The following is a 72,089-nucleotide window of genomic DNA, read 5'->3' as shown; positions in this document are numbered from 1 at the left end:
TGAACTTGCCCTTGAAAATGTGTTGAAACAATCCATCTATGCAAGCCCTTTTAAAGATTTTCAACTATGTGTTGCAGGTGGAGGTGGTGAGTGCATGTGAGTGCAGGGACCTGTGGAGGTTACAGGACTCAGATCCCCACTGCAGCTACCAAAAATTGTGAGCCACCTAATAGAGGTACAGAGAACAAAAGGCAGATCCTGTTGTGAAATATAGTGTGGCAAGAAGGTACTTGGTAGGCCCATGTCCAGGTGTCCCCCTGAGAAATTATGCTATGCAACAGATCTTGTATAAGGGGGTTTATTTGAGGGGAGAGGAATGAGGACCTGAAAATGGGGTAGAGACAGACAAGTGGACATGTACACAGATAGACAGATGGAAGGAGCCATTAGGGCAGAAAAGAGGATGGAGCACAGAGAAGGACAGAAAGGGGAGAGAGAGAGAGACCATCAGGAATGCATGGGAACACAGAGGGAGAACTGGAATGGTCCTTTTCTAAGCGCCCTGCCCCTGCCCCTGCCCCTGCCCCTGCCCCTGCCCCTGCCCCTGCCCCTGCCCCTGCCCCTGCCCCTGCCCCTGCCCCTGGCAGCAGCAGGTAATAGAGACAAGTGATGGTAAACTAGGTCCTAGGGGAGGAGCCTAGCATAATTCCCTGTAAGCTAACATCCTCTGCAACAGCAATACTGTTCTCTTACCTGTAGAGCCAAACTGCTGAGTTTGTGGTAACTTGTTATACTTTGTTGTTGTTGTTGTTGTTGTTGTTGTTGTTGTTGTTGTTGTTAATACGGAGAGTGAATAACATAGACAAAGAACCTGCCTTCATGTGCTTTAAATTCACTAGGGAACGTGAGCAACAACGTCCTTGTAAATTCACAACAGGATTCCAATGAATGGTATGTGCAACAGACAAAATCCAGCTGCTAGAGAAGAGAGAGAGCGGGTGGGGAGAGCAGCCAAGGAGGAGTCAAACACAAAAGTCAGCCACAGGAGATAAATGGAAAGAACATTCCAGGCAGAAAGGAATGGCCCTCCATGTTGGTGGCCATATCATTACAGAATTAACTCCGAGAGTTTCATGGAGACACTGTCCCACAAGCTCATTCATTTAATGAAGATTTAATTTAATAGAAACGTATAACTGCCTAAAAAATATGCTTCAATAGAGTGGGTACTATTGGACATTAATCAGTTTAAGTGCCATTAGCAAAGGTTCTAATTATAGTAGCCTTTTCAATTCGGCTTTTCTCCCACCTCTGCCGGGCAGTAATGCTCCTTACAGAACACAGTACTTTGCACAGTGGAAACGCAGGACAGGTACTGAGTTGGGAATATGTCAGCTGAAGTTAAAGGTTAGTGTTGACTTGGTTCTTCAGGTGTGGAATGTTGTTCCCTATGAGGAAGACATGACAATAAAGAAGAATTAAACTGTGCTCAGCCCAGACCACCGATGGATACGCTCGGGTCTGTGTTATTACAAACACAACAGAACTACAGTAACAGTAAACAAAGCAAAAGCCAGGTAGCTTTGGCGGGTTTTGGCTAGTTTCCAATACTCACTGAGCTCTGAGCAAAATACACTGTGTGGTATCCCTAAAGCCGTGAAACATTCTAGAATATGATAGTGTTATTGTCACTATTTTTAATAAAGAGATTTGTGGTTTAAGAGACTGGTGTTTTCTCAAACACCGTACAGGTTGTAAGGATGGGAGCGGGGACTTGAATCCAAGTGAATGCCTTTAAGCCCCAGACTCTCGGCAACTGTCAGTTACAGCGCAGTATAATAATACCTAGAATGAATTGAGTATCCGCGTGTGCCAGGCGTCGAGCAAGCTTCGTGTAATAACCAGTGTAACCCACGGGGTGGTCCTGTGCAATTGCTGCTGTCCTCTCCCTCTTCATTATTCACTTTTAGCAGACTATCGGAGAGGCTAAGACCCCTGTCTAAGGCCACTCGGCCTCCCTGAGGTTTAGTCCCTCCACACTAGTACATGGATTCAACCGCGCCTGTCTGGCACCGCAGCCCACACTGAGAGCCACCACACTATGCTCCTGTGCCCTTTGATCCAAAAGCAATTCATAATTACTGCAAATGTGCCTGACATATTTTCTGTTCCCTTTTACTGTGGCGAATTTGTATAGCCAAACTAATTATATTTGGACATTTTTAACTCATCTTTAATCATGAATTTCTTTAATTAGAGTTGCCTTTCTTCCTTCCCTTGGACTCTAATTCTCTCAGGGCCTGGTTGGTGTTGGTGGGGGTGGGGGTTGGGTTAAGGCCGAGTCCTCCTGTTTCTCTCACAATTTCAACTCTGACTTGTAATTCAAATGTCATGCTTCACAATTGAAGTTAATAGAATCAATTAAAACCAGTGTGGCTCAGTAGCCTGCAAAATAACCTATTGAAAGAAGTATTTTGTAAATGTGAGGCTAATGAGACCAGGGGAGGTCCTCTTATTGCAAGGAAAGGAAGAGTCCCCCTATCTAAATGCAGTCCTGTGTTTCTCACAACCTATACCCAAAGGGCACACTTGGGCTAAGTAAAGAATCTTTGAATCAGTTAGAAGGTAACTACCCACAAACCCATTCAGCCAATGGGAAGGATGTGCTCTGGAATGTGGCAATGCAGATCCCCAAAGGAAACACCTGTCAGTGTTTACTCAGCCTGTCAGGAAGGGAGACCTAGGGTCTTCCACAGTGCTTTCCAAGTTGTGGGTTGTGGTCCATTAATAGGTCACGAAATCTAATTATTTGATTCTGGCTGAGATTTTCAACAAGAAAGATTGGTCTGTTGTATGAGGCAAGGTTTAATATTGCTTTATAAAATTATTTCTGCTCTAAGCTTCTAAACATATATGTGTGTTCCTGTTAGTAAGCATGTAGTTTTTGAAGGGTTGCCCTTTGTGGATCTGTTTTAAAGCCATTGACATACTGACCTTACATTTCCTAAGTCACAGAATTTTGTATTTTGTGGTACCATAAAATACCGTCAAAATGGGAAACCTAAGGAACAGTATTTTTACTCTGCAAAACTTAAAAAATCATAAAGGTAGTAGGATTCTTGTTCCCCGAAGTCAACATTTTTAACATAAAAGTAACAATGAACATGTGTAGTTACACAGAACTGTAATTCCAATATTTGGGAAGTAGAGACAGGACACTTGGAAGTTCAAAGCCACCCTGGAATATCAAAGGCTCTGTCTTAAGAAAGCACACACACACACACACACACACACACACACACACACACACACACACACATACACACACACACACACACACACAGTGATATGATCACAACATAAAGTACACTCTTTTAAATTAAATGGTTTTAGTATGATAAATTCATTGTTTTTCTTTGGGACATTTTCACTACAGGTTCATAAGACACACACACACACACACACACACACACACACACACACACACACACACCCGTTAGCCAAGCACTGGAGAGCACATGTAAGCCCGCCCAGGGTATGAATGAGCAGTGTGTACAGTTACCGGCTTCTTGAAGGTTATCATTGGATCCCTATGTTGTGCTGTTCCAGCACCTGCTCAGCTTCTGCCACGGGAGCCAGCACAGGGGCTGGGACGCCAGACAGCACTACCTCTGCTGGTTAACATGGATAAGTAGAGACTCACAAATGGTTCCCCAGTAAATCCAAACAATGTAAGTCAACCTCCCCAAAGCCGTGGCTCCCCATTCACTTTCCTCCCTCAAGGTGTCCAGGCCCCAGACTGTTCACTCTCCAGGGAAGACTTTTCATCTTTGCCACTGCAGCTTCTCCTCGGCTTGTGCTCGACTCTGACCTTTCTACCCCTCCACCCCCAAGCCTAGTTCCAACAGCAGCTGTAAGTGGCTCTCTTGGCCACTTTCTATCACTTCCATCTTCCAATTGCTGTCGCTGTCTGTGTCACTAAGAAAACCACCCAGAAGCTTTTTTAACTACAGCTTTTGTTTTAATTTTATTTTTCTTGAATATTTTGTGTATTTACATTTCAAATGTTATCCCCTTTTCCCCTCTCCCATACCTCCCCCGCCCCGCATCTATGAGAAAGCTCCCACTCCCACCCACCTACTCCAATCCAAATGCCCTGGCATTACCCTACATTGGGGAAACAAGTCTTCATAGGACCAAGGGCTTTTCCTCCTATTGATGCTGGACAGTGCCATCCTCTGCTACCTGTGCTGCTGTGATTCCTGAGTCCTTCCATGTGTACTGATTGATTGGTGGTTTGGTTCCTTGGAGCTGTGGTGGGATCTCTTTGGTCGATATTGTTGTTCTTCTTATGGGGTTGCAAACCCCTTCAGCTCCTTCTGTCTTTTCTCAAACTCCTCCATTGAGGTCCCCTTGTTCAGTCCAATGATTAGCTTCAACCATCCTCATCTGTATCAGTAGGGCTCTGGCAAAGCCTCTCAGGAGACACCCATATGAGGCTCCTGTCAGCAAGCACTTCTTGGCATCAGCAGTAGTGCCTGGGTTTGGTGGCTGCATATGAGATGGATCCCCAGGTGGGACAGGCTCTGGATTACTTTTTCTTCAGTTCCTGCTCCATCCTTCGTCCTTGTATTTCTTCCCATGAGTATTTTGTTCCCCCTTCTAAGAAGGACTGAAGCATCCACACTTTGGTCTTTCTTCTTCTTGAGCTTCATGTTGTCTGTGAATTGTTTCTTATATATTTGAAGCTTTTAGGCAACTATCCACTTATCAGTGAGTGCATACCATGTGTGTTCCTTTGTGCCTGGGTTACCTCACTCAGGGTGATATTTTCTAGTTCCATCCATTTGCCTAAGAATTTCATAAAGTCATTGATTTTAACAGTTCAGTAGTACTCCATTTTGTAAATCTATCACATTTTCTGTATCCATTCCTCTGATGAAGGATGTCTGGATCCTTTCCAACTTCTGGCTATTATAAATAAGGCTGCTATGAACATAGTGACACATGTGTCTTTGTTATAAGTTGGAGCAAAATTTTGGGTGTATGCCCAAGAGTGGTATAGCTGGGTCTTCAGGTAGTGCTATATCCAACTTTCTGAGAAACCTCCAGACTGATTTCCAGAGTGGTTGTACCAGTCTGCTATCCCACCAACAATGGAGGAGTGTTCCTCTTTCTCCACATCCTCACCAGCATCTGCTGTCACCTGAGTTTTTGATCTTGGCCATTCTGACTGCTATGAGGTGGAATCTCAGGGTTGTTTCGACTTGCATTTCCCTGATGACTAAGGATGTTGAAAATTTCTTTAGGTGCTTCTTAGCCATTCATTATTCCTCAGTTGAGAATTCTTTGTTTAGCTCTGTACCCCATTTTTAATAGGGTTATTTGATTCTCTGGAGTCTAACTTCTTGAGTTCTTTGTATATATTAGATATTATACCTCTATCAGATGTCTGGCTACACCGAAGGATCATTGTGTCTCATAGTCAAGGACCAGAGTGCACACTATCCCTCAGTCCCCAAGATCTAATTTATAAATTTTGAAAACTAGAGCCTGACTTTGTTTACCTCTGAACTACTTATATAAAAGGTATATAAACAAATTTATAATATGGTAAAAATTAAGAATATTTATTAGTCATTTTATATTAAACATAGTAACACATATTATATATGGTACATATCAAAAAGATAGCCCCCATGAAATAATTCCTTTAAAGGAGGAGTCTCTAACACACCAAGAAATGCTTTTCTAGCAATCATTTTATCTTACTACATACCCTTGCAAATAATATAATTACGTTTCTCTTAAAATAAAGATTTTATAATTTACATAATATCTTCCTCTAAGTTAAACCAGGCTTCCTTCCATTTAAGTTAAATTAGTTCTGTCTTATGTCGGGGATATTTACACTGGTTTCTTCAACCAGCTTTATTACCCTCTCTCTGCCCTGATTCTTTTAAAGGTCAGTCCCTGGACAGGAAAAACTCCATCTTCCCATGTTTTTATTTCTTACACCCTGCAGAGGAATGAAATTAGCAATGCGAAATGGGCAAGTCCAATCTCCAGACACTGCAGTTCTGAAGTAGCTGCTGTAATGAGCTGTGTGCACTAGGCTGAGTGTTTGCTTGGAAAGCCCTCCGCATGCAGGTGGACATCGTTCATGATACGCAAAGGCTCAGCGGTTTACCCTTGGCTTTGGGGCTCCTAAAACACTGGCTTGCTGTTGTCCTGCTTTGCGTTGCGTTGCGTTGCGTTGCGTTGCGTTGCGTTGCGTTGCGTTGCGTTGCGCTGCTTTGCGCTGCTTTGCGTTACTTGCGTTGCGTTGCTTTGCGTTGCGTTGCGTTGCTTTTTGCATTGCGTTGCGTTGCGTTGCTTTGCGTTGCTTTGCTTTGTGTTGCTTTGCGTTGCGTTGCTTTGCTTTGCGTTGCTTTGCGTTGCGGTGCGGTGCGGTGCGTTGCGGTGCGGTGCGTTGCTTTGCCTTGCTTTGCTTCTGAAATCTGTTATTGTAGTACTCAATCCTTGGGTCTGTCCCACTGAACTTACGTTCCATGAAGAGTTCCTTCTCATCATTAATGTATCCTTGCGTTTTTCTCAGTTTCTCACTCACGGTTGTTTAAAGGGTCCGAAATATAGGAAACAGGAATGTTTATGGAATTGAATTAAATCCTACAGTTAAAACCTTTTCTGTCACAAATGAGCAATCCCAGTCTGCACATGGGCAGTACTCAGTGCCATCCAGTTAAGAATGGAAAAAGAAGGCCAACCCCTTTGATTCCTCGGCTCTTTGGAACATGACACTGTGTCAAACCACCTCTCAGTTGGGAGGAGTGGGAGGACTCCACGATCAAAGAAAGACTTTGTTGTTTGTCCAAGTTGTTTTTAAAGAATTTGAGACCATACTAACATAATTACTATGCAAAAATGTGTTAAAGTAGTCATTGAATTATAAACTGGTCAAAATAGAAAAGGTCTTGGGAATACAATACACTAGTTTCGCAATAATGAAAGGAAAGCCTAATGTCTCTAAGCTCCTTTTGCATTTTAACACATCACATCTGTCATCAGTGAGTTCTGCTACCGTGGTTATGTCTATGTCACAGCTTACAATTATTTCGGAAAGAGGATCTCAGGGTACATGGTGATAAAATGGCAATGCACTTGGGAGAGTTAGCCAGCCCCTCCCCTGTGCTCTTGTCATCTGTGCCTGTTGCCTTAGTTTCTGTTTTGTTCAATATTAGGGGTTGTTTCTCCTCCTCGTCCTCCTCCTCCTCCTCCTCCTCCTCCTCCTCCTCCTCCTCCTCCTCCCTCCCCTCCCCTCCTCCTCCTTCCTTCTCCTCCTCCTCCTCTTCCTCCTCTCCTCCTCCTTCCTCCTTCCTCCTCCCTCCTTCCTCCTCCTCCTCCTCCTCCTCCTCCTCCTCCTCCTTTTTTTCTTTTTTATTGGAAAAATGCTACAGCTGCTTCTAAGACAACAGTTCTTTGAAGCCAATATATGTGAGAGAGGAATTTGGAATCACCACATTATTGGCATTCAGAGATAGTTCAAGATGGTTCAAGTACCTCTAAGTATAACACAGCCCACAAAGGCTCTTGCCTCCCCCACTGTTTGCCTACAAAGGTATTTTATTGCTGAAACATGCTGCACTGTGTTGCCAAAATACTTTTGATAAAGAGTATTTGTAGCAGTGGCTTCTCTAGAGACATAGCTCTACTTTAACCAAAGATCCTAAGTTTCAGCATGAAAATGTAGAAATTGCAGGAGGATGATTTATATGTAATTTATAGAAATCCATTATGGAATGTTCATTAACTCAAAAACAGAAGAATGAGAGGAAATGGTTTTATATTGCTAGGATAAGGATTTAAATTATCTATGTAGAGGAGCTTCCTGACAAGTACCAGGCTTGGTTACCAAAGTGGCTTTGGAATTTCCTTCCCTAGTTCCTAAATTAATATAACTTCCTTTTAAGACAGTGTAAGAAGTCTTTGTTGTTAATTTGGGACTTGGTGTATTTGTTGCTGTGTTTGCTTGAAATACAATACAAATTATATTTTTTGACCATTCATCATACTTTACAAAACATATTCAAAAATGGTAATTTTTAAAAATTGTAAAAATAAAAAGATGTAAAAAAAAACAAAAGAATGATAATCTAAAAATAAGTTCTATGAAATTCTGAAACATGTGTGATCTAATGAATCCCTAAGCTTCTTTTATTGAGGAGCATTCAGGTGCTTTAAATAGCACCATGGAAGAGGCAGAGGATAAGTGAGGCAGACGAGAGAAATATCTCCCCATGCGTCCAGAGCCCTCTGCTTCTTCAAGGGTCAGCTCATTGCAAAACACAAACAAACAAACAAACAAACAAACAAAGCTGGAATATCTGCTTACTTCCTTGGATGCATTCTTATTTTTTTTCATACTCTTAAAATACTTTGGGACAATATCTTTTGAGCACCGTATTGTAAGGAAAGCTTTTATTACTAAGATAGCCTTTTAATTTAGCGATCTTAGCCATAGTTCCTGTTTGCTTCAGGAATCTGCCATAAAAAAATAAAAGCTACAAGTTATTGTGATGGTTGTGGTTTCCTAAAGCTGAAAGACACAACGCCAACACTTCCCTAGGTACTGCTTAGCATTGTCTTCTAATGGCTTCTTGTACGTAAATCTTGCTCATCCCAGATGAAGACTCAGAACTTCTTCAGGATGATGGCCCTGATTTACGTTTCTTTCACATTGTTTAAGAGTCTAAGACTGTACTGAGTGTTTAAGAGTCTAAGCACATAATAGCTCATCTAAAGTAGATGAATTTATCTGTAAGTTAGCTGGTCACCCTCATATATTTTCCTAACATCTACTACATTGTATGTGGGAATGAGCACAGTGAAGAACAACATCAGAAGAGGCATTAACTCTGGATATGCAATAAGACATCGCATGTTTTCAAAATATGAAATCATCTCTTCCAAGCCAAGAGAATGAGACAGTTGACTTCATAAAACCCTTCAATGATTTTTATGTTTAACAGAAATGCTGCTTTCCAAGCCCTGGCCCAAACATTTCACAAGCATTGACTCATTCTTCACAGCAACTCATACCTGTAAGGATTATTAGTATCCTCACTTCATAATGAGAAACTGGAACCTAAAAAGAAGATTCATTTGTCTAGGGTCAAACATACAACACTGCCAAAATGTGGCCTGGGAAGTGTGGCTGGAGAATCCATGACCATAGTTACTCTGTTTGTTGAGTGAAAAAGATAGATCAGGAGAAGAGAAAGTGTTACTATCTTCAGTCTGAAATGGTTTCCATTTCTGTGTCCGTCAACTCCTGCCATCTATTGAAAAGAAATATGGACAAGGGAAGGTAGTGACCAGTGGCTTTGGGAGGTGGAATGGGCAAAACTCTTGGAGTTTGATGAATGAGACAACAATGAATAGATTATATAGGGAAAACGTATCCAGATTCATTAATATGCAAAAGAGGAAAATCATAGGAGTAGGTTTTCCATCTTGCTCAACTTGGTTCAGAAGCCAAGAACAGTAAGAGTGGAGAATGGAAACAACTTTTAGGGAAATAATAAAATAATTTTTAAGGAAAATCATGTTTTCCATTTGGGCTTGGGAAATACACAATATCCTGACAATGTCTACCTGGCATCAAATAGATGATAGATTATAAGTGATTCTCTGTGGGACCCTAATAGAAGAGAAAGGTATACAAGAAAATCTGCCCAGGTGTATTGGCAGACCTCAGTCTTTCTTCCCATTCAATATTGTCCCCAGCTAAGGAAATTTCAATGAGACAGAAGATAGTTGTCTTCAGTAGGTGGATCCCATGAGGTTTCTAAGACGACTTTTCAGAAAGACAAACAGAAAGACAGACAGACAGACCAGGAAACACTCCTTGTGCTGGTGGATGACAAGACAGTGTCAAAAGTCTTTAATTCTAAGGTAGGTGCTAAGCCTTCTCAGCCTGTCAAAGCTCTAGGTTTGGGGGTATTCTTCTCTGTGCCCCAGCAGGATCATGTATTTAACTCTTTGAAGGGTTATATTTGGAAGTATCATTCTCACATTCCTAAATAGAAATTTATAGGACTCAAAGAACAAAACAAGCAAACCAAAGGACTAAAAAATGTATAGTCGTTAGGTGGGTGTACACATGCCCAGTTAAAACACACATTGCTTCATGTCCCCTTCCTTTCTTCAGGAGACTTGCAGTAGCTTTGCTTTTTCTGCCCTGGTTTGCAGAGGACAATATCTTGGTCACTCTGTAGCAGTAACTTGGGTTACACTGCTTTGGCTCCCAGTGGGTCACATGTACACACCTGCCCAGGAGTTATAAGGATTTGAGAATGGATCACACACACACACACACACACACACACACACACACACACACACGTTAATTTTTGACATGCTATAACTATAGCTCAAAGGCTGAGCACACCTAAAGCTTCCCCTGATAGCAAATGCTGCCCTCCAGGACTCTTCAGACTCCTAAACCTTTCCCTGCTACCCTAGGCCTAATCAGGGAATTGGTCATTGGCCTAGGGTTAGCTTTCTCTCCTGCAGCTCCTATGTTCCATCCTTTCCCCCTAAAACATCAGGATGCTTTCTCTCCTCCTCTTTCCCACATCCTAGCCCAAGCAAATCTAAGGGTCTTGCTCTGTCTCCATTAGCCACTGGCCAACTATTAGCCACTGGCATCTTTATTGATCTATCAAAAACCAATTGGGGACAAGGACCTTCAGCATTTGGATATAAAGATTTCTAATTAAATCAAAGCATTAGAAACAATCCCCAACATCACTCTGAAGGATTTATCCTGCTTCATTGTTTCTCTAGCACAATTCCACTCTTGAGGATGCATGCTTCATAAGAGCTGGGACTTTGTCTCTTGATCACTATATATACTTATTCCTAGTACCCTACAATCACTCAATACTAATTGTTGAGCACATAAATTACTGAATTATGAATGAATAATATGCTCGTCTCAGGTAGCACCAGAATTCTTAAAAGAAGAAACTGTCTTTTATGATTTAAAAGAAAAAGCCTTTTGTGCCTAGACAATAAACCCGTTATCCAACATTTAAGTAATGTTTCTCTTTATGAACTGGGGATAGAGGAAGTAAGGAGAAAGCATAAGGAAAGAGGAAGCCCTCACATCAGAAGGCTGACCTTGAAAGTCCACAAACATCTATTCTACTTGTAAACATTGTATGTGTGGATTGTCTGACTTCAGGAAGGATTTGTGCTTACAACAGATCAAGCACAAAATGAAACATGGAAACTATGCACACTCGAGAGCCAGAAAAAGCATTAAGAGTGAAACCCCAGGATGGAGAGATAGCTCAGTAGGTTAAAGTGCTTGCTGCCCAAACCTGGCAACTTGATTTAAATCCCCAAAACCCATATAAAAGCTGGACATAGTGGCACACATCTATAAACCAGCATCCTTACCAGTTAGAAGTACCTAGTAAATCAGAAGTAATAAGAGAGACCCCGCCTTAACAAAGTAGAAGGAAAGAAACTACTCTTATTTTAAAATGTTTATTTATTTATTGTATATAAGGTCACTGTAGCTGTCTTCAGACACACAAGAAGAGAGCATCAGATCTCATTACAGATGGTTGTGAGCCACTATGTGTTTGCTAGGATTTTGAACTCAGGACCTCTGGATGAGCAGTCAATGCTCTTAACCACTGATCCATCTCTCCAGCCCCTGAAAGAAACCACTCTTAAAGGATGTATTCCCACCCTCCCAGCCCCCACATCCCATACTCCATCCTACCTCAAACCCACACACACAAGCCACCCCTATCAGAAACGGGCAAAGAGACACCTTAGTTTGTCGATGGTGCCATTCTTATATCAGTCAGTGGCAGAGCAGGTGGCAGCCCTGTGTCCATCCTAGATTGATGCCTGGCTTCTTGGCCAAAACTGTCTTATGCCTAGGACTCCTAAAAATGACATCAAATCGAGGCAGTGCAGCACAGGAAGAGGAAGACAGAGACCTTCAGACCCAGAGAACTTCCTTCAGCACATGACCCAGTTGGCTATAGACACCTGTTTGTTACCATGCCACACAACACAGATGTAGGATGTCACCCATGGGCCCACCAGCCACATAGCCAGGCTAAAGTACGTAATGGTCAGATAGGAAAGAAAGAGAAGTGGAGCGGCTCGAGCATTATGAAAAGAGGTAGAGCTGTATGCTCAAGGTAGAGGGTAGTCTGTTGTGAGTGGACAACTTAGCCACCTGGGACCATACTGAGGTACCAGCCTGAGCTACCACTGAGGGCTATGTCTGAGTCCATGGCTATGCAGAGGTGGGGTTCAGTGCCAATGTTCGTGGCTCATATTGCTACTAGAGAACATGCATGTTCATGGTTGTGGCAGCTCCCAGGGACCATGTGAATGTCCAGGAGCTGCTCGTAATTGGCCCTGCCCCTCAGTAGTGCTCTGGAGGGCTGTACCCATCTCCCACCAACAGCAGCACTTGGGGGAGTGGGCCTTGTGCCTTACCCAGACAATACAGTGAAGCTGGTCCTGGTGGCAGGGTGTGGAGGAGCCAGCCCAACGGTATGAGTGTGGGAGATCTGACGCCATCATTCATCTGTTGTAGGGTGGCAGAGAGGGGATGCCTCCTACCCCAGCAGTCAGGAAATCTGCCACAGGGCCATGAACTTAGGAGAAGTATCCCTACTGCTCACCAACTATAGCTCTCCAGAGAGCAGGCCCTGCAGCTGTTCCAAAGCTCCAGGATCCCCATGACACAGGGCGCCTCACCTAGACACACAGCAGAGCTGACCCTGATGGTTGAAGTTTAGATGAGCCTCAAAAGTAAGAGTACAGGAGACCTGATCCTGCTGTTTGTCTGCTGTCAGGAGGCATGGGTGATGCCTCCCCCGTCCCCTTGTACCTCACACCTGCAATAGTCAGGAGAGCTGACCCAGGGGTCATAATACACCGGCCCTGGCCCTCACCAGCTGCAGCACTTGGGAGATTGGGTCCTGTGGCTCATCTGGGCAGCACAGTAGAGCTGACCTTTGGGTGGTGCCGAGAAGGGAGAGCCAGCAGACTGGTCGGTTCAGCTGCCACCCAGGCCCAAACCCAGGGCTCTGAATTGGCCCACCCTCAGAATCTATACCATCTGCAAATGGTTGGGATGTGTGTAAGGGCCAGTCCTGCTGCTTCAAAGCTGCAGGATCTCCATGACACAGGGCAACAACAGGAAAACTGGAAAGGAGCCAATATTGAAGATGTCACAGAAGCCAGAGATTTTGAACCAGACTGATATGATACTCATTGCAATGAACATTTGAAAGTAAAGATGTGGGACCAGAGGAGTATGCCTTGGAGACACCATGGAGATATACTATAATATTTTACTACAGCTTCCACAGTGAGGTGTTTTCTAGACTTTGGTTTTTTTTTTTTTTTTTGTTTTTTTTGCTTTTTGGGGGGGGGGGTGTTTGGGGTGTGTGTGTGTGTGTGTGTGTGTGTATCATTGGGGGGGAAGGGTTACAAGGGCAAAGGGTAGATATGAGGGACAGGAAGGTGAATGGGATTGGATGCATGGTGTGACACACACACACACACACACACAAAAATCTATAAAAAGTTAAAAAATTAAGCTGGAGACAAGAAAAAGTTGTTCTCTGACTTCCACATAAATGTCAACAAACGTAAGCAGGCACATGCATGAGTGCACAAGCATGCTCACACACATACACACACACACACACACACACACACATATCCACATTCATACATATACACTACACACACACACAGTAAAGTTAAATGTAATTTTAAAAAAGGAAATTCCTTCTGTAATCTCAAAATCCTTAGAGTTCCTCTCCTTGGCAGCACAAGGAGTGGGTAAGAACTACATTATACGTCAGGAACTCATTGGTCTCTATACGTCCTCCTTATGAATTGCTCCCTTGACACAATTTTTAAAAATATTTTTATTATTTTGTGTTTCTAAATGTTTTTCCTGAATGTATGTCTGAGCACCACAGTGTACCTTGTGCCTGCACAGGCCGGAAGAGACCATCAGATCCCCTGGTACTAGAGTTATAAACCGATTGTCAGCTATCCTGGGAGGTGCTGGGAATCAAACCCCAAACCCGGTGCTCTGGAAGGGAAGCAAGTCCTTATAACAGATGCAGAGTCCACACGGTTTACTCGGGTATGGCCAGACGATCCTCAGACTATGCCTTTCTTCATATATACTGCCTTCTAATCATATCCCTATGTTTTTAACATACTCTTTTTAGTATTAAACCCAGAACTAATCTTTTTTCTTAATTTAAGAGTCATTACAAACTCCACTTTATAGTGTTATTGTTTTAACTACCTGTCTTCTTGTTGTGACAAATATCCTGACAATATCACTTTAAGAAAGAAAGGATTTATTTTGCCTACGAGTCCAGGAACAGTCTATCACGGTAGATAAATTGTCTTAGCAGGAGACTGAGGCAACGGGTTACAGTGCACCGACGTCATCTTACCATTCAGTCCAGGACCTCAGTTTATGGAATGATGCCACCCACCTTCAGTGTGGGTTTCCCGACCTCTGTTGACCTAAGCTAGATAAGCCCTCACAAGCATCCCCAGACGTTTGTCTCCTAGATGATTCTAGATCGTGTTCCATTAATAATATTAACTATGACAGCTATCACAGGAGTTGAGTTGAGAAACAATAGACATGACAAAGGGGAGGAACCAGGACCACCAGACCGCAACCTTCACAAGAAACAACAAGCAACTAAGAAATGCTGGGAGTGGGAGAACAGCTTTCCTAGAGGAAAAATCACAACAGTTAATTATCCAACTGGACAGCCAGCCCTGGAAATGTACAAACATACAAGAAACACTACACAAACTGAGCAGGCGCTCTCTCTCTCTCTCTCTCTCTCTCTCTCTCTCTCTCTCTCTCTCTCTCTCTCTCTCTGTACCTCTGTGTGTCTGGTGCGTCTGGGGGGGGCACGCAGGGGCGGGGAAGGGAAGGGACAAGAAAAGAGCATATAAGGAAGGGTGTATGGGACAGTTTAGAGGGAGAATGGTGTAATTGCATTATAATATCAAAAATAAAAGAAAAGTAGGTAAAATTTAAAAAATACACTAATAGAGGGTTTCTAATACAAATTTAGACTGCTAAAATCAATTCTTTCAAAGCAACTGCATAGTCTCAAAATCCTACTGTCAGTTGTAGTACATCATGAAACTTGGTGATATAAAATATATGGACTTTCCACTATACTGTTCTTGTAGATAATATACTCAAATACCCTGGGGTCTGACTCCTGTTAGAGACAAGCCAACTTTAGAAAGACTTTTAAACTCTAGTGTGTAAGCTCATATGAAATGTACTGAAAAGCCAGCTCAGCTCTCTTTGCTTCTCTAGTCACCTAGGAAAGGGACCGTCACTGCTACAGGACCATCACTCAGTGTGCCTACCATCCTAGGAATAGGACCAGTAATTCCAATATTGCTGTGTAGGTCTAAATGGAAAAGACCAATCAAAGAGACATTGACCTGAACCTGGTTTAACTGTGATGCTAGCACAATGAAGCAAGAATTCTGTCATGTTTGAAATGGGCTGGCATCAGCTTTGCACAGTGGCAGTATCATAACCAATGGGGTTTATCCGAGACACAATTATTGCTAATTGAAATGGGTTAACATATAGAGATTGGGATCAAAACCCTAGTTAGTAGTAAAGAGGTCATTTTCCTACAGAAACTCCCAAGCTTGCTTGACTTAGATGCCTGAGGTACTGGTAGGCAGCTGGTCAGACAGAGAATTAGAAGTCCTAATCACACCCCGGCATACTCTGACATGTGGACTGCAACAAAAACAATCACCTTCTCTATGCACTGTACCTGGATTTACACGTTTAAACTGGAAAGAATTTAGAATCATCTGGGAGACACACCTCTAGGAGTATAGGAAGTGGGTTACAGAAAGGTTTGCTGAGGAGTAAAGATATACTATAAAGTGATTGTTACCTTTCCCACTTAGAGTCTGGTCTAAATAAAAAGAAGAAAACAAAGATCCACTCCGTTTCATCTCTCACAGATTCTTACTCTGATTCTAATGTGATTAGCTATTTCATGCTCTTGCTTCCACAACTAGAGCCATACCGACCTCCATGGCTTCTCCTCCAGGATGGATCTTGAGGTCAGATAAACCTTTCTTTTCTTTAAGTTATGCGGTTTGTAGACCTTATATTTCTCCAGCTGCCTGGTTTTTCCACTAAGGAAGTGCTTAAGAGTAGAAAAAGAGGTGCCACTCGCTCATCTTTGTGCACCCCAGGGCCTAGCATTTACTTCCCATTCAATACTCGTTTTCAATCATAAACTTCCCATCCCACACTTAATGGTCGCAAAAACTGTTATTAATCATAACACTCACATGTTCAGAAACATTCAAGATCCTCTTCATTGCTCATTGCACTGTAAGTCTATAGACTACCTAATTTGTAAAGAACTGTACAAAAATGTAAGGTTTAACTTGTTTAAATTCTTCTAAAACTGATTGCTCTACACCAGTTTCTCTCAGATAGATGTAAGACTTGGTTTGGGGCAACACAAGAGAGAAGTTTAACTCAGAGTTATCTCAAATTCTAGCTTACCATTGGTACTATATTCTGTACTTAATTTTTAGGACAAAAAGGGTTTCTTTTACATAGCTTCTCATAATTTCCACAATACCACAGCCTTTTATTTGCAACAGTCCTTTTGGAGAGTGCATTTACATCATGGTAGATCTTGTCCAAAGATGGTGACAATAATCTCTCCTGTGACACTCGCACTTGCTAGAGGATGGGAAAGTGGTGAAGTCAGTTCCCCATCTCTGAATCTGAGCTGGATGTATGGCCTGCTCGGGCCACAGAACGCTGTGGATATACCACACTGGGAGTTTCAGATCCTGCCCTTAAAACTATCCATAGCTTTCGCTTTTAATTCCTTATAACTCTAAGGCACCATGTAAAGAAACCTAGTTTCCCTGCTAGAGAAATCGGTTTCTAGAACCTAAGTAGCTGGAAAGAGAGTTCTAGTCAGCTCAGCAGAGGTCCAGGTATGAATAAGGCCATGTTATTTGGATTCCTTACCTCAAACTGCAGCTGCAAGAACAAGTAGGGCAAAGATGACTGTTCCAGTTGAGTGTTGCCAAGAAAACCAAAGAAACATGAGAGACTGGTGTGGTTCTTACTGTAAACCACTGAGTCTTCAGCTGGCTTGTTACAAACCCGTAGACCGTTGGTTGAAATACCATTTGTGTTATTCAAGATTAACTTAAAACACAAATCAGTCCAGAGACAGGCATAATGGTTCATGCTTATAATCCTGTCTAAGAAGCACTGCTTCGAATTTCAGAGCACCCTGGGCCACAGAGAGAAACCAGTCTCAACCAAACAAATAATTCACATATAAACCTTCTTATTTGAAAAGGAGCTTCTGTGCTTTAGTATCTCACAGCCCTCGCTCTAATCCATCTATCTGATTGAACGATATCCAACAAGGCAAGGCAAAAATTCGTGTGAATCAATGCAAAATCAGAGTGAAGTGATTATAAGATGAAATTGCTAATCTTTCAAAATAGGAAATCACGAAATTGATGAAGGTTATGTCAGAGGAGCCCTTGAATCCTAGAGCCCATGAGAATCTGCAGCTGTCGTAGTTACCATTTGGGAGAAGAAAGCTGTGTGAATGAAAGCATAAGAGCTTCAGAGGAAATGACTGGGATGTCACCATTTAGAGAGGCCCTTGGAAAACCGAGAAAGCCCTCCAATATTTTTGAAATAATGACACTCTATGATTTGCCCACAAGTGTCAAATGTAAAAGGACATGGTATCATGATAACATATAATTCTGTTAGAAAATTAAGCTGCTGAAAATCAACACCAGAATCATGCTTTTATTTGTTTTGTTTTGTTTCAATATTTAACACATCATTGTCCGACTAAAATACACAAAATATAAGTTGTATGGTTCAGAAATTTTTAAAATTCTTAAAAGGCACAAGCAATCAAATTTTCTTTTGGCATTTTGTAATTGTTGTTTCTAAAGGTCTCACTTTAAGTGTGTGATTGTGGCTACCGATTATCTGAGGAAATGGGGAGCCTCTATAATGTCTTTAATGCATCTTCGTAATGAGCAGGTACTCACTGAGGCTCCTGGCCCATGCTCTGTGAATACTACATACGACTGAGGATAAAACAAACAGTGAATATGTCACCATCAGAGCCAGTGTTTCTTTGGTTTACTTACATTAAGAAAGGCACTGTCCCATGATCAGTCCCTGGCCCAGTAAGAGCTAACATTTGTTCTTGAAGTCCTTGGTAGCATGCCTGTCACAAACCTCCTGCCAAAATCACTTTCACAGTCTGGATACATTTAAGACCTATTCAAGCATGTGAAGTCGTTTTAGGAAAGGAGTCCCACATCCCAAGGGCCCGACTAAGGAGGGCCACATGTGAGAACAGGTGTGCCACTTCACTGAGCAAGAATCTGGAAATGTCAAGCATTAGAACCACTCCAACTCAAAATGGCTTGCAGTCACACTTCTGGGCTTATGTCAATAAATGCCTCGCAAAGATGGGGATTGAGAAAGGTTCCACATGAATTCAGAATTACTGGAGACAAACCAGCACTTTCTTGTTTTAAAGGGACGACTTGAGGAAAGGGGTTTTACCTTCCCTATTCTAAAAATGCATTTATTCAAAAGATTTCCACCTCTTATGTAACAATTCACAGTATGCAATGTCACTTATCTTAACATTCCTGAGTCTAAGCTCTCTCAAGTTGGACTGCATCCCATCCAGCAAGAAGACAGGACACCAAGCTGGGTTCCTTGTCAGTCCTGGAGTAATTTCCTGGGCTTTGCAAATGAGAAACTAACAGCACAAACCTGGCAGTACAGACCTTTCAACTCTATGTCTCCCCTAAGGGCACTCGGTGTTCTGCAACCTATCAGTCAGCTCTGGGGCAAAAGCAAACAATTCTTTCTGTTACAATAACTTGTATCCAGGAAAAAAAAACAGGCGCTCTGTAACATAGCAGCCAGAGAAAAGTTTACTAGCTCTAGCCAATCAGAGGCTCGGGAGCTCTGCCAAGTTAACATGTTTCTCTCCGCCTCTAAATGAACTCATGATTGAAATATGGCATTGAACTTTTTTTAAGGGAAGGGGTGTAGGAAAGAAAAACTACAGCAGAAAAGAGCTCCGGCTTGTGAGGAGTGTGGTTAGGAAGTGTGTGCTTGTCACTGAACCCTGAGTGGGTCCTGTAACCTTTGCCTTCCACTGGGTGGAGTACAGCCTTTAAGAGCAGCTGGAATGCAGTTCCCCTGATCAGCTTAACCATCTGCTAGCCCTAGAGAGCAGTGCTCACTTCAGACCAACCAGCCTCCGGTGCTTCTCGCCCGAGCAAGAAACTTTTCAGCGAGGGAAGTAGGTTTCCATCTGTCCAGCCATGGGAGAGGACGCTGCACAGGCAGAAAAGTTCCAGCACCCAAATACAGACATGCTCCAGGAGAAGCCATCCAACCCCAGCCCAATGCCTTCCTCCACCCCGAGCCCCAGCCTGAATCTGGGGTCCACAGAGGAGGCCATCCGAGACAACTCACAGGTGAATGCTGTCACCGTGCACACTCTCCTAGATAAATTGGTCAACATGCTGGACGCCGTGAGGGAGAACCAGCACAACATGGAGCAGCGGCAGATCAACCTGGAGGGCTCGGTGAAGGGCATCCAGAACGACCTCACCAAGCTCTCCAAGTACCAGGCCTCCACCAGCAACACAGTGAGCAAGCTGCTGGAGAAGTCTCGCAAGGTCAGCGCTCACACGCGTGCTGTTCGGGAGCGCCTAGAGAAGCAGTGTGTACAGGTGAAGAAGCTGGAGAACAACCACGCCCAACTCCTCCGACGCAACCACTTCAAAGTGCTCATCTTCCAGGTCAGTGTCCCCAAGGTTACCTCCACCTACTTGGGCTCAGTCCTCCGAGCTCTCAAGGCCGTCTTCCCATCTGCCCTACCAGTCAAGCTTCGCACACATAGACAGCTTTGTCCTCTTGCTGCCTGCCCAGGCAACTGTGAAATGTGGCCGTAAGGGTTGGAATCTCCCCCATCCTTCAGGCAACGCCTGTGGGTCTGGCAGGCTGGGGACATTTGTCAGTGAACACCTTGATGCACTTGGTTAAGGGTGGGCAGCTGAGCAGGTGCAGGGACCCACTCTAGTTAAAGTCATTTGTCTCTTTTCATTCGGAACGAGTGGCTGTGGCTGCAGCTGTTGGCTGGACAGGGCAAATTAATCCAGTGGCTGTTTATTAACCCTTAGCGGAAGGGAGGTAACTATATGAAGGATTTGTTTTCTTTTACTCTGACCAAGACACATACAACCTTTAAACCATCCTTTTTCCAAGGGCCCCTGGTGTTTGGGAAATTACCAGAATGGAAAGTTGAACTTGTCTTACTCTTTAAGTCAGCTTTTGTCAAAGCAATCTCCAGTTCTTTTCTAGAAAATGATGCAAATAAAAGTGTGAAGCAAAGTATAACTCCTTACAAACACATTAAATATGTTCCCTCATTGCTCAGGACTTAACTCCAAAGTGAAATAGAAGAAACATTATCAGTGGTTGTCACAAAGACCAGCCTTGAATGTCTTCCCCTTCAAATAGTTGCCTTACCATGAAAAGGCCACTTAATTTTTTTTTAAATGTATCAATGATGCAATTTATGTAGCAAAGGCTATCTGGGGACAGGAAGATTGCATTCAGCCAAGTGGTGGGCATCTGTAAATCTAAGGGCTACCCTGCCTAATGTTGGAAGCCCTTCCATGGATGGCACTGAGCCAAACCAGGCCCCAGGAAGCATCCATCCTGCCTCAGGGCTGTCTCCTTATGATCCTGTGAATAGGAGAGACTTTCAAAGCCATGGATGGGAGAGGCTATAACCAACAGATTGTGAAAGCGTACAGGGAGAGCCTTCATCTCCCAAGAGACATTTAGAAACTCGGATTTAAACCGTAGGAGCCTTCTTTTTCCTAATGAATCTACTCTGCCAAGTTAGGACTCCAGCCTGCCTATCACCATAAAAGGAAAGACTCATCTTGCTGTCTTTGTGTCCTCTCCAAATTGTACTTGAGAGCTGGGAGGTCCAGACAAATGACGCTCCTGTGTCTCACGGGCTTTCTGCAGTTGGGAGACTTTTAGGCTTTTAATGCAGATGCAATAGCTTTTCAGGAAGCAGCTGAACTGGAAAGAGCTCTGGTCGGCCACCTCAGGATCTAAGATCCTACCTTTATTAACCTGAGAGAGCCTAGAAGCCTTAGCTCTGAAGGCATTTCTAAATTAGTGATTTCGAGACAAAACAGAACACATACAGGCCCATCAAAGGAAACTTCACTTCGTTCAGTATGAATCCGACAGACCCTATCTCATTATTCATTAAGGAGGGAAGGAAAGTGTTTGTCTTGTAAAGGAAAATAAGGATTTTGAGGTTTAGTTTTTGTTTTGAAACGAATGTTCTACAGGTGTGAGAAGGAGAGACAAGGAGATAAATGACTATATGTTCAAGAGAATTGTGAATCCGACTATTGGGGAAGTTAAAGGCTTGTCTTGTTGATGGGGGCCTGACAAAGTCATTTGTTTTGTTGCACTGACATCCCATCAAAAATGGTAAGAATTTTCCCCATAGTGATGAGATGGTGACACAGGGGTGCTCAAGTCTGAACCAGAAACTATGGGCAGCCAAAGCAAAGTGTTCAAGCTGTTCTAGGCCTGTTAATAAGCACCTCCAACAGCTGTAAAGAACAGTGTGGAAGACAGGGAGCGTCAAGCATCTGACCAGACCTTTCCCGACCCAGAGCAGGTCCTCTACTAGCTAAAGGCAATTCCAGTCCTGAAAACACAAAATGATTATTTGAAAAACAGAATGTAACTGCAGTCGTCTTCGGTGTTTTGTCTCTTTCTTAAAATAGGGGTCTTAATAGGGTACCAATTATGCTAATGGCTGAAACAACTTTCATTACAGTGAAGTCCAGGATAGTGAGTGGGAAGACAAATTGTCACACAGACACTGGCTCGAATTCTACTTCTTCCCTTGCCAACCATGTTGATCTTTGGCACATTTGATATCTGGAAGGCCCTGCTTCTCCTTGTAAACAGAAGCTACTAATAAGAGCATGAAGTAGCTGCCGTCTTGATAAACCCGGCATGCACTGTAAGGCTCATGCTCTGCTTCCTGGCCGATCCCCAGTTTACTGGTGAAGGTGCTGGGATTCCAAGTGCTTGTAGTTGGTCTGAGGGTGCACATAGGTGATAAAGATGACATTCAAAGTCACATTTAACTGGTCCCAGAATATGTGCTTTTAAACACTGGTGCTTTCTGGTTCATATCTCTCCCATGAGTGGGGAATAAAGAAAATGACATATGTAAAATGATTCTTACAGACTTGCATGGTGGAAGTACTCATTGAGTAGACTCCATTACTCCATGGCTCTGAAATACAGGACTGAGACAGGCAGCTACACTTCTACTGGGTTAGACCCAAAACTGACCCTACCTTTCTGAGGATCTTGAAATAGCTTTGTTTATCCCTTTTTGGTTGAGGCTTGCTAGTGTACACACACACACACACACACACACACACACACACACACACACACTATACGGCTACCATCATGTCAGAATGAGCATTATATCATAATCCATGAAAGCAAATGACTCTTATCCAAAATAACTACTCTCAAATAGGTCCTTCTAGAATCAGCACATACCTCCCAGTGTGGCAGAATGGGACTATCCCAGACCCACAGAGAATGTGAGTGTCATATGCTGCATGGATAGCACTTTGTGCCTTTAAAAAATGTCATTTTCAGTACTTTTCTGGCTTAGGACAATAAATATTTTAAAACAAGAGGAGTGTTCATATAGTGTATTGATAGCACTTGTGTCTTTAAAAATTGTTATTTTCAGCACTTTTCTGGCTTAGAGCGATAAATATTTAAAAATGGGAGAAATGTTCAAAAAGATAATCTGTCCCTTGACTTGTGCATATTTGGTACTATAATGTTGAGAAGGATATCTATGTTTACAGTTTGTGGAATCCTGTCACATCATCCCAAATCTACCTGAGTGTGTGTTTTCACTTGTACATATGTGTTTCTGTGTGTGCAAATATGTATGAATGTGTACCTGTGTGTATGTGTGTGTAAGTATATATGAGTAATATATCTGTGTGTATGTGTGTGTGAGTATATGTGAGTAATATATGTTTGAGAGAGTGTGAATGTGTGTGTGTGTGTGTGTGTGTGTAAGATGATTTGTAAGATTCTTACACATTTGGACTTTTAATTCCTAACTTTGTTTTAAATCCATCCTACTTAAAGCATGTCATGTATTTATTGAAATCTGAGTTTCAATAACTGAGTCGTAGCTCTTAAGTATCTAATTCCTTAGAGATAACTTCAAATTATAGCCATCAGTAGCTAAAAACTGAGGAAACTATCCCCCCTTGAACACAGAGATATATTTGAAAATCCCAGTGAAATTCAGCACTTTTTAAAAACATTTTTGGCAATAGTTCAACATAATATTTGAGCTCCATATAATGTGACATAAACCAGCATAAATAACATAAGGCTTGTGGGGATTGATGATCAAAATATTCATGGTAAGCCTGGCAGTGGTAGTATGCATCTTTAATTCCAGTACTTGGGAGGCAGAGGCAGGCAAATCTTTGAGTTCAAGGCCAGCCTGGTCTCCAGAGTGAGTTCCAGGACAGACAGCCAAGGCTACACAGAGAAACCCTGTCCCCAAAACAAACAAAAACAAAAACAAAAAAAAAAAAGGAAAAATATTAATGCTAAAGGAATACCACATTTAACATTTCTTGGAAGCATGCCTATCTTTTACTAAAACAAGTTACAACATAGAGTTAAAAGAAAATTCTCTGTTGATTAGAGGGACTGCATGAACTTCACAGCAACTGGTCCTGGGGGTGAGAAGCCACTTATGTCTTCAGATCATTCTAGGAATGACTATTTGAAAAAGCAGCTTGAGAATCATGTCAAAGCCAGGAGACAAAATGAGAGCGCATTAACTCTTGCAGTCCATCCACATGGAGAGCAACCTGGATTAAAAGGCAGGGCAGAGCTACAGACTTGCTGTAGATCCCTTTCTGAAAATGTGAGTTTGTGAAGGCGCTCAAACATTCATCAACTGGCTTCCTTTATGAAACTAGAAGTTTAGAAGTACGCTAAAAATTAAATCTCCTGATGATTTTAAATAGATTAGTTTAAAGACAGTACTTTATCCAAAATCACTCCTCTAAAAGCTGTTCAATTGGTGTGGACTGGAGAGAAGCGGGAATATGAATTATCAAAGATACCTTCATATGGGAACTCTCCATGTTTGTATCACAGGTCAATGTTCCCTTAACAGAATATTGGTTTTGTCATGGTACTTATCCAGTGCCCTTTTAGTTTATGATTAAAAAAATACTATTTCTTATTGTTATTATTTATACTTAGTAAATGTTAGCATTGTCCCTGGCACTAGAAGTGAATAACTGATTATAGCTGACATTTAATTTTGGGGGAAAAAAATGCCCTCTCTAGGTTCCCACTTTTTAAATGTTCTTCAATGCAACTGGGCTCCTATGGTTTTTATTCTCGTGTGGAATTAAATACATTTGATGTGAACGGGTGCACCATGGCATTGTCCCTGCAAATGGTTTTTTCTTTTTTGTGGGACGTAGGTTAAAATCACATAATCAAATATTTTTTACCTGGAAGACCTCTTAATAATCATTTAGTTTAACCTTATTTCATAGGAAGGAAACAGAGGCTCTGAGAAACAAAACGACTGCCAAGGTCTCACTTCATTGATAAGAGAAATTATAGGATAGATACGTGAAACAGGTAAAATTATAATATTACTATGGTAAAGTTCATGTTTATGAGTTTTGCTATATCAGTTTTAAATAATTCAATGTTGTTTTGGGTTGTATTTATGGGGTTTTTTGTGTGTAACAAAGAACTCCTAACTAATGTGATCTTTAAAAAAAAAATAAACCCTTGATAACACTGAAAATAATGAGACTTTTAAATCCTCCAGAATGTGAAAGACTGCCCAGGGATTATAACTAATGCATTTTATTCTTATGACTTGCTGATTCTACCAACGGCTGCCCTGCGGGTGCAGTTCTAATCAATGGCTTTATCCACTCGGCAATCTATACCCCAGGAACACAAATTGGAGAAAACCATCAATGTGTAAAGGAGACCTATAAATCAGAATGTCAGGTGCATGGTTTCATTTTAATAACTAGTATTTAGATACTATTGAAGAAAATATTCCATGGACACAAATGTGTGCTCGTCACACCCCGGCAGGATGCCACCCTGTATGTCCGTTATTTTTGTGAGTGGCAGGAGAGCAAACAGTTGGCTTCTCTCTTCTTATAGGGGCTTTACAATGACTTAAAGTTGATTTTCTTTGCAAATGCTGGTCACAGAACCTTTTATTTTTAAGTTTGCATATCTGTATATGTGCAGAGATGTGTACCGTCAACTTAAAACCACAGAGTATCCAGCAAGCTGGCTGGTTTCTCTGCGTTGATATTTACATGCCCGACTGGGACTATTAGTTCACAAGGATCGATATAAATAGCAAACGAGCCGAAGGAAGTGCGAGGAAAATGCTACTTCTCAAGAGTTCGTTCCATTCCTTCCCCCCGTATGCTACACACATATCCATCATACATGTTAGAAGTTTACTATTTAATATTCTTTTTCTTTGAAAACCTCCTAAGGGTCCTTGTGAAAGGTCAGAACCAGGAACTCCTACATCAGCAGTGGCTGAGGACCTTTTCTGAAAACAAAGGATAAATAGCCAGCTGCTCCTAGAGGCTTTTCCTCAATCGAGCTGCCCAGAGAAATAAACCACGGGGATTCTCTGTGCCATTTCAGGGACTCTCGTATCCCATGTAGATAAACAAGGAGCTAGCATCCATGAGCAGCAGCAGGGTTATGGATGTGGGCTTAGCCTCACTCTTAAAATAGCTGCCAGTCTAGGAATCTGTAAGAGAAAGCAGGTAACAAATGTCACTACTGGAGGTGGACGCAGAGGTGTCCCCTCGCTTGTAGACATGCGAAAGTACAAGGTGTTTCGTTGAGGTGTGTAAGAGGACAGTGTGTACAGGTAAGGGGACAGCTGTAGCAGACCCTATTCTCCATAGAACACCACTCAAAGAGCGGAACACCACACTTCGTCGCTTCGTAAAAGGAAGTGACTTGGAAGGGAGGGAATTGGTATTTTTCTGATTCTAAACAAATAAAAAAGAAAGAGGTCTGTGTACTTGGGAATTTTCAAATCAACTCTGTGAAAGGAAAAGGGTTGCCTTCAAAGAAGATGACCAAAGAAGCCACAAGGTACACACTGTTCCGTAGACAGAACGTAAGATAGCTGCCAGTAAAGTATTTCCCAGGTAATGAGAATGACAGCTAAGGGCCAACAGCTAGCTGAGAGGTCATTGTTCAGGAGTTTCCAGCTGCATAAAGACTCAGCTGACATATTCTGGATTATTTCCACTCTTGCTGGGTTAATTCCATAATTGGCATCAAAGACCTCTCATATAAATTTTCCTGTACCTTTTTGCATTTCCCAGAAGAGTTCTACTGGGTTTCTGCCTTCCCTCGCACCCCGCCCCCACCCCCACATGCAGCCTGCATGTATCTACCACTGATATCCCAATTCACTTTCTAATGTTCTCTCCTCAAAGCTATCCTTGAGGGATGCCTGAGAAGAGGAACAACAGAGCCCAGGAGACTCTTTCAGGAGCTCATGTTGGCAATAAAATTTACATTTAAGAAAAACTAAAATTTATTTTAATTCTCTCCCTTTTGTTAAAATTGAAGAATGGGAAGCTATCTAATCCACAGCTTTTGATTACCCTGAGAGCTTATGGTATAGGCAGTGTACCTTAAGGCTTAGGTTTTACAGCTTTCTGCCGGATCCCTCCTTTTCCTTCTACTGAGGACTTTTAATAACATTTCACTGAGCTCTTGGTTTTATCCTTCCCTACAAGCAACAACTGCCAAATCTCCTCAGTGCTCTTAATCAAACCCCAGGAGAAATTTGCTTCAGCATTAGCCGTCAGAGCCCTGACTACTTCTGTAAGTCTACCTTTTTCTGTAATATTCATCTGTCCACCAGAAACAAAATCCTTCTTCCAGAGGGAGAAAGTTCCCCTTAGGCCTTGGGTTGTCCGTTTTCTCCAGTGTCACCAGCATTTCGGCTTCCAGACACAGAACTAAGTAGGCCCATCCTCCTACATCTGTCCAACATGCCCCATATAGAGCAGTCTACACTACAGGTACCTTCATGCCCTTCTTAAAAGGCCATTGCACCCAACGTGCTCATTAATGAGTGGTTGGGTTGACCTGTTGAGACACAGTGGTGAAGAAAAGGTAGAAATCGTTCTAGGAGTGTATGCCCATGAGTCAGAATCAACTTCAGCTGCAAGCATGACCAACTAACTATTCTCCTCCAAAGTCCGCATCAAACAGGATTCCTGAGAATCATCCACTGCCTGTAGGCTAAGGGCCTGGGTGATCAGCTATACGATGCTGAAATTTGGGGTGAGCCGATCTTTGGCAGGTCTTGTGCAAAATATCACCACTTGCTCTGAGTTCATGAGTATGATAGCGATGACATGTACAGAAGACAGAATGTCACGCCTCTTCCTCCTATCATTCTTTTTTTTTTTTCTCTTTTTCCGGAGCTGGGGACCGAACCCAGGGCCTTGCGCTCACTAGGCAAGTGCTCTACCACTGAGCTAAATCCCCAACCCCCACACTTACATTCTTTCCACCTCTCTTCCTCCACGTTTCCTGAGCCATGGGGGGTGGGGGAGATTTATAAAGATTCCCATTTCGATCTGACCAAGCACTCAGTCTCTTATTCTCAGTGCCACAAACAGTTGTGCGTCTTTCTACTGACTGCTGCCCAGGACGAAGAGATGTTTCTATGACCAAGAATCAAAATGGGTCTGGTCTATGATTGTGAACACCAATATTTAAAATCTACTTTGACATCATGACCATTTAGCAAAGTAACAACAGTAGAACACTAGGAGCTGTGATCTCCCCCAGCCAAACAAACTGTGGCTTTGACCACAGTTACAGTACCAGGAATAAAATCCCTTCCTGTGAAACAAGCCTGAAGTCCAATCAGAAAGCAGTTAAGCTACTCACATAACAGCCATACCTCTACTGTGTCAGCAACCATTCCTTGCCTGGCAGGTTGGTATTACAGGATGCATACTTTAATACTATGATGTGATGTGTTTTCTCTATGACAGTAGCCTGTGTAGCATCTTCTAGCACTGTGGAAGATAGCAATCAGGGAGGACAGACAGACTTTTAAAACCACAGACTGAAGTTAATTTTTTTTTTCAACCTCCAAGTGTGCTGGGCTGGCCGAGATGCAATCAGGTCATCTGGAGGCTCTGGGTGCAGCACAGGTGGAAAGGAGTCTGGATCTGTGCCCTGCTTAGAGTCTCGCCGAACCCCTGATGGCCCTGAGAGTGCATTTTGAAAGCTGCTAATCTAGGTCAAATCCTCTGGTTCATATTTGGAAGGAATAGGAACCCAAGGAGATCAAGCTATTTGTTGAAGACACACAGCCATTTAGCAGTCCAGCAAAGACTCCAGGCTTCCTGCCACAATTCTCCATCATGTGCTATTATTTTTGATGAAAATGTGTAAGTACCATGATAATGGATTCCCGTGTAACAGTGAGAAAAAGGAAACACTTAAAACTCAAAGGTGCTCTTACACAATGTGGCCTCAATCTGTCTGTATTCAAATCCCTCAGCAAGCAGCTTTAGACTTTAGAGACAAATTTTCTGGCTCTACCATTCCCCCAAAACTCTATAGAAGGCTACATTTGCCTATGCGAGAAGCTGGGGAGCCCGAAGGGAATAGATTCTCTTCTCCCCTTAGCTGTCTGTGAGGCCAAAGCTTTATTGCCCAAGGAAGACACTTCTTACTAGAAGCTTGGTGCTATACCCGGCCACACATCGTACCTCATCTCCATCTCTTACTGATTGCCACAGAGCACATCCTGGACCACAAGGCTTCATGAGCAGGCCTAAAAAAGGCTAATCCTCACTGTGTGTGTGTGTGTGTGTACGTGTGTGTGTGTTAGGGTGTATGTGTGTGTGTATGTGTGTATGTGTGTGGGTGTTGGGGTATGTGTGTGTGTGCATGTGTGTGTGTTGGGGTATATGTGTGTGTGTATGTATGTGTGTGCGTGTTGGGGTATATGTGTGTATGTGCATGTGCATGTGTGTGTGTGTGTGTGTGTGTGTGCGTGTTGGGGTATGTGTGTGTGTGCATGTGTGTGTGTGTGTTGGTATGTGGTGTGTGAGTGGGAAAGGAGGGGACCTAATCAAGGTTTCTGTCCTGTTCTGAACTTAAGGACTCCCCAGTTCTCTCCTTTGCCTCCTTATATATTTTCCAGCTAGACTTTTGTGTGCCTTTGTAGTGGGATTTTTGACAGAAGCTGAGCCAACGTCTCTCCCTACCCTCAGCCCCCCTCCCTTGAATTGAAGGAAGGCAGGAGAGGCCTGTGGGTTCACAGCATTATAACTTACTCTATTTCCTTTATCTGAGCAGCTTCCTGGTCTACACGAATGAGTCGGGCCACTTCCCTCTGCCTGTCACTGATAGTCCCTTGCCAGTTAAGCTTCATGGTATTCCCACTGCTGGGTCTTGGCCTTATCCAGCCCAAGGTGAATGACTGGACCCAAATTAGAACGACTGCTTCCTCTTCTGGAAAGCCACACTTTGCTTCTGGCCTGAGCATTGCCTAGAACACAAACCCAAGTTACAGCAGTTTAGGGCTATTTGTTCAACCTGCTTATCATAAACTCACACTGCCCTTCTTTACAGGAAGAAAGTGAGATCCCTGCCAGTGTGTTTGTGAAGGAGCCAGTTCCCAGCACTGCAGAAGGCAAGGAGCTTGCTGATGAGAACAAGTCCTTGGAGGAAACTCTGCACAATGTGGACCTCTCCTCCGATGACGAATTGCCCCGTGATGAGGAAGCCCTGGAAGATAGTGCAGAAGAGAAGATGGAGGAAAGCAGGGCAGAAAAGATAAAAAGATCCAGCCTCAAGAAAGTGGATAGCCTCAAGAAAGCATTTTCTCGCCAGAACATCGAGAAAAAGATGAACAAGCTGGGAACAAAGATCGTATCTGTTGAGAGGAGAGAAAAGATTAAGAAATCGCTCACGCCCAACCACCAGAAAGCATCATCTGGGAAAAGCTCCCCCTTCAAGGTTTCTCCCCTCTCTTTTGGTCGGAAGAAAGTCCGAGAGGGAGAAAGCTCTGCAGAAAATGAGACCAAATTGGAAGAGCAGCTGCAGGACGACCGTGAGGAGGGCTCGTTCACAGAAGGTCTTTCTGAAGCATCCCTCCCCAGCGGCCTGTTGGAGGGCAGCGCAGAAGATGCTGAGAAGTCAGCATTGAGAGGGAACAACTCAGGCGTGGGCAGCAACGCCGATCTGACCATTGAAGAAGATGAAGAAGAGGAGTCGGTGGCCCTGCAGCAGGCCCAGCAGGTGCGCTATGAGAGTGGCTACATGCTCAACTCCAAGGAGATGGAGGAATCCAGTGAGAAACAGGTCCAGGCGGCTGTGCTGCATGTGGATCAGACTGCCTGAGTGCACAGCCAGAAGACTGGGCAAGCTGCACTCAGCAGCTCGCTCAGGTGCATCCACATCGTGGAAGCCACCTCTGTACCTCTTCATCTCCACCTGCTCCCGATGGTGACTGTCCAGGCCTTAATCACTAACCATACAGTAGCCTCGGACATACAGGGGATCACAGAAGCAAACTGCCAGGGATTCCATTTCTAATTTGCTCGTAGGTTCTATTTCTGTAGAATTTCTCCAAGATTTCAAGAAGAAAGAAATGGAGCAGTTTAAAAAAAAAATCGACTATCTCTTTGGCTTAGTCAGAAAAACTAGAGGCTATTTAAGGTAGTAGTTATAAAAAGTGATTTTTTTTTTTTTTTTGCTCGTTCTATCAGCTTGCTGAATAGTGTGGCAGTAATGTAGTGAATTCTTACTGTATTCTGTGAATGATTATTCTTCAAGTATGTGGTATGGAACATACATAAGTCTGTAGGCTGAGAATATAACTATTTTAAGAAGAAAACATTTACAAAAGATAGAGCAGAAGGGTCAGTTGGTTATTCTCTTACAGAAACCATTGTTTATTGGAGGGGGCTGAAAGACTGTGCTGACAGGGAGCTAATAGCACCGGGACTGCTGAGGTAGAAAACTAAGATGGAAAGATTGGAAAGTGAGAGAAATGGAGGACGAAGAATGGCAAAAAGAGTGACGACAAAGAGGAAAAAAGATGTGCTTAAAAAGTGAAATACTGGGGTTGGGGATTTAGCTCAGTGGTAGAGCGCTTGCCTAGGAAGCATAAGGCCCTGGGTTCAGTCCCCAGCTCCGAAAAAAAAAGAACCAAAAAAAAAAAAAAGTGAAATACTAATGTTTTAAACCTGTTTTGCTCTTTAACCATCTAAAGAAGTTCATTTATCTTGTAGGAATATTTTATCTTCTCAATTATTTTCATAGTCTAGTATTAGATAACATAACTAGATAGATATTCTGGTTTAAAAACTGTGATTCTTTTCGCTAAATAAATGGCAGTACACATCTTTCTGTGACAAAAGGATATTGTCTCTTTAACATTGGAACAAATGTAAGTCTCAAATAAGCAGCATGGACTGTTTTATGGGAACGTCAATCAAATGAATTTTTAATATTTTCCACTTTGAAGTGACCTTTCCATTCCAAGAACTATATAGGTTTATGAGGTATTCAAACTCGCATGTTTAAGAACAGTAAAATGCTGGGTTTCTTTTTTTTTTTTTAACACATAATGGTAATTTCATTCCAGGTAACATTTTATTTATACATTAACTCCACAGGATTATTAATGTTTTAGCTTATAAAAGCATGCTAGTATTTTATTTCATGTGAACGTTTGTTCTGTCTAACATACTAAACCGTTGTTTTAGCTATTTTTCATTACAAAATGGCAATGCTTTGTCATATTGCAGTCTGAAGATGGGAGACCCAGGGCTCGAACTCTGCTCTTACTGTGCAATAGCACATGTGATCCTACACACAGAGATGACCGGGCAGCAGTCCTGGGCTGCACCCTGACCCTCAGAAAGGGGTGAGATGCATAGCGGGTGTTGGTGGTGTACCTTGTTCAGCTCTGTTCCTAGTTTGCAATTAATGTAACCCCAAACACTGAATTGTTGAACTAACAATGCCTGTGTGAAAGAAGATTAAATAAACCAAAAATAAAAAGTATATAACAATGTCGGTTTGTTTGGCCAAACACTCTTACAGGCAGAAGAAATTGATTTTAAAACGTTCCTCTGAGTGTAACAGTCCTGCTGATTGGGTCAGTCTTGATTTCCCCTGTTAACTCCATTTTCTCCCCCCCCCCCCCCATCTCATTGAGAAACCCAACACTCATTCTTCAAGTTTAACTTTCTTGACACTGCCTTGCCACCTCTACAGCATCTGAATTTATTGCCGCAGCTTGATTAATTTGACAGTTCCATCTGCATTCAATAGAACTGAGCAGGCCTTATAATGCTTTCAATAGTCCGGCAAGCCTCAATCTAGTGAGCCTTTTATTATACTCAGTCCAACCCCTCAGAAACACTCTTGTCCTCTGTGGTGCCATAGATCACGTGGCCGCCATCACACAGCACCCGAAGCAGCCTTGCTGCACCTTCTATGGAGTGACCGTCACTGTGCTGAGGGGGTGGGGACTCATCGGTCCATGAAACATTTCTACCTCCGATTGCAAAAAAAATGCTTTCTCATTTATTCCTATACACTAGATACTTGTCAGTGGAAACTGCATGCAAACATCTTAAGTTTTACTGACCAATCACATTTCTTCTATGTTCCACAAATGAAGCTTTAAAATCACAAGCAATAAAAGAGAGAATTAGGCCAGATAATGGTTGGGAAACACATGCCGTAGGGATTGGAGCAAGTAGCAGTTGTTGAGATAGAAACTATTTGTCCTGTATTATTGTTGAATTATTTGCATACGGGTGAGGCTGTGAAGCCCCAAAGTAGAAATGTCCTCTTCCCACCCATCCAATAAACCATCCCTAACTTTATGTGCCTGGAGCTAAAGAACTTGATTACTGTTCCCTAAGTATCAGTTACACATTAATAAGGATTGAGATCTGTATCTTAGAAGCATGATTCGGGAGTTAGAAGCTCGGATCACAAATCTCTCTCGTGCACACAAACTAGCAAAAATGGTACTTTTCTACCAGTTTTATTTCTTTTAAATTTACAAATAGTTCAACAGGAACACCTTCTCAGAGTTAAGAATCCAGTTTTTGATTAATTAATCCAGTTCCTTTTATACATGAAGGTAAAAATAAACTGGTGATAAAAATTAATTCTGCATAGATCCAAATTTTTTCAGTACTAATTTTCTGCTGAAAGTCTCTTGCAGTACCCATCCCTGTGAGGTTTGGGTTTCATAGGATTCCATCCACTATAAGAAAATAGAGGGTCCTTTATAGCTAAGATACCAGTGTTAAGTAAAGGTTATAATGAAAGTCGTTTCCTACATTAAGACACTAATGGCTGAGCCCAGTTAATTCCTGCTCGAAAGTTTGTTTACTGCCCTACAGCCCAAATCTAAGTGATTTTATATTGGAGATTGGGAGTATGAAGAATGGAGGTACGGGCAGCAATCATTATTAACAGTTCCATAGCAACCACAAGTCCTTCCCTAAAACCCAAGACTCCAGCACTGCAAAACCCAGTCGATGAAATTGGCATTGTGACCTTTGTGTGCTGCTTGATCCAGGTGTCCAGATAAAGAATTCTATAGCCAGCAACTCATTCCTAAACGGAACAGACAGAACACTCACGCTATTACAGAGACTTTAGTCTTGATTTTAACCATTGCATTATCTCACAGTATTTGAAACTCTAAAATTATTTTTAACTCTGAGCACAAGCTGCCCCAATTAAGAAGTCATACTTTCAGCAAATGGCTTGATGTTCGTTCATACATGTATATACTTTCCACTGTAAAAATCAATTTGTTAAATATGCATACAGCAAAGCAACCTTTACTATCTTTCATTTGCTGAAATTCGTAAAGTGCTTTGTGCAGTACACAACAATGAAAGGAAAGAACCAATATTTTTTTATAGCTTTCCTTGACTTTGGGCTGAGCACCCAAATGTCTAGCAATTCTATGTACCTAGAACAAGCACGATCTCACTTATTCAGATTCCTACTGGGAAAGCACTTACTTCCATTTTAATGGAGTAAGGGCTTGAGATGTTTGTGATTAATTTACTCCAGCTGGTAAGGTAAAGAGGACTGACTCCACAGATTTTCAAACATTTATTGTGTTCTCATTTAAATGCATAGAGACTGGGTCTCTCAGATGTGTGGAGAACATTCCCAAACTCTCCATCTTGCAGGCACCTGGGGAAGCAGAGGGCAGTGGATCCCCTGGAATTGAAGTTACAGTGTTTGCAAGTAGCCTATTATGGGTAACTGAACCTGGGCCTTCTGTAAGAACAGTAAGCACCCTTAACTGCTGAGCCATCTCTCAAGCCCTAACAATAAACAGATTTCACCCAAGAATCGTTATACTAAACTGTTTAGCATATAGAAGACAAAGAAAAAAGTCTTACCTTTTAATACTTGTTTTCTTTTTGTGGTTATTTTTAACCCATGGCTGAACCCATCGATGTAGAAGAATCAATAGAATAGAATAATTTTAGAATAAGGACTAACTGCTTTTTGTTTGAAGGCTACAGTCATGTGACTCGCCCAACTTAACAAAACCACTAACCACTAGATTGTGCCAGTGTTCAGTCACAATCTGAAATCCATTCTGCCAAAATGGACTCCTAGCTATGATCTGATTGTGCTTGCTATGAATTGTTGTGGTAAATCTTTAATATTAATTGGAGGCTTCTATGCTGCCTTAGATCATGTAGTTCCCATAGATAAAAGACGCAAACTTTTATGTTTATTATAAGCCTTAGACATCATTAGAGCTGGACAGATATCAACACTTTAAGCTATTTTCTCTACTTCCCTGCCAATAACACTGAGATACGACTTGCTATGTTCCACCTGGGACTTGCCTTCTTAGCCATGTTCTCAGGATCTATCTATCCCATGGCATCTCCCTCTCTTCACTTTCTTCTCTGTCCTTGTGTTCACTGCCTCAGACTCCAAACCTGGAAACCGAAGCCCCGCCCAACTCTTTTCTGCCCAGCTACTAGCAATAGGCATCTTTATTCAACCAATAGTTTCAAACTAAGGAAGAAGTTTCATGGCATCCTTTGGTATCTGTGAGGATCTCCTTATTCCCAGAGGTGGCCAGAATTACCATACACACAACAGACCAAACCTCAACAATGGCATGCTTTATAAGTTCTAACCTGGCCTGTCATCCACTTCACTGTATCACTCCTACAGCATCAAAGACAGCTGCACTCCAGGAATTACCCTCGGGGTTGTCATTCCAGTGCTTTAAGAAATATGCAGACGCAGTGGATTTTTGAAAACCATAGAGGAAACTATTCTCAGGTCTGTGAAGGCCACAGAGGAGCTCCTTGGGTCCTTAGTGTCCTTATCAGGAGATGCTGGACTCACCTTGGGGCCGGGTTTAGTAAAAGTGAGTTGTTGACATATGGATCCTGCAAGTCGCTCAGTCAAAGATGGCTCATGAGGTCCACCTCAAACTTCGGTGGTGGGAATCTCATTCCTCTGTCCTTCCTGAGAAGTTGTATGATCTGCTCAGATCCCTCCCATAGGGTGACAAAAAGAAAAAATCAAAATTAACACAGGATAGGAAAGAGAGTTTGGAAGGTAGATAGGCCATGACAGTATGCAGCCCTTCTGGTGAATATAATTTCTACACTACGGTGAAGCTTTCTTCTAAAAAAAAAAAACAGGGCTAGGCCAGACAAATGCTTGAACCTCCATCTCTATGGAAAAAAAAAAATCAAAGAACTGCCTCTAGGCCACACTCATTCATCAAGGAGGGTGCTGCAGGCAGGCAGCAGCTCCCTCCAAAGGCTTGGGCAGCGGTCGCAAAGTTAAGTATCTAAAGGGCTCGCACAGAAGTGAAACAGCTTAAGCAGGTAGTGCCAGTTGTGGCAAAGCCATTACACGTGGGCTTCCTGATGAGGCAAGCTTACAACTTGTATGCCGGGAGGCATGCCTTTCCCTGACTCCCACAAAGGAATTCTACAAGCCACAAAGGCTACCCAACTCCAGTTGCCATGTGGAAAACCAGACCACCGATGTCAAAAGTTAGACTTCTCGTTGAAAGAGCCAAAATTTGGGTTTCTGAATAATGTGAAAAGCTCCTGGCTTTTAATTTTTAGCAAGTAGTTCAAATGATTTTAAGCAGTTGCACGCTGTACATACCAAATATCAATACTTGTTGGCTGGATATAGTTCAGGCACAGACCATCAGTTTCTGACTCTTGATCTCCAGAGAGGAAGGCTCTGGGGTTCTTTATGCTTTCCTGAAGGCTATAAACAACAGAATAGAAAGCTAGCAATAGGATCAGATTTGCCTTAAGAGCACAAACATCCTTCTTAGGAAACATAAAGCGCAAAAAGTGTTCCTGCTGGATCTTTTAAGATCATTCCCTCTTGTTGCTTTCTGGATGCATCAAAAGATTGTTCTTCTTGAGGTATATTTGATATGATAAGGGAGCATAAGCCAATTACACTGGGGTAATTACATGTTAATTAGTGAGAGAAGACATCGTCTTTTGTCATGCACATTGCTGGACACGTGCGAGTTACCTGCAGCAGCCCAGATGTCAGGGATGAATAGACTTGGTTCACTAAACATGGGAAGATTCTTTCCTGTTTGTATCTCCCTTGAAAAAAAATCTGCTTCTGCCATAACTTGGAGACCCCATATATGACAAAAAGCAAGTCTGTGTTCTGCTCCATCATGCATCATGGTGAAATTGCCAGCCAACATTTGTTCTTCAACTCTTTGTCGTTGATAATGAGGTACAGAGGGGGAAGAACATGCCTCAATTTTTTTGGATGCTAAATTGAGCCTTCAAAACTCAGAGTTGGAGAAAGAAACTGATACAGATTTAGCACAGGGTCATGATGTCCTTTGTTAAAAAGAAACCTTTCATGCTTGCAAATACTTGTAGTTCTGAGGAAGGGCAAGGCTTAGCTGGGTCTCTGAGGGCTACTTGCATGGCAATTATCTTCATAACCCTAAGGACATAGAGGAAATAGCCTAGTGAATAAGCCCTACTTGGTAAATTAAATTTCCTAGGGCCTTTAAATCAATAATTCCAAGTTTCTAAATAGACAAAAGAAGTACCCACCCTAGGATGCATGTGGATATGCAGTGTCACGGTTTAGGGGACCGGCCCTGAAACCAAGCACAGAAAGCACATGAAGTATATTGATTATGATTTAGTATACCTCTTAGTTCAGTGCTATGGCTTGAATATGAAATGTGCCCCAAAACAAAGCCCCATGTGTTGAAAGCTTGGATCCTAAATCATGGCACTTTTCCGGGAGGTTGTGTAAACCTTGGGAAGTAGCACCTTGCCGGATGAACTTGACACATGGCTTAGAGCAGTTCTCACCTAGTGGGTTGTGACCCCTTTAGGAGATATAGAATGACCCCTTTACAGAGGTCGCCTTAAACCATAAGAAAATTCAGATATTTACATTGTGATTCTTAATAGTAGCAAAATTACAGTTATAAAGTAGCAACAAAAATAATTTTTGGTTGGGTGTCATTATAACACAAAGAACAAGGGGTTGGGGATTTAGCTCAGTGGTAGAGCACTTGCCTAGGAAGTGCAAGGCCCTGGGTTCGGTCCCCAGCTCCAAAAAAAAAAAAAAAAAAAAAAAAAAAAGGAAAAAGAACAGTATTAAAGGGTCCCAGCATTAGGAAGGTTGGGAACCAGTGCTTTAGAGGACATCCTGGTTTTCCTCATTGTGAAGTGGGTGTCTCCTGCTGCATTTAGGTTCTGCTTCACCAGGGGTCTTGAATTAATAAACCCAAGAACAATGGACCTCTGAGACCTTGAACCTAAGTAAATCACTCTCTACTTGGTCAAGAATTTCACTTCAGCAATGAAAACTAAGACATCCGTGGTTATATTTGTCATTACTCTTCGTCCTCAGACACCAGGGTGGTCTTCCCATCTGCCTTCGTAGCTGGACTACAAAGGGTAAACGAACTTAGTTAAACATGAATTATCCAGCCACCATAAAGAATATTCATCTACTAGAACCATTTTTCAATATAAATTTCATTTTATTGGTTAACATTAATTCTATGTATCAGGCATTTTCATCAAGCCCGTGCTGTTTGTGCCACCTGGAGACTCTGTCTCTAGACTGAGATGAAGAGCCAAGAATTCCCTGTAAAGGGAATGTGAACTTGCTGTAGCAAAGACCAGGGGACCCAGCATTCAGGAGAGAAGTGCGCTTGGTCTCATTGAAACGATGTGCATGTAGTCAGTCAAAAGCATTGAGTGGTGGTAGATCCGGAGCTTAGTTCTGAAAGAAACTGTCTCAGTCCTTCCAGAAATCAGGTGGCTCATACACCATGGAAATTGATTTCTCATGGTTCTAAAGGCAAAGAAAGAATGGGATACCAGCAGACTGAGAATCATTAAAGGCCTCACGTTCTGGCTTATGACGGAAGGCCTAAGACATTACTCCCACTCGGGTGGCTAGAGCCCTCCTGGTCTAATCACCCCTACAAAGCTCCACCTCCTAATGCAGTCAGTTCACAGGCTTCCACATGTGTGGTCTAGGGTCATAACCATTGACACCAGAATAGCTTCTGTAAATATCGAGGATAGAGAGGGAAGGAAGCTGAACGGCGGTGGGTGGAGATGATTGGACTTTCAAAGCAAACCTGTGTTAATGGGAAGTTTCATTGCTCTGAAGTAGTGAAACCAAGTGATAGGAGAAACTGAGTGGAAAGAACCCATAAAGCCTTTAAAAGACAACACTCACAGCAAGTGCGTTCATTTGTCTCAGCTGACAGGTCGGTATTGAGCACAGACTGTATGCTAAGACCCAAGGGAGGCGCCGAGTTCACACGGTAGATGGTAGTGAAGCAAACAGGTATGACCTTCCTAACCCTGGGTCCCAGCATGCCTGAAATAAACCACTAGCGCATTTGTGCCCATGCCGAAGGTATAGAAGTGTGTTATTTAACTTTTGGAATTTTCCCTCATGAAAATGCACTGATATTTCAAAGTGGTGTATAATTTCTTTGCTAGAATGACAGCAATAAGCAAATGAATCTATTAAATGGAAATTAATGAGAAAATGCTACTTTAGATTTAGATATTGCACCTTTACGTCTAACTTTAATGGGGTTTGAGTTCTCCATACACTAAGCTATCCTTGTTAGTTTTAAAAATAATATTTATTGTTTTTAATTTAATTAAATGATATTAAGTAGGTAGAAAAATATAATTTCACTTTTCTGATAAGTCTTACTGTGTTGATTTTCCCAAATAGAAATATTACAGAAATCTATTACTTTTCTGTTTCTGTCCAATCGTGACAGCTTTTGTTTATTAGCTCACAATTCTACAGGGCAGAAATCTGCATGTGTGGCTGGTTTCCCTGCTCAAGGCATCTGAGCCTGAAAATGAGGTGTCAGCTTCTGATCTCACCAGTGTTCAGATCCCTGCATGGGTAGGCTGCTTGCTCTGTTCTCTTGCTGGGTATCCTCTGGGGAATAATCTCTCCTCGATGCAGCCCGAATCCCTAACCAAATCTCCACCTGCAAGCAAACGATGGCACATTCAGCCCATTCCATGCTTTGATTTTCCATCGTCATCTTCTTTTAATTGATCAGAGAGGATCATATGACTTTAAAAGTCTCCTATATCCTATAGTTAAGAAGACAGGCCCACAGAATCATCTCTCTCAAGTTGTTATATAATAGCTTGAGCAAATCATGGCTTAGACATACACAGACATGCGGTACGTTCTCTAAGATGCAGAGAAATCCAAATCATATGTGAATTTTACTGAATCCATAAAAGAACGTAGCAAGGATCCTGAATAATATGACCCAAAGATGCATGGATGGGAATTAAGTTATTTAAACCCCCCTTCTTCCAGCCCTGTCAACGATGCCAATCTTAACTGTCTACTTGATTGGATTGACAGACACCTGGAAGATAAGTACAGTGTTAGTGGAGATGCTTCCAAACATAGACCCTGAAAGTCAAATGTATGGCATCATCCCTTAATTTTCTCATAATATGACAGCGTTAATTGAGAGGCTCTGAAACGTGGGAGGTGTGGCCTAATTAGAAGTGCTCACTGAAGTACAGCTTGGGGTCTGTATCTTGCCCTGTGATCTCCCACCATTTCCCCTGCTTCCTACCTAACACGATATGAACTCCTCTTCCCCACCATGATGAATTCACACCTGTAAAACTGTAAGCCAAAGTAAATCCTGTGTTTGTGTTATGTATGGTTGTGTATGGAGTATGAAGGTACAGGTACAAAGGCCTGACTAAGCCATTGGATGTATTTTTCTATAGATATTTGTCTTATTGCCTTGAGACATGCTTGTTTGCTTGATCAAAGATTAGGGTGGAGGTCGAAGAGTTCTTGGAAAGTGTCTGTTTCCACCCTCCAATGCCAGGGTGATAGTCACATATAGACATACCTGGCTTTTTGCCTAAGGATTCAAACTCAGGTCCTCTTGTCGTCCTGCTTACAGAGTTAGCAAGTGTTTTCTATTATCTACTGAGCTATCTCCCCACCCCAGCACACCTACACACTTCAATGGTAACCACAGTCAAAAGTTTTCTTATGTATGTGTCCAAGAAAAAAATCATAAAAGATGCATATTCATCTTCTTATTTCCTCTTTAAATTTAAATGACTGATCGACAGAATCATATTTCCTTTAATCTCCTGCACTTTTCCTTAGTGACAATTTGAATCTGTAGCACTGTCACAGCTGCATACAAGTGGGGCCTGTTCTCTTTAATAGTGGCCTTAGAATTGGCAAAGACATCAGCAATGAATCATCCCTGAAACAAAGATAATCCCCAGAGATTTTTAAATCATGGACAGAGCTTGCGTCGGATCCATTGTTCTACCTGAGACACCTACTTCTCTTAGGACAAATAGATTCTCCAGGAGTCTCTGCTGTGAGAGAGAGTCAATTAATTTCTCTCTCAAAAAGCAAGTTGAAGTAACTACCCATAAAGGAAGTGATCTATTTAGACCCAATAGGGTTTCAAGGGGATTTGGAAGAATAGCAGAGAGAGAGAGAGAGAGAGAGAGAGAGAGAGAGAGAGAGAGAGAGAGAGAGAGAAATGAGAAGAACAGAAGGAAGAAGAGGGAGGGAGAGGAAAATAAGAAAGCAAAATAAATCAGATTAAAAGTAAACTAAAATCTGGAGTTCGTCTTTGCTTCAGGGCAGGGACAAAGTTCCATCCTCCAATGACTACATCTCTTTCCATAGCAACACGGAAGAAATAATAGGTATTAACTTTTCCACAAAAGATGCATGTCTTTCTAATTATTGCCATTGTAAAAGTCTTAAGCTACAGTGTTTGATCTATGGCTTTAGAATACCAATACTTTCTTATCTGTTTCTTGTATGAACAAAAAGGCAATGAGACAGCCTCTATTTTCATTGTTCTTTGACTAGGACTAGACTTTAAAAAATAGGTTTAGATTACTAGTCATAATTCATAGTTCCTAGTGCTCCAGTAAGATTCCCAGATTCCATTTTTCTCCTGAAGTGACAGCTGCCCATTTTCATCAATTCATATGAGCACCGTAAGCAATGATAACCGCCTCAACTTACATTGCGTTTACTCAGTGTAGAGCCCGTGCGCTGACTGCTTTTCCTCAGAGCCCGATCTGCTGCTGTGAAACCGAGAAAGCTCTTATACACAATGTTAATGCTTATGAATTTATGCTAATGCCTTAAGGATGTGGCCATTCACTCTTAAAATTGCAGCCCTCTGTTGTAGAGCGATTATGAAAGCACATCTCTGAAGTTTGCCCAACTAGGACATCAGGGAAGGAGCATTAGAAGGCAGTCAGCAATAGCTTAACAAGAAGCCTCTGGACCATCTGAGGTCATTGCTATGAGATGAACAGAGCAGAAAAGCTAAGTCCAAGGCCCAATGCCTTGACTCATCTTCCGGGTGATAAACATTCCTGTACCCGGAAGCAGCCTCTCTCCCTTCTGGACAGGATGCCTCCCATCAGACCAGGCCCTTGTTCCACTTCTCTGATGAGCATTCTCTACGCCTCTACATAATACAGAGGGGAAGCAAATATCCCCCCCAGAGAGAAACTATGCTGGCTAGAGATGGCTTCCAAGAGATGGTAAATGATTGACTGATTTAGGGTCTCCAGGATGAGGCTCACATGCTAATTTGAGAGGACTGCCACTTCTACCTGCACAGGACAAATTCAGGATGCTAATGTTTTCTAGACTTGAGCCACATCTATGTGCTGGAATATCAGCTCTTTAGACTACCATGTCCACTCAACTCTGTAACCCCCAAGAACTCAGGGCAGTAGCCAGTGTCCTTCCTCTACACATGTCATGTGGACCTGCTGCAGAGGCTGCCCAGCTTATGTCATAGCCTTGCGCATCTCTGTGACAGACCTTTGCTTTCTATACCCACAGACTCTTTAGAAACATGTAGATTCCTGTCTTGGATTATGTGTTGAGCTTGGACCATGCTGACCTGGACAGCATTTCATGTCGTCCATAGGCACCTCAGCTATCTCTTCTCTGGGTAGAGTGGTGGAAGGTAAATGCTCAGTCAACACTAGAGTGGATCATGTGCTAAGTATGCGGCAGATACCGCCTAAGGTCAATGGACATGACAGACAGCAGACTCACCGCACAGGCTACACAAAATTTACATCTCTGGTCATTGTCAACAAAGCATTGTACCAACTCTGGAGGTAGTCGCAATAATCTGGTAGTTATGGGGTGGCATGGGGAATGACTCAGGTTCACAAACAACAGTGCAACCAGTATTAAATATCAGAGTTAAGGCAAGGGACTCTATCCTCCTTTAATTCTAATAGACTCATAGAGCTATTGGGGTATTAGTATTAGGGTAGCCCTGCTACCTCTGTCTCACAGCTGGGTGATGTGAAAATAGCCAGGAGCCATGATTAGTGAATAATCTATCTTTCCTGTAACAATCAAAAATACACAAATATATAAACAACTCCACTTTATCAAGTGCTACCAAGGAAATTATGGCACCTCATATAGGTGTGTAAACTTTATAACACTTTGAAAATCAAATTGGTTATCTAGACAGTTGTCTCAGAAAAATTTCCTGAAGGCCTTGCACATCCTAGAAATGGGGCTGAGGAAAACTTCCAGGCCAGGTTAGTAAGAAAGCACCCCATGTGTGTATATAGTTACAGCCTTTCTCAATGCAGCTGCACGACTTGGAAATCTTTGCGATTTAATTTAGCAAATACTCTATACTCTATTTACATTAAGTACTTGTCATTCTGTGTTTGCAAAGACATTTTCAGGGGACTTTCCTACTGTTTGAGGTTTCTATCATCTGCTATTTTCTTCTCTTCTAAAAACGAATTTGTAATTCTCCAGTTGTGGTTTACTCACTGATTAAAGACAACTAATGTCTTATTTTCAGACTGACAGCTAACACGTAGAGCATTTCTGGATAGCTTACTATGTCATTAATTGATTGGGAAATCAGAGAATGAAAATCAATTTTGTTTGCTTTCCATCTTAAAACTTTTCATTGTAGATGAAAGTCTTCTATAAAATAATATGAATGTATGCTAATAATACATATATGATAATGTGGAAATGTCTCATGGATTGTCTCTGTGTTTTTATTAAAGTGAGAAAATTTTAACTGTATGTGAAAACTTTCAGCAATGTAATGGGCTCCTTTTCTGTTTATCTCCATATATATATATATGTGTGTGTGTGTGTGTGTGTGTGTGTTTATATGTTTATATGTTTGTATATATATGTATAAATATGTGTGTTTATATATTTGAATACTTATTATATATTATATTATATATACATTATATATGTAGTTAATTATTAAAAAATGATTACCCTCCCTAATGACTTAAACTATCAAGGTAATTTTATGATTGTTTAATCAAACAACAAAGAGAGGTCAGGATTACTAGTAGACTATTTCTTGTTCAAAGAACTATAGTTTAATTTTAGAAATAGGCAAAAAACAAAAAAAGAAGGAAAAGAAAATCAAAGGACAGATTAAATTTTTAAAGCAACCCAGAGTGGTTTAATAAAACTGTTATAAAGACTTCATAAGTGTGCATTACACAAATATCCTTGTTATTTTTCTTAGCCATTGATTTCTTTTTATTTATTTATTTTATTTGGCCAAGTACTAACTCTACAAAATGCCCTCCAAGGGCCATGTAGCAGCAAAGTGTTGGCATTGAAAACTCAAGCCCCAAGTTCAATTCCTAGAACTCATAGAAAATAATGCAGTGTGGGTAGGCACACAAGAACCCTAGCACTCAGATGACAGTCAGGTGGCTTGCTTGGAGCTCACTGGCCAGGAGACTTTATCTCAAAAAAACAAATGTGGACAATTCCTGAGGAATAGTGCCTGAGACTATACACACCACACCACACCACACCACACCACACATACAAACACACACACACACACACACACACACACACACACACACACACACATCACACACACATTCACATGCACACCATGCACAACACTCCCATACACCACACACACACATCATACACACTCACACACTCACATGCACACCACGCACAACACCCACACACATCTCACACACACCCCCACACACACACATCACACATCACACTCACACACTCACATGCACACCACGCACAACACCCACACACACATCTCTCACACATACACACACATACACACACACACACACACACACACACACACTACAAATACACTTAAAGATTCTTGTGATAATCAAAGTCAAATTCATTCTCCTGGAATTTAAAACTTTCAAATGCCAATAAAATCTCTTGTAGAGAACAAAATATTTTAATCGCATATAACATATTTGAGAATAAAATACATATCCTCGAGTGTATCTAATAGTAAAAGTTAAGGAAAACCATGCTGTTAGTGCCACGTCTCTTGTTTCCTAACACTTTAGCCAATGTCACTGTTCAGATAGAGATAGCAGGGGATAACAAGTGGAGAATAACTTAAGGTCTCTAATGGTTACTTGAATTTTTTATGAAGAGACGTTGTTCTCCAGGTATTGCTTTCCTTATACCAAATAGTAACAGGAAAGTCCCAACTCTCAAGGTCACATCTTACACGGCCTGTTATGGTTTGGATGTGGAATGTTGTGCACAGGTACATTGTTGAACATTTAGTCCAAGCTTGCAGTCGTTTAGGAGCTGGGATAGAGCTGGGGGAAGGAGGTTGCTGAGGATATGTCCTTAGAACTAATCTGCCTGCCTGCCTGCTCCTCCCTCTTCTTCCCCCTCCTCCTTCTCTTCTCCTCCATTCCCAATCTCTGGTTTTACTGTCCTCCGTGAAGTAAGTATCCTCTGCTACATGTCCCTTCCCCCATGTTATTCTACCACACCACTGTCCCCAAAACAGTGTCGCCAAGGAAGAGAGCCTGATGATGCCTCTGAAGCTATGAGCAAAGATAATTTCTCCATTTCTTTTGCTTTACTTGGGAATCTGTCACGGGCTCGGGAAATGTGGCTAAGACACCAACCTGCTTAAATGCTCTGAGGATCATGGAATGATATGAAAGAGATTTGAACAAAGACATCAGCAACTGACACAAAATTAGCTCGACTTTTGTGGTACTAAATGGCAAGTTTCAAGCTTTTTGTATTCATCTTCCTGTAAAAGGCGGAGGCCGTTTGGAAATGGAATCCCTGGGAAAATAGTCTTAGAATGTGCAATTCTGTGACTCTCACAAATAAACCACAAATTACATAAAATTAAAAGCAATTTTCTGACTTTTCAGCACTGACCCTCAAATGGATGCATCTTATTCAAAGATCAAATGCTATCTTTGCATTCCACCAATCCAGCAAAAATCACTCCTAAACATGAAGAAATCAGACTGAAATGAGCATCAAATGTCTAAATAGAAAATAGAAAACACCTGCTTCCTTTTAAAAGGGTGTTTCAGAATTAATTAGAAGGTATTGGTTATAAATAAGCAACAGCGTGGTGAAAATGAAGAGCCAATTCCTTTAGACTGATATAGTATTGAGAATCAGTAATACCCAACTGAGTGCCTCATGTACGGACATCACACTGGCTACAGAGCATAGCTGTAAAGAGTGTTAATTATTCCAAATCCTTCACTGTGTGGCTACGTAGCCCCCGGCATACACCCCCATACACATACATCTACAGAAATCATGATGCCTTTGAAATATTTCCAGCCTGGAGATCTTTCATCCCCTCTCTGCCCCTTTTTTCTCACAGTGGGGTCGAGCTGACATTTCCTGGAGGAGCGCCCCTGTCTGTCAGCTAGACTCGCCATTCCTCCATGCTGACTCAGCCCACATCACACCACTAGCTGGGAGCAGTACAAGGAAACCTTCACAATCTGCTAATTTTGTGTCCTGAGTAGAACAGGCTCCATGCCAATTTCTTTAAAACAGAACAGATTTTCAAACATTTATACAATCACGTTTCTAATTACAGAGGGTCCAGAAAATAGATATTATTTTAGACTTGGATGGTCGGTTTCATCCCAAGTGAAAATCATTTCCTGTGCGACCCAGACGTCTATCAGATATGAAGGCCATAATAATTACTCCTATTGTAGCAGAACATCGTTGTAACTTGAAAAGCCAAGATTTTAAGAAGACTACTATAAATAGAGACATTTTAGGCAACTAACAAAATTGGGGCAAAGGGGTAGGAATCAGTCAAAGTTTAAATTTCCAGCCTTGTGACTTTGATTATCTGCCAGTTGTTTTCTTCACAACTGCTGGGTAAAGGCTGCACAGAGCATATTACACAACTGACAGGACTTTTCTCTTTCAGAGGCTTATTAAGGGTCAATAGAATAGACTTTAACAATTTGGAAAGTATGAGTATGGCGTACTGTATTCTGCTTGATCTCTAGTTGACTTCTCTTGTCTCATTGACTTCATTAGGATGAAGTAAGTTAAAAGTAAGTTACTGGGGTTGGGGATTTAGCTCAGGGGTTAGAGCTCTTGCCTAGGAAGCAAAAGGCCCTGGGTTCAGTCCCCAGCTCCGAAAAAAAAAAACAAAAAAAAAAAAAAACAAACAAAAAAAAAACCAAAGTTACTCAGGCACACACAAAAGTAAGTTACTATTTCACATCTTGCTGCCCTGAAATCATAGCCCAGAGGGCCTGGGAAGGGGTTTCTGTTGATAAAATGTTTGCTGCAGAATCATTGGAACATGAGTTTGATCAGATTAGTGGTACATACACAATAAAACACACCAATGTGCATCTGTAACCCCAACTCTTACTTAGAAGGATTGCTGAGGCTTGCTGGATTTGATGAGCTACAGATTCAGTGAAAAGACTGTGTCTCAGAAGTTAAAGTGGGAAGCCACTGAAGAAGGCACCTGTCATTGACCTCTAACCTCTTCACATATGCACACATGCAAACAGAGATGTGCAGTGCATGCACACATAGACCAGAGCCTAATACAGGGATGGTACATGAAATACTTTGAAAGGATGCTACTGAGGGAAATCAGCCAAAGTTGAAGGTGCAGGTAGGAGAATCAAGAGGATGAGATGAGCAGGGATAAAGTCCCATATCAAAGCTAGGCTTGACCTGACCCATGATTCCACACCATGAAATTAATTATCAATCCCTTTATCAAGGGAGCCATTGGTAGGCCTCTGCCCATTAATCATTGGGAACCCTTCATTGGGGGAAGATCATAACCTCTTGGGAGCTACACCTTCCATCACCTTCTCTGGAAAAGGCTATTTATGGGTCATCAATAAGCCAACATTCATATCTGAGGAAGAAAACATGGCTCTTGGAGGTCTCATATCTGCCACACATAGAACCTACTACATTCACAGCTAACAATGAGTAAATGGGTCTTAGAGTTCCTACACAAGATGCCCACAGCATCCACCAGAGCCCCAACTGGTGAACAGACCCACCAGCTTACTAATGACAATTCGCTCATAAATTAGAAAACCATCCAGAGCTCAGCCAGATTCTAGACAGCCTGAAAGGGTCACCTTAAGAATCAACAGGTGAAGTCATTGAGATGAAATGTCTGGCAGTCTTAACTGGTTGCCCTTAATTGAATTGTGCCCTATGACTTGTGTTTCCGTTGCTTATTAACAATCTACAGCCCCTGACATAATGTATCCTTAACCTATTTTGGTGCTCTTAATTCAGAATTATTCCTTCTTCCCGCATGAGGGGAAAAGCTGCCAGTTTTGAGAATAGCCATTAAGTTAAAGGCATAAGGCAGAATGCTAACATTGGACTTGAAGCTAAAGAATTGCACTTTATAAATCACAGAGAGCATTTCTTTTTAATGGAAGAATAAAGTTTCCAATTGAGGGATTTGGGAATAGAACGATGTTACCTTTTGAAAAGTATAAAATTTATTTGTATCTGATGAACTCTGTTTTGTAGAAATCCTTCACCCAGTATGAAATGCATATGTCTGTTGTGAGCTTCCCTATTTCTCAATGGTGAGCACTGGGGATTGTAAGCAGACCATGGGTGGGTTTTCCTTTCTTGCCTCTCTGACTTTGTGCTGGAGAATTGGAGTAATGCACTGTTTGATGATTGCTCTGTGGTAGTTTGAGGCAATCAAAACAAATCTAAGCCTTTATTACCCAACAGGTAGATGGGAAATAAGAATCCAAAAGGCTCAAGAACAATAAATTTGGTAGTGCCTTTTCACAGATGTGTGTTTTGATGCTGCATACATCCACACATGTGTATACACACAGAGGCATGCATGCTGCACACATGCAACATGCACACACACACACACACACACATTTGCACATGTAATTTTAAAAAAAAACCCTTAGCCATATCTTTCTGATTTCTGACTTTTCCTCTCCATTTTGGGGTGATTAATTTCACATGGACATCTAGAGAGCAGTCAGTTTCATATTTTAACCTATTATAAAAAGGAAACAAAAGATTTACCTATATAAGAAAGTCTATTTCTTTCTCCTCTGACCTAATCAATGACACCAGATTAAATATAACGGCTCCCAAATATTAACTGGAAATGGCGATTTGATCACAAAAGGCTTTGTTCAAAGGGCATGGGAGTCCAAGGAGAGGGTCATCAGCACTGTTTTCAACAGAGACAGTTTGAGTTCTACAGCTCAGAGACCAGATATTTGTCTTGGATTCTGCAGCCAGCCTAAGGCAGTGGGAGATTTTTTTTTTTTTCTGAAGCAAACAAGTCTCCCTGCCTCATACTGATCCAACCTAATTCTAGCCACGCAGCCTACGCATTATATATTTCCTATTTTGGGAAAAAAATATTCCTGGAACAGGGAGTGGGCAGTGGACTCAATTCTACTTTCCATTAAATTGAGACACCTTTAAGATAAGAAAAGCTACCCCTTCTGTGACAGAGAAGAAGCAGCGTGCTTGCTACTGTGAAAAATCACTACCTGAGGAAGGCTGGGCGAGAGTGGTGGATTGACTTCCGGTTTCAGGGCAGCTCTGAGCTCTTATAGAGCTCCTCCCCCTCCTTCCCTCCCTCTTCTCCTCCCCTTTCCTCTCCTCCTCTGCTCTAGCCAACGGCCTTAGAGAAATAGTCCTCCAAGATCTAGAAGCAGAATTGTGCTTTGCAATCCACACCAGACCTACAAGTTGTCATTAGCTTTCATGGACTCTTCAGTGTCCTATCAGTGTTTAGCCAGGTCAGTGCTACTAAGCAGCGGGACTCAGCAGTGACTCTCATGGCCACAGTTGCCTTTGAACCTTCCCCGTGGGCGGCACGAAAGCACGGTTTTGTTCATAATTCAATAGTTACTATTTGATCTCTGGGAATTCAAATTCTGGTTTGAAGGCATGAATGACAACTGTTTTATTTTCTTATTGTTACAAGAAAATGATACTTCGTCGTCATCACTTTTATTTGGCTGGAGAGAATTAATGACGGATTTGTGAAATATAAGTAGAAGAGATAGGGGAGAGATGGGGGAACTTCCTACTAAGATGATGAAGGAGTTCACAAAAATGTTAGTTCTAGATTTCAAAGCCAATACTAATAGAAATTACCCCTTTAAGGAGGAGCAGACGTGGCAGCCTGCATATAATTCCAAAAACGCATTCTCGTAACGGAAATGTCACCTCTACAGAAATGCAACCAAGGAAAACGAAAAGCAGGTAGACAAAAGCCTAAAGCCAGAGGCACAGCCTCCTTGTTAATAGAATTAGCAGACATTTATTTTGTTTTTACAGGTGCCAGGCACTGTTAAGATTTCAAGTATTCGAGTGTTATCGCTTCCAGAGCAGAAGCCCCAAACTCATGTGTGGGACTGCAGCCCAGCTGGAGTATTTACTAGCTGTGTGGCTTCTTAAATCTATTTAAACCTCCCCCAATGTTTCTGTTTGTTCATTTTAAAACAGGTATTAAAAATAGTCCCCAGCTCATTTTCATTCTAGAGAAGAAGAGAGATCTGCACTCCACTGTTCATTGCAGCAGTATGCAAGAAAAAAAAATGTAGAAACAACTTAAATGGCCACTGATAAATAAACCGATGTTTGTATGTGCTCTACATATACAATGAGAAGTTATTCAGCCTGGGGCCCGGGGAGAGGGCTCAGTCATTAAAGCACTTGCCATGCATATATGAGGAATGAGAAAGAGTTCAGATCCCCCTGCATATAATTCCAGCCACAAAAAGCAGACACGGACATTCGGGGCAGGCAAGCCAGCAAGATTTACCATATTGGTGAGTTCTTCATTAGACCGAGGGCCCTGCCTCCCTGAATAAAGGGGAAAAGTGAGAGACAATGATTTTCAGCACAAACTGCAGGCTTCCATAGGCATTCACACACATGTGTATGTGTGGCACATATATGCAAAATATAGCTATATAGTCATACACAATACACCACACACACACACACACACACACACACACACACACACACACACACACACACACCAAAAGATAGGGGGAAATGAAGAAATTATTGCGCCTGAAGTGGGAGAAAATAATTCCATTAGTTATGGTAAAATGGATGAAGTTAATGACATCCTGCTCAGTGCAATAAGCTAGTCACACAATGACAAAGCCATCACCATCCTCAGTAGCCATCTTCAGAGTTGAACTTGCAGAAACAGAGGAGAGAATAGAGGTCATCCAAGGCTGAAGGGGAAGGGGAAATGGGAGCAATGGTATAAATCCAGCATTACAAAAGAAGCTCTCAGGCTGGGAAGATGACTCAGTGGCTAAGAGCACCGGCCGCTCTTCCAGAGGACCTAGAATCAATTCCCAGCACCCACACCATTCCAGAGGATCTGACACCCTCACAGCGATTCACATAAAATAGGATGAAATAAATTTAAAAGAAGAAGAAACAGCGCTTGAAACTTCTGAGCTTTTCGTCTGTCACTGACGGGACTGTGCAGTAGTTTGAAGTGGAGTAGAGGGTAGATCTCAGCCAAATACGCTGTGTCAATAGGAAAATAAAACTTTACAAAAGAACACCCTCGCCCCCAGGATGTGTCAAGGTTATGGGAAAGATTTTATGAGCAAATGTGGCAAATGGAAGGAGGGCTTACCCTCTCAGGAGCAGAACCCTTAGCAGCCCCAGCAATTTGGACTGGGGGTGGCTTCATGTGGCAGGAACTACATAGCAACCAGATGCCAATGAATTCTTTTGGGCCAACAACTTGTGGCAAAGCATGGGACTTAGAATACAATTACAGGTTACTGCAAAGCTGACCATCCAACATATTCGAGGGCAGTATTGTAGGAAACCCATTCCTCAGTTGGAGAGCTTGAAGGGGGAAAGCTATTGCCTGAATAAGCTTCCCATAGGACAGTCACCCCTGCCTCTCACATATGGCAGCCTCCCCTGCCTTTCTCAGATGACAACCACTCCTGACTGTGTTTGGACCTAACACCCCACATAAGAGGCTGGTATTCAACCACTGAGGGCTATCCCTGACCCTCTTCTTATTTCTTTTCTTTTCTTTTTTCTTTTTCTTTTTCTTTTTTTTTTTTTTTTTGAGACAGCATCTCACTTAGTTACCCAGGCTAGCCTTAAATTCTGTCTGTAGCTCAGGAGGCTTAAATATGTGCTCCTCCATCTCCCAGGAGCCTGAACTGCAGGCCGAAACCACGAAACCCAGCTCCATAAATTTTTTAATACTTTAGTGAGGGCACATTTCATGTAAAGCAAATAGAAACTACTGTTTATGTAGAGTATATGTGAGTTGCTAGCTATGTGTTCATTTCATACACACAGCATGTCATGGATTCCAGCCTACTACGCCCCTCTTAATCCGCCCTACGTCCATGAAGTAGAACTATTAAGTTCACTTTATAAATGAGAATTTTATTTTTATCCATTAAAAAAAATGACAGTGGTAAAATTCAACACATATTTGCTTGTTGGTTCCTTGTTTTAACCAAGAAGTAAGCATTGGTTTATCATTCCTATGTTGATGCTGTATTTTATACAGGATCTATTTAAGGAATATTTAGGTAACACTCCTTTCTTTTTAAGCAGTAGTATTGCTTTAGCACCGCTTGTTCATATAGAAATACATCAATAAGTACAATTTTTCCTATTAGCCATGCTTCTAACACAGTTTCCAGTTGTGAATACGTATACATTTCTCCTATATTGTACAACTAAAGGATCTAGAGAGGGGATTATTACTCCTAATTTAGCTGATGGGAATTCAGAAACTTGTAGAAAGTGACTGGCTCTAGTTAAAGGATTTTAAAGCAGCTTTATGGGTCTGGTTCTCCAAGGTTTTCATTCTGGTTCATCTCCTACCTTTGAAAACACTTTCCAATTAAGTGACTAGAAAACAACATCAAAGATATGGAGATGGACCAGTGGGTTACAAGCTCTTGCTAGAGTACTGAGTTCAACTATCTAGAACGAGTATTAAAAAGATGGCCGTGGCTTCATGTTCTTGCAATTCCAGATGTAAGCATCTGTAAGATGTAGGTGGATGCTGAGAGCTCTTTGGTCAGCAGATTAGCAGATGAACAGAAAGGGCAAGCTTCCAATCTAGTGAGAGTCCCTGTCTCGAGAGAGTAAAGCAGAAAGCAAGAAAATAAAGAACCCAGTGTTCTGCTCTGGACCATCATGTATATGTGCACATAGACACACACACCCCACACCCCACACACAGACCACATACCACACATACAAAACGGTATAATAACTCAGTATCTTTCCTACAAATATAAATCATTGATATCTACGTGCTCCTATCTAGCATGTAGTTTTTGCTACCCTGCTTTAAGCTCTGGGCAGACTGGGCTACTAGCCCCTCCCAGGTTCCCTCGGACCCTCGAATAAAAGACACACACACACACACACACACACACACACACACACACACACACACTAGCTTATTTCTCCACCTACCTTATTGGCTCAATTGCTGGGCTCTCTAAGCCTTCCTCAACTCTCCTGCACCCTTCTTTTCACTCCCAGCTCAGCACCCTAAATCTGCCCTCAGCTTTAGTTGCTCAGTTCCCTTCTCCTTGTTCAGCACCCAAAACTGCCCTCCAGTTAGTTGCATTTCTAATCTTCTGCCCAGGAAAGCAAGTGGTCGATGGCTGCTCCACCCGGGATCTCACATGGCGAGCCACTTTTTTGGGTGCAAGATACCCAAGAGAGGAGCCCAGCAATGAGCCAATAAGACATCTTTACTGATCGATCAAGAAGCAACTGGGGAACAGGACCTTAGCATTGGGACCACCCGCTACACTCGTATGTCCATACTGCCCTACCAATTACATTTCTATTGAGACAACTGCGAGTATAAACTCATGAAGCTAGCAGGATTGATTGACACCTTTAAGTTGCAATAACACAAGCACATGTTTACAAGCTCTGGGCAACTGGCTGGTCAAAAAAAAATCCCACCATGCCCATGGTAGGAGACCATGAGACTGGGAAAAAAGCAAAGGTTGTATGAGGTATGAGGCAATGTGTTTCACAAATAAAATAAGGTGAAAGAAAAAGAAAAAATAACGAATACAACCAAAATGTTTGCCACGCTGCAGCAAGCACCCTAGTACCTGATTGGTCTATATTTAGCCCAACTTTAGCCTTGGAAGGAGTGCTCAATATTGAAAAACATCAGCATGTCTTTGTTCCCTCTTACTTCCACAGGGTCAGAAGACCGGGAAAGCAAGCTGGAAAGAAGGGAAGAAGGGAAATATAGAAAGAGACAGGGATGGAGGAGAAAGGAACTAGTTTGTTTTGATGCTCGGCACATGATTATACAGAGGCCTGTGTTGTCCTGTAAATGTAGGCACTCTCTTCACCAGCTGAGAATATCAGTCTTATAATGGCCACTCAAGAAATGCTTATGGGATGGAGAGCCTGGAGCTCTCAATGTGATGGAGATGACATCAGTCCTCCCCTGGAGGGACCTGCAACTGAAAACTTCTGACACTAACCCAGACAAAAATTGACAGGCTATCGAGATAATGCACCAAGAACTTTGAGCAATCAAATAAGTTTGTAGTCTGATTTCTTTAAAACATCACTTATATTGTAATCACAGACTGCTCAATTCCCAGCCATCCTGTGAGTAACCTGAGTTCACAGACCATTAAAACAAAGTCACAATGCATTTTGAAAATAGCCTTCAGCAACATAAATATAAAACCATTTTGAGCGGAGATGAATCGAATGTTTTTATGGGACCATTAGAAAGCATTTGTGAGTGAATCGTGCATAAGAATTTCCTCTTAATTCTTTTGAAAGGTAAGTAAAGTCTAAAATCGGCAGCTAAAACTGGTCTCCACTTGGACACAGATTTAATTATTCCGGCTAGCTCAGAGGAGATCTAATGATTCTAACGGATTCTTAAACTGCCCTAAGTGGTTCTCCACACTTGGCTGTGTCCGCATCCACAATAGACTGAATTATCTCCATATGGAGAAGAAGCCACACTGGGGTCAACAGGCAGTCTGACAGCACCGCTTCTGGGCAGTGCGCGGTCTCCCTCAGCAGCTGACGTTACTCCCTGATCTGCCTGCTCTTCCCTGTCTCTCTGCAATGTCTAACTCTCCTCCACTACAGCCCAGCATGCCTCTGCGTGGAAACCTATCGCACTGTCTGAAAGCCTTCTAGTAAATTCTCCTGGGATTGCTCCCCAGTCTGCAACCCAGTGCAAAGAGGACAGAAATGAGCTCGTAAATGCAGTCTGAAGAGGTCAGACTAAATATTTTGTTAAAGGTGGTCTCGGGAGTAATATTTGTTCATGAGGCAGACGTGAACATTTCTGCTAAGGATCAATAGTGGGCCCATTTGAACTGTGCTCGGCGTTCAACATGTTTCTGTGCACTTACCTCCGTGTGTGCACTTTCTCATCTAAAAAGAAAAAAAATTACCTGTGGCTGTCTGGGTTGTAAGCTGCTGCTGACACTCCTGCCTTTATCCTTGCCTGACAGACAAAAGGACTGGCACATTCACATCCTTCCTTTGCATCCTGTATCCAGGTTAAGACTTTCCAGCATAGCAGTTCTAAGTGTGGCTTTCCTCTGTGCCTTTAACAGCACTATTTGAATGGAGGCTCTGAAGTCTGGGCTCAGCTTGGAATAAATCAGCCCCTCTCTGTTGGCTAAACCCCCAGGGAGAGTCTCCTAATTTTGTCCCCCAGTGTCCCAAGCCTCTGCATATCCAGTCATTGGAAACCTTGAAGCCTCTGTGTATTGAATCTTCTGCCTGGTACATTTGCAGATGTGTCCGTCTGTCTCTCTGCATAAACCTTGCCATTTCTGTCTTTCTCTGTCCTACCTGTTCAGGACCACAGAGCAGTGTTGCGGCAAGCATTGTCTTTAAAGACAAAAGAACCACACAGAGGGAGGAGCACAAACATCCTGCTTTTGTTTCCAATTTGGCCTCTCGTAGGAAAATTCATCAGTCTCTGAAGTTCATATAGAAAGAGTACAAACAACACATTCAGGCCGAATGAATGCCATCAAAATTAAAATTGGAGCTGGAGAGATGGCTCGGTCAAGAAAGTATGTGCTTGCCAAGTAAATACAAGGTCCTGAGTTCAGATTTCCCAGCACCCATGTGAAACAGTAGGTTCCAGCAGCACTAATCCCAGCTCTGGGGAGGCAGACTCCTGGGGCTTTCTGGCCAGCTAGTTTAGCCAAAAAAAGGAGTTCTAGAGTCAGTGAGAGACCTGCTTGAAAAAATTAGGGGGAGAAGTGATTGAGAAAGACATCTGTTATCTGTCCTACACCACACACACACACACACACACACACACACACACACACACACACCTAGAAAAGACCTAGATCATATTAAACATGATCTAGGGTAGCCGTTTTTATTTATTCTAATAAAAATCAACCAGTTTTAGAAGCTGGGGTGAAAGCATTCTTATTTTTTTTTTCCTTCGGAGCTGGGGACCGAACCCAGGGCCTTGCGCTTGCTAGGCAAGCGCTCTACCACTGAGCTAAATCCCCAACCCAACCCGAAAGCATTCTTATTTAAAAGAAAATTCTTCAAGCGATTCTAGGTTTACTTGGAGAACCAGGGTTAAGAACAATTGCACAGGGAAATGAATGTGCAGAGGTGGAGTGGGGAGAGATGAGTAGGTCACAGATTGCTTAAGAAGCCAACGTAGCCATTATGCAAAGAACAGATGACTTTGGGGGGAGCTTGAACCCACACTTACTCTGGTTCACCCAGCATTTCAGGAGCAGCCTGGTCTTTTCACAGCCCCTGGGCTTTGTGCCTGCCTCTGCACACCCACAGACAGTGTGCTGGCTGGCAACAGATTTACAACAGCGTGCTGCTGTCGGAAATCTTTGACTGGGGCAAGCTGGAATATGACCCCTTTCTCCTTCAAGTTTATCATCAATCAATGGTGCTCTGCCAACTCTATCAAGAGGATCCTAATCTCTTTTGCCCTTACGCTTCAAGAAAAGATTAGCCAGCAATCAAGGGCTTCTGACCGGTAAGTTCACAAGGACTTTTCACACAAGGGCAAGCACCCAGTAGGCTCCCAGAAAGCATCCCACTCAAAGGAGAGTAAATAGGTGATTGAATGCAGGTGCTTTTTGTCCCTGCGAAAGAAGGCAACTCCCTGTGCATCTTCAAGGATATTCGTGTCCTAGAATCTCTCTTTACTCTCTCCTGTGTTTGAACATGACTCTGTAAGATAATATTGGGACTCATGTAGCCCCACTTCACTCCAATGACAGTAAGTCAGGATCATACCTAAATGAGTGGCTGAGCCTGAGTAAATGTCAAGGCAGTCACTTTTCAAACGGAGCTGTGGGCTTCGCGGCTTGCTGGCCCTTCTGTAGCATTCCTGACCACCTCCGGGAGTAGCCACCAAACAGAGTTCACGGTCACTGCCCCACATTTCATTGTTTCCCATGTGCCTTTAAGGAATCATTCTTGATCTCAGTCATAAAATTGGAAAGCCACACAACTGACAAGATGATCCCCCAAGGCAGCTGAAATATGGGGTAGATTGAAACCGACAGTTAATTTGTAGCAGTAAAAAATAATGATATCATCATAAAACAAGTTTAAGATTAGACGAGGCTCAAACACTGTGCGCCCACAGGATATATAGATGGGTATTGTCGAGCTTAAATAACAAAGCAAAACAAAACTGAACCTCCCGGCTTCACCAAGCGCACCCTGTGTGCTCTTTTTATGGTACACTACCGCCATCTGCTGGCTAGAGCCAACAAAAGTCTAACAGTCTCCTAAATCCTGGAATATTCCACTCTGCAGAGCCTACTATTAATTGCTATACACACACGGGAAACATTTTTAACCTCGCAATATCACTGAAATGGTACAAATAAATCAGAGCTCCATAGAATATCAAACAAACGGAAGAACATAAGAGGCTAAAGATTGCCAAAAGCCCCACACCCTGATCCGCCTGCCTCCAAGCTGCCCTTGCTCTTTACATCCCTAGCGCATTGCATTGCCTTGTTAGCCCTGAGCTCCCTACATGCATCCTGCTTCTGCCTTCCTCCTCCCCAGCTGCCTTCTTTACCAGGCATCCTACAACTGCACTTCAGCGATAGGCAAAGCAGCAGCTCTCAGCTAAAAACAGCCTCCTGCTGCAGATCTTAGGGAGGAAAACCACTGACACTTATCTTGTTCCGGGAAAGCAAAGCCCCAGTTGCATTAAGTGAGAAAAAGAAACCTTGGGCTTTCAGAACCCTCGGAGCAGCATTTTGCATGATTTCCTCAGGGTCCACCTTACATTATGTCTGGATGCTCTAACGTGGCAACAAGTGTTCTTAAGAGGCAGAAAGGATAGAGGCTTTATAAGCAAATAAAATCTAGCCACTATAAAACCCTCCTCATTTTATGGCGTGTGCTCAATCTTGCCATTTTAGACTTTCTGTTACTGTCACCACAGGCCTCAGGATGCCAAACTCTCTGGGAATAAAGGAGCCCTTAGCACATCTTCCTTCTTCTCCATGATTTGTGGATTTTTTTTAATTGCCTCTCATTTAATTTTCTCCCAGTTAGCATGTAGCAGTTGTGTAATAGAACATTTTATAAAGTCTTACATTCTTACCTATTGAGAAAGCTTTTTATGTCATTCGCACCACCATGCCCATCATTAGACAGCAATCGCCTTTAAGCAAAATGTCTAGGTTTTGTTTGGTAGCCATGTTCCTCTGGGAGAGAACTGAGTGTCTCCTTGGTATGGCAGAGACAAGCTGCACACTGTAGGTCTCTACAACCTGTGACAATCGTGAGTCCAGATAAACCGATGGCCCCGTGGATATGAATTTTAAATGTGTAGATTTGGCTTTGAATTCATCTTATTATTGTTTTTCAACACAATGTCTCTATGTGAGAACATAATAAAATAACATATGAGCCCTGTAAAAACATAGGAATTTGTTTCTCTTTTCAGAAAGGGTTCAAGTCTTGAAGTGTGGACTTATTTAATCACAGAATTTCTTTCTCGTGCAGTAGCATACCATTACGAATAGTGTTTTAGGGGCTGGGCGATGGCTCAAAGAGCTAGAGTACTTCATGTGTTCTGCAAACAGGAGAACCTAAGTTCAGATCCCCAGCTTTGTGCAAAAGCATGGGTACAGATGCTCATAATCACAGTGGTGGGAGACAGGTGGACCCTGGAAGCTCCCCAGCTAAACAGCAAACCCTATCTCAGGGAAGTAAGGCAGAGATTTACAGGAAAGATAGCCAAAGTCCTCAGTCAGTCATGACAGGTACAAATGCACACTCATGTGCGAGCACACACACACACACACACACACACACACACACACACACGAAAGATGTAGCCTAGGAAAACATGGAATGGAATGGTGAGATGAGAGTATGGGGATGAAGCTGAAGGTTGCAACTGCAGATTGTTACAGAAAGACTCTGACAATGAAAAGAACTGGAATGCACACAACCAAATGTTAACACATTGCTACATTGTTTTTCTTACGCTTTTTGACATTTCAAAAGCTCTTACACAATGAATATTAACTTTATAGTGAGAAAATAGACCTCTGAGTAGTAAATATGAGGTCAAAATGCTGTGTTCTCTTGGTACTAATTCCAGAGTATGTTTAAAATTTAGAATAACAAGTTTACTTCTTGGGCTCTGAAAAGCAACCTTTATGAACAAACGAGGACACAGGGCTGTAAGAGTGTTATTGAGAACAACTGGTGGAATCTATCATGTGTCCCCAGAACAACTATGGACAGCTACGTGTTCATGTACACATATACGTGTGTGTGTGTGTGTGTGTGTGTGTGTGTGCGCGCGCGCATGTGCGTGTGTGTATGTAGAACTTCCAGGAACCTGTTTCCTTACTGTTTAAATTATTTAGCTATTGCTAAGTCATTTTTTTTAGTGAGAGGTTAGAAGGCACCTTTCCTTCCTGGGCTGCCACATTATCTCACATATCCAACAGCTTTGAGATCCATGATCTAGGAAAAAAAAAAAACACAGTTAAAATCAAGTATCTGGATGGAGGGCTGGGGAGATGGTTCAGTGTCTAAGAGCATTTGCCCTTGCAGAGGTCCTGAGCTCCACTCCCAGTACTGAAATGTTGCTTCACAAGCGTCTGAAACCTGAATGCTGGGCTCTCCAGTGCCCCCTTCTGACTTCTATCACACACAGGTGTGGTGCACATACATACATTCAGGAAAAACACTCGTATACATAAAGTAAATAAATCTAAAACATTTGTAAGCCCTAGATGTTTTTCTCAAATTTTTAAGTTGAGCTCTCCAATTTTTATTCTAACTTCCAATTGTTGCAAAGGATGTATTGGCCAACATCCTTTATGCTAGGAGATACTTTCTCCTAGCTGTAAAGTTCAGAAGGGAGACGTGGTGTATCCTCTCTGAACCAAATACATGGAGAGCAAGCACAGTCACTTTTATGAGCACTTTGATTCATGGACGAAAAAGAAGCTCTTGTGGCCTCACCACTGGTAAGGCACCAACTTTTTTTTTTAATTTTTTTTTCTTTATTAACTTAAGTATTTCTTATTTACATTTCGATTGTTATTCCTTTTCCCGGTTTCCAGGCCAACATCCCCCTAACCCCTCCCCTCCCCTTCTATATGGGCTTCCCCTCCCCATTCTCTCCCCATTATCGCCCTCCCCCCAACAATCCCCTTCACTGGGGGTTCAGTCTTGGCCGGACCCCCTCCCCTGGTGCTCTTACTAGGATATTCATTGCTACCTATGAGGTTGAAACTCAGGGTCAGTCCATGTATAGTCTTTAGGAAGTGGCTTAGTCCCTGGAAGCTCTGGTTGGTTGGCATTGTTGTACATATGGGGTCTCGAGCCCCTTCAAGCTCTTCCAGTTCTTTCTCTGATTCCTTCAACGGGGGTCCTGTTCTCAGTTCAGTGGTTTGCTGCTGGCATTCGCCTATGTATTTGCTGTACTCTGGCTGTGTCTCTCAGGAGAGATCTAATCCGGTTCCTGTCAGCCTGCACTTCTTTGCTTCATCCATCTTGTCTAATTGGGTGGCTGTATATGTATGGGCCACATGTGGGGCAGGCTCTGAATGGGTGTTCCTTCAGCCTCTGTTCTAAACTGTGCCTCCCTATCCCCTCCCAAGGGTACTCTTGTTCCCCTTTTAAAGAAGGAGTGAAGCATCTGCATTTTGGTCATCCTTCTTGAGTTTCATGTGTTCTGAAGGCACCAACTGTTAGGCCACATGCAGGAGACGCACTAACACTACCACTACTCACTGTGACACTGGGGACGAAGCACTCAGTTCCTGTAAAGCTGACAGTGGCACTGCTGCTTTAAACCCAACAAGATAAAGAAAAACATCCAAACAAAGCTAGACATGGGCTAAGTCAGTAAACACGTTTTGACAACAGAACTTAGACTCTAAAACACTGAGGAACATATAGGATCCTTTAATGAGTTTGAAATATTTTCTCAGACAAGAACATTTTTTCAAGACAGATAATTTAGACAAGACACTCATACAATCTGAAAATTTTCTATGATTAGATGCCACTGAATTGTCCCTAATTTTAGTGTTTTTTTTAATAAAAAAATACTCCAAGATTTAGGTAATTATGGTTTTGAAAGACATATTAAATTATTCAGTTATAAAATCCTCTTCTACTCCCCCATCTCCATCTGAGCTGGCTGGTTCTGGGTCAACTTGACCCAAGCTAAAGTGACCAGAGAAGTGTTAGCCTTGGTTAAGAAAATGCCTCCATAAGACTGGTCTGTAGGACAGTTTCTTAATTAGCAACTGATGTGGAAGGGCCAAGGCCATTGTGGGTGGGGCCACCCCTGGAAGGTGGCTCTGGATTCTATAAGAGAGCCGTGATAAACAGGCCAGTAAGCAGCACCCCTCCACGGCCTCTGCATCTGCTCCTGCCTTCGGGCTCCTGCCTTGACTCTCTTCAGTGGTGGACCATGACATGGAAATGTAAGCCAAGTCAACCCTTTCTCCCCAACTTAGGTTTGACCGTGGTGTTTCATCATAGCCATAGTAACCTAACTAAGACGCCATCATTAGACTCCCACCACATATGAAAAATTGTTCACTAGATGGTAGACTAGAGGCTAGTAAATATTGTGATTACAATAAACTTAATGGCAAACAAAAATGGTTCATACTCTAAGCAGGCACTGTGCTGAACTGTAAGAAATTTGTTATTAAATCAGTCCTTCATGCTCATGAAAAATGAAAAGGGATGGATGTGGATCAACTGGAAAATACTGTACTGTCATTTCATCTCGCTGTGTTCGAATTGTACTGTTGTTACAAGCTACTCCCATTGAGTAAATGTGTCCAATAAACTCAGAAAAAATTAAAAACAGTAAATAAGTCTAAGTCCTCCTCATCTTTTCTACATGGGCATCTCTTGCCTTCTCAAAGTCCCCAGCGACACAGCTGGAACTAAGAGAGTGTCATGTGTTGGCGTCTCCCGAATATACTGACTTTGACCACTATTCTGGATTCTAGCCATAAAAGACCTTCTTCCTCCCCAGCCCCAGTTCCAGGCAACATTTCCTCCCCTCACCATTCCCCTAATAAACCCCACCCTCTCCATCAGATCACAGACCAATATGAGAAACCGGGGTCTGCCTGAGCTCTTGCAAAGCCTTATACTGCACAGTCTATAGTGAGATCATTTCTTATGCTTTTCATTTGATTGGTGTCTGTGTCTTTCACAGTCACGGACACAATGTGAAGGGCACCACATCATCTAAGAGCTTTCTGTCACCACTGCGCCCTTCCAAGTCTTATACAATCCCGTTAACATATGAGTGTTCTAACTCTGCTTTAAAAACACCAGACCTAGACCAACCGCCAGAATATCCATGAAAGAACAATTCTGAGCGTAGACTGTAACCCTAAGTCCTGCTGTGGAGGTGCAGGGAAGCTGTGAGGTAAGTGATATTCCAAGGGACTTTTTTGAAGGGTTCTTTAGCTAACAGGGTGCCTACTGTATTAAAGCCCAGTGTATGCTGCCCCTGCTGTCAACACTGCAACTGCTCTTTCCTGGTTTACAGAGTTTTGCTCTGGTTTCTCCCCACTGGCCCTGAGCTTCATCTGTTTTCCTCTCTCCAGAACCTAGCTGCCATCTATTAGAAACTTAATAGATATTTAATGAATAAATCAACCCTTTTACCTAAGCCTCTCCCGTAGCACAAATGCCCTGAAACTTGCCAGCAGAAGAAATGTTTGACACCTATGCACCACTTGACATCTTTCCCCATTAATCTCACTCCCCTTTCTTAATCACCATTTATTTTTCTTCCCTGACTCATTACTTTCCACACACAAACTACCATGTCCCTCTGAGAGGTTGACAGGCACATAATTTAAACTGACCAAAGGAACGTTACTTTTTTTCATAACCCAAAAGACCCACAAAGATGAAAGAAGGAAAGAAAGAGAGAGAGAGAGAGAGAGAGAGAGAGAGCCCTGCTGCTCTTCAGATATGCCTTTGAAAGATTTGATTTTCTCAATCCAAGTCTCTAATTATCTAAACATTCCACAAGTACAAAATACCATATTTACATATGCAAAGCAAAGATGAGAACTTAGAATACCTAATTGATTCACTCACAGAGTGTTGAGACAAGTACAAATTCAGACATTATATTTTTGCAGATTCACATCTCCAAAGTGGCCTGATGGTATATATATATATTTTTTCACACAGCATTCTGGACCTCGAAATTTTATCTGCAAACAATTGCTATTTTAAGGACTTAAGTTTTTAAGGCAAATAATTTGGCATATGTTTGCAAATTGAGGTTCTAGAAGCAGGGTTATTAATTTACAGGCCTCCTTTGGAAATGGGGTCTTTGATTGATAAATACTTTGTTCTAATTCCCAGGTAAGGAAGGGGGAGGGGCTGCTCTGACACCTTACCAGCCTTTTCCTCCTAGGTAAACTCATTTAGAATGGAAGTGATTATTTGGAAATCCATTTCATTCTAAGCAAATATCCTCACCCAGGGAAAATAAAACACAGCTACTGCTGGCTAACTTCTAAGCAATTGTTGCCATTCTATGTTGCATTCCTCCTTATTATCCCCAATAGTTTAAATAAATACCTGAAATGGGTTCCATCTTCCTTATTATACCATATAAAACTTACTCCAGGCAGAAAATGTATCCTAATGAAATAATAGCCTTTCTTCAATGTTTCTAGGTCAACACTTAACGCTGTCTTTTTCTAATTTTATTCCAGTTCACAGCAGAGTAAAGACGAGCTCTGCCCCAGAATGTCACATCGTCTACTCAGCTGTCTTGCTGTTTAATGGTGAGCATCATTCCTACGGGAATGTCTCCCATGAGGTCACCTCTCAGTCCATAAAGTCCCCTAAGAAACATTGCAGCCTGTCTGGATCCACCCTCTCCTGGAATGTTAAATTAAATGATCTGGAAACTAAGTTAAAGAGATAATGAACTCGTCACCAAGAACTTTTAAATAAATGGAAAAATTAAAATGCAATAATTAACACTAGACTTGGCCCTTTGAGTTCATTTCTTTTCCCCAGCTCTACTTTTTTCTACATATCTGAGAACCATGGCTTCTTCATCTCACTAAGATTGACTTAGAGTTTTAAAACTTCCTATCTACTAATTACCTGGGGAATCCCAGAAAGAGCTAATTGAAATACTTCACACATTTCTTGTTTTCTCTCAACTAGCTGCGTTATTTTATTCTTTCCCTAAGGTCTGGCTTCTGAGAATACAATGTTCAAGACATCACATAGTTGCACAGCACACCCTGATGTAGGCAATCTTCAATATGGAAATGAGGAGGAGAAAGGCTAGAGGGATTACTGTCTGGTGTGCACAATCCAGGACAAGCATTTTCATGTACTTGTCATATGACACCTTTATCAGACATCTCTCTATAAAATGGTCTAGATTATTGTTAAAAATCCTTTGTGAAAATAGAAAGAAACAAAGGATTCATTAGGAGCCACAGAATCTGCATGGTAAAGTAAGATTTGTAGGAGAATCACTATGCCTCGGAGCCAGAGGGATCAGATTTAAGAGCTGTAGGAGAGAAACCATATAGCAATGTAGGTGGAAATGGAATGCAGCACTGTGGGGATGGGGGCTCCCTGAAGGTAACAGAATGACAATGATAAAATACAGATTTAGAAGGTGTTAAGTCAGGAATACCAGAGGGAAGTGTGTACTAGCCTCAGGGAGGTTTAGAAGTGCCCAGCCATTGAATTATATCAAAATTAGCTGGTGTGTGTGTGTGTGTCATTTGTGAATCCACAGAGCTCCTGGGCAGGTGTGACACACATATAATCCCACCAGGAGCATGAAGCAGTTTAACTAATTCATCACTACAGGTTACAATGCAGTTCAACTCATCGTAAATAAGATATTTAAAACTATATGTTTTATTCTGACATTTATTTTAAATTCTCCCTTACATGGAATTAGCAAACCCTCAATACGAAATGAAGCATCAGGGCCCAGGCTCAGAATATGCTGAAGACTGTGCTATGCACCCTCTGAGAGCTCATTTCAAGATGTTTAGCGTCATGAATGAGTCACTGTCCAAGACTACTCTAACTGCATTTGAAAGAGATTGTTTTTCTCTAACAAGCTCTGCTAAATTCTGGGCCTCGGCCAGGTACCTTATTCTTGAGGTTAATGAGATCACTCTGCAGTTTTTTCTACCTGGGTCTACAGAGTCTTCCCTGCGCCTTCAGAACTATGGCCTTCCTTTTGTATTATACCACACTAAGCAACCTAAGGAGTTAGGAAAAAGGGAGGAAGAATTTATTTTTCCTCAGTCATTGTGAATGGGTTTAGTAAATGCTAAGAACATCCTTGTGGTCAGAAATAAGAATCTATAATCTCTCTTCTCCCTTGCATTAAGCTCTTTTACCTAGAGAACCCCTTTCACACAGTAGTCCTCTCTGACAGTCTATACTGTAAGCCCAGAGATCCTACAGATTATCTTTTAGTAGAAGCATTGTAAAAAGCCAATAATAAAAGAACGATTGGGGAAAACAATTAGTTACCCACTGGAAGTTATGTTTTCAAAAGACGATATATGATGCTATATTATAGAATTAAAAATCAAGATGTAAAGAGATAAGAATCAGGGGTTAGGCATGATTACTGCTTTTCTAGAGGACAAGAGTTCAGTTCTCAGCACAAACACATGGCAATACATAACTACCTGCTGCCCCAACTACGATGAATTCGGTGCCCAACTTCCGGCCTCCCACAATGGGTACCCATGTGCATATGCACAGCATACAGGCAGATGTACAAGTACACGTAAAGAAAACAAATCCTTAAAAAGATTTGTATGTGCTCTTCTAAAACTGCTATAAAAATAATTGTCATGAATTTAGTGGTTTAAGTAATGGAAATGGACTATTTCATGGTGCTGGGGGTAAAAATGAGATGCATCTCTCAGAACTGTCATTAAGATGACAGCAGAATTGTATTCTACCAGGTGCTCTAGGGCCAAGCTGCTTAAACTGTGGGTCACAACCCCATGTGGCACACCTGAGTGCGGGAGAAGTGAAAATATTAGCAAGGTGTGAAATTACTGAGCGTGCTATAACCTAAAGGAATCTCAAAATCAAATTCAGACGGACTGGGTTGGTAGTGTCTTGCATAGTATTTACGAATCTGTCTTAGTGAGGAATTATTGCTATGAAGAGACACCATGGCCACAGCAATATAAAGGAAAACATTTCGTTGGGGCCAGCTTACAGTTTCAGAGGTTTAGTCCATTATCATCATGGCGGGAAGCATGGCAGTGTGCAGGCAGTGTTCAGGCAGACATGGTCCTGGAGAGGGCACTGAGAGTTCAACATCTTGATTCAAAGGCAGCAGAAGCAGACTGTGTCTTCTACACTGTGTGTAGCTTGAGCATGTATGAGCCCTCAAAGCCTGCCTCCACAGTGACACACTTCCTCCAACAAGGCCACACCTACTCCAACAAGGCCACACTTCCAAATAGTGCCACTTCCTATGGTCCATACCTATTCAAACCACTATGGAAGCCTTGGGTTCAGTCTTCAAAGCCACATAAACTAGGCATGGTGGCACACATCAATAACCCAACAGTTGATAGATGGAAGCAGAAAGATCGGGAGTTCACAGAGTGAATTCAAGGTCAGCCTGGGCTATTTCTCAAAGAAAAAAAAAAAAAAGTGTAGTCATACTCACGTTACACTATGCAACTTTACTGAAGACTGAGTATGTAGCACTCGTACTTTAGAAGCTGTGGTTTGATCTAATCAAGAACCTATGACTGGATAGAACATAGGCCTTAGGGAAGAACCCCTTCTGTTGTTCCACTAAATGAACATATAGTCAGCCTGCCTCCTAAATCCTTGTGCACACAGATTAGTGCTGCCTCAGCCTTAGTCAGAAAAGCTTCTGTTCAGTAGATGACTGCGTGAGATAGTCATTGATGAAATAACTCCTAACTAAAAAACAAAACAAAACAAAATCTAATAACGAGGGCTAGAGAGATAGCTCAGTAAGTACAGGGGCTTGGTGGTCCTGGAGAAGCCCTGAGTTCAGTTCACACCACCAGCATCATTCCAGTTGCAGAGCAATGGGAAGCCTCTGGCCTCTGAGGGCACACATGCTCACACTTACATACCTGCCCCTTTACATGGAAAGCAAACATACTAGTGTGGTCTTCACCGAGCTCACACTGTGGGCCGACTTGTGTCATGTCTTATCTCCCCAATTAAAGAGCAAATATTTTAGCAGCAACTATAACTCAGATTTTTAAATCATCAAATGATTTTAATAAGATGTTTAAAAGAGAGTAATCATCGCCCTCTTACAAGTACAAAATGAAGACATGTCAAAGATTTTACTCAGTTCAATAATCAAAGGGAGGATCAGAAAGCTTTTGCCACATGCTCAAAGGGAAGTTGACCTACCAAAGATATAATCGATATATCATTCTACCAGAGAAATTCTATTTACATTTCCAAAAACAGAAATTATTATTTACATTATTATCCATTTTATATAACTCAGAGAGTTATAGTACAGGATAACAAAATTCAAAAGACTGGAATCTTCCCCCCTTACTCCCCATAACATACATAGTTGGCACTCACTGTACACTTGGGATTTGAATGATTGGAAGACTGATTCTATGATGGAAACAACAAATTGCCATCTAGCAAACTCTACACTAATGACGGTCTCAGGTAAGAATCCCCAGTGGATTCCACAGTCAAAGTATTTTCTTTCCTGCCAAATACTTACTAGAGTAGAGAGCCTCCAGAGTGATTAGATTTACTGCTGCCAACAATGTGGCAAATGATATTGTATGCACACCTCTTAACAGGACAAGAAGGGCCTAACATGAGGAATGCCTAATGAGGACCTCACCAGACAACAACTGGTCAGTATGCTTCAAAGATGTCTCTACCATGGAAGAGGAACAGCAGCTGAGGAACTGTCTCAGAGTAAAGGACACCAGGGCACTTGTCTGTATTGGCCAGCACCCCTACTATCAATGACAATCTCACAGCTTATTATTCTGTGGTTATGGATGGTCCATAATTGAGGAGCTCAGTGAAGGGCATGGGAAAAATTATTGAACTCTATTTGCAGCTTTCTATAAGTAGGAAATCACTTCAAAACGAAAAGTTAGAAATAAATTTTAGAGCAGGAAGAGAGAAGAGGAATTCTGACGTCACCACACTAATTGTGTTTAGGAAGACCTTACTCTTTCTTCTACCTGATGCTTCTACTTCCTTGCTGACTTCCCTGGCAAAACTTAAGCTATGGGATGGGTGACAAGTTCACCTCTGGGGTTAGCTGGACTCACAGCTCACAGGGTTACAATTTAGAAGGAGAGAGAGCAAGGTCCTGAATTCAACCGTGATTGCAAAAAGTAGCCTCTACCAGCATTCTGATTAAGATTATACACCTTATTTCAAATGTAGACTTCAAGTATTCCTAGGTTGAAATAAACAGTATTATTATTTCAAAAATCATGTTTTTCTTGAAATATTTTAATTTGAAATATAATTACACCATTTCTCCCTTCCCTTTCTTCTCTCTCCCATGTGTGACTAACCCCTTCCCCAACCTCCTCTTCTTTAACCATTTGTGCTATAAATAAATGAATACAGCAACCTACTGGGTTCCTTCAGTACATATACATTTCTTTTTTTTTTCCCGGAGCTGGGGACCGAACCCAGGGCCTTGTGCTTGCTAGGCAAGCGCTCTACCACTGATCTAAATCCCCAACCCCCTATACACACACACACACACACACACACACACATCAGTACCAAATAACCAATGGAGGTTCATCCCTGATAATGAGTCAAGAGGTACATCCTTGATAACCAGTTAGGAGGTTTGTCCCTGGTAACCAGTGGTTCATCCCTGATAACCAGTCAGGAGTTTCATCCCAGAAAAGACTGGGCAATTGTTAATTGCCTGTAGTTTTCATCGAGGTATGGGGCTCCAAGAGATTTCCACCATCTACTTGGAATGTCGGCTGTTGCTGGAATTGCCCAGGTCTTGTTAGGCAGCCATGTTGTTGAAGGTTTATGGATATAGTATTCTTAGAGAATCCATTAGCTGGATATGCTGGTGCTGGAGTAAAATTCCACACACCCAGGAGGAGGACAGAGCCAAGGCTTCCCTGGACACCTCAGTGAGATCCTAAAAATTTAAACAAATAAAACGGCTGGTGATATATCTCTGTGGTAAGTTTACCTAGCACAGATGAAGCCCTCTATTTAATGCCCATTATCTCATCAAAAAAAGTAAAAGAATGTGGAATTTTCTTTGAAGAACAAGAAACTTTGATTAACTTAAAAACTCTTGGCAGGCTAGTGACATGGTTCACTGTGGAAAGACACTTCCCACCAAATCTGAAGTCTTGCATTTGATCCCAGGATCCTCCCAGTGGGTGGAGAGAACTGACTCCACAGCGTTGCCCCCTGACCTCTGTACAAACACCTCAGCACAGCCCTATCTACACTCATAAGTAAGTAGCAATAACGTTTCTTAAAAGGCTCTTGGTTTGGGGTCACCATATTTTCCAGATGGATAAAGAGATAGAAACTGAGCACACTTAGAGCTGTAACTGAAGCCATCAAAAGGAAATTTTGAAGTCCTCGACGGAGTGGAGCAAGGACTCATCGGTTGAGAGCAAGTGTTGCTCTTGCAAAAGACTTCACTTCCAATCCCAGCACATGACCATCTCTAACTCCAGTTCCGGGAGACCGACGCCCTCTTCCGGCGTCCCCAGGGACTGCATTACATGGTGTACATACATACATACACACAAGGAAGCAGAATGCTGATTCACTTAAAATAAAAATAAAGAAATTTTTGAAAAAGCAAAGCGAAAATTGAAGGATTCCAGTTATTTACTCAACAACTTCTTAAGAAACATTTGACTTTTCAAAAAATTTGCATATGGATAATTGCTGTCAGCGCAAAACAAGCAGATGAAACAAGACAAGATGGGTACATCTTAGCAATAAAAATGCAAACAAATTGAAGTGCAAAATGGTCCAGCCACACTAATAAAGGACTCCATCACCACTTGGAGTTGCGTTTCCAACTAAAACCGTTTTGTGATTTGAAAGAACATTTTTACTGGAAGCAGCAGGGCTCTGCACCGTTATCTCAACCGTTATCTCGGCAACATCCACCACTGAAGGTTATAGTATTTCTCCCCCCCCCCACAAGGCTCTCCCACATATTCATCAGGTCAGGTGTATTCACAAGGGGCTGTGAACTGTAAAACTTAGAACAAGTTGCAAATTGTCTTAGTGGCATGGGATTCAAGCCCTTGAGAAGTGCATGGTGCCCCCGTCCTGGGGAGCCTTCCAAATGCACACTGGGTATTGTTCCATTTCCATAGCCTGGTAAGTTTAAGTGTGACATTTTTACACTTTTGATTTTTGTCTGTGGCTTGGCTTCAATTCTAGGGGAATCTTAAAACTTTAGATCAGGAGAAGGAGACTGCATGCTGTCCTTTTAAATGAGATCTGACATTTTGAGGAGCGAATGCCCTTGGCACAGAGGCAGCCTCTCTTCTTGTTCCTATAAAGGGTCTCCCGTGTCACACTGTAGGCTGCAGTGTCTGCAGCGTTTGAGCTTTCTGTGTCCCCCTAAAACCCTATCGTTTCCTGGTGCACTTCAAACGGAGTGAGGAAGGTAGCCCCTTGGTGGAGAGCATTTCAGGCCTATCCTCCACAGAGGATGTAACAGCTGCCACATTAAACAGGAAACCCATGGGTCAAAATCCAAGCTGAGAGGGAAAGGTAACAAGCTGACCTGTGGCAGGGATAATTTATGATTAAGTTAATGAATTTCTAATTAGGCTTATAAAGCCCTGAAGTCTTTCCCGCAATGGCGCATCACGAAGCCTTTATTCAGGGAAGGCTAAAATTCTTTAGATCTGGGTCATGAAGCACATTGCCACGTGGATCTACGTTGATATTGCCTCTCTGCTGGTGAAGCACTCGGAAAGGCAGAAAGACGTGCAAAGCACTGAAAAGAAACAAACAAAACAAAACAACAATCTGCTTAGACCTAATGCGATCCTTGTTGAGGATCCCCTAGGCAATTATTGTTCAATTTCTCTGATTTGTAAAAAACAGATTATTATCAGTTTAAATAATACCAGATAAATCCCCCCCCCAAAATCATTTCTATCATCCTATCTAAGGATCTTTTAAGAGTGGGTCTGATTCATAATTAAGAACATCTCAGAATTAAAAATAGAATGTTATTAAAAGTAAGGGCCTCTATTTAATTAAGTGTGCCCACTCG

General features: G+C 42.1%; 1 protein-coding gene across 1 annotated transcript; it reads left to right on the top strand.

Moving 5' to 3' along the window:
* The first annotated feature begins 19,154 nt into the window (after positions 1-19,154).
* Positions 19,155-32,367, top strand: Cavin2 (caveolae associated protein 2). The gene is made up of 2 exons (XM_032901095.1): positions 19,155-19,914; positions 29,918-32,367. The coding sequence occupies exons 1-2, from the start codon at positions 19,432-19,434 to the stop codon at positions 30,686-30,688; spliced, it is 1,254 nt and encodes a 417-aa protein (XP_032756986.1). The 5' UTR covers positions 19,155-19,431; the 3' UTR covers positions 30,689-32,367.
* Positions 32,368-72,089: the final 39,722 nt, after the last annotated feature.

Source organism: Rattus rattus, chromosome 4, assembly GCF_011064425.1.
Source record: "Rattus rattus isolate New Zealand chromosome 4, Rrattus_CSIRO_v1, whole genome shotgun sequence".
Taxonomy (NCBI): domain Eukaryota; kingdom Metazoa; phylum Chordata; class Mammalia; order Rodentia; family Muridae; genus Rattus; species Rattus rattus.
The sequence above is the reverse complement of the archived record's forward strand: the minus strand, read 5'-3'. Positions and strand labels throughout refer to the sequence as shown.

Coding starts and splice junctions, on each gene's coding strand:
- Cavin2 (XM_032901095.1), top strand. CDS start 19,432: ATGGGAGAGGACGCTGCACAGGCAGAAAAGTTCCAGCACCCAAATACA. Junction 19,915..29,917: donor TCAAAGTGCTCATCTTCCAG/GTCAGTGTCCCC, acceptor CCTTCTTTACAG/GAAGAAAGTGAGATCCCTGC.